General features: G+C 44.1%; 4 protein-coding genes, 1 long non-coding RNA gene and 4 other non-coding genes across 21 annotated transcripts in view; 5 read left to right on the top strand and 4 right to left on the bottom strand.

Moving 5' to 3' along the window:
* Positions 1-13,383: 13,383 nt before the first annotated feature.
* Positions 13,384-29,814, top strand: LOC109903500 (CTP synthase 1). Of its 3 annotated transcripts, XM_031788739.1 has the most exons (18): positions 13,408-13,627; positions 14,999-15,083; positions 15,944-16,132; positions 18,537-18,707; positions 19,066-19,166; positions 19,335-19,535; positions 19,676-19,756; positions 20,010-20,161; positions 24,449-24,581; positions 25,030-25,118; positions 25,413-25,507; positions 26,820-26,926; positions 27,015-27,111; positions 27,339-27,394; positions 27,496-27,592; positions 27,741-27,885; positions 28,141-28,236; positions 28,465-29,814. In XM_031788739.1, the coding sequence occupies exons 3-17, from the start codon at positions 15,967-15,969 to the stop codon at positions 28,214-28,216; spliced, it is 1,767 nt and encodes a 588-aa protein (XP_031644599.1). In that variant the 5' UTR covers positions 13,408-13,627; positions 14,999-15,083; positions 15,944-15,966; the 3' UTR covers positions 28,217-28,236; positions 28,465-29,814. The 3 variants fall into 3 exon arrangements, with proteins under 3 accessions (XP_020355846.1, XP_020355848.1, XP_031644599.1); XM_020500257.2 differs by lacking the exon at positions 14,999-15,083 and having other exon boundaries at positions 13,384-13,627; XM_020500259.2 differs by lacking the exon at positions 14,999-15,083 and having other exon boundaries at positions 13,406-13,627; positions 28,153-28,236.
* Positions 29,815-30,771: 957 nt separating this feature from the next.
* On the bottom strand, positions 30,772-33,702 carry LOC109903501 (uncharacterized). 2 transcript variants are annotated; one of them, XR_002257046.2, is made up of 8 exons: positions 33,634-33,702; positions 32,674-32,732; positions 32,383-32,462; positions 32,157-32,214; positions 31,908-31,961; positions 31,566-31,641; positions 31,343-31,427; positions 30,772-31,163 (listed from the first exon to the last, which is right to left on the bottom strand). It is a non-coding gene; the product is annotated as an uncharacterized LOC109903501 (long non-coding RNA). The 2 variants fall into 2 exon arrangements; XR_002257045.2 differs by having other exon boundaries at positions 32,392-32,462.
* On the bottom strand, positions 31,229-31,301 carry LOC116353523 (small nucleolar RNA SNORD99). The gene has a single exon (XR_004202957.1). It is a non-coding gene; the product is annotated as a small nucleolar RNA SNORD99 (small nucleolar RNA).
* On the bottom strand, positions 32,548-32,627 carry LOC116353508 (small nucleolar RNA SNORD103/SNORD85). Its single transcript, XR_004202942.1, has one exon. It is a non-coding gene; the product is annotated as a small nucleolar RNA SNORD103/SNORD85 (small nucleolar RNA).
* Positions 32,817-32,952, bottom strand: LOC116353509 (small nucleolar RNA SNORA16B/SNORA16A family). Its single transcript, XR_004202943.1, has one exon. It is a non-coding gene; the product is annotated as a small nucleolar RNA SNORA16B/SNORA16A family (small nucleolar RNA).
* Positions 33,703-34,798: 1,096 nt separating the features above from the next.
* LOC109903106 (ras-related protein Rab-39B) lies at positions 34,799-40,792 on the top strand. The gene is made up of 2 exons (XM_020499732.2): positions 34,799-35,141; positions 36,227-40,792. Exons 1-2 carry the CDS (start codon positions 34,927-34,929, stop codon positions 36,660-36,662), a joined length of 651 nt encoding a protein of 216 aa, XP_020355321.1. The 5' UTR covers positions 34,799-34,926; the 3' UTR covers positions 36,663-40,792.
* A 5,418-nt stretch (positions 40,793-46,210) lies between these two features.
* On the top strand, positions 46,211-54,116 carry LOC109903502 (glucocorticoid modulatory element-binding protein 1). 10 transcript variants are annotated; one of them, XM_020500264.2, is made up of 10 exons: positions 46,211-46,667; positions 47,757-47,910; positions 48,134-48,189; positions 48,277-48,395; positions 48,726-48,829; positions 49,110-49,258; positions 49,598-49,738; positions 50,140-50,277; positions 51,014-51,151; positions 51,467-54,116. In XM_020500264.2, the coding sequence occupies exons 2-10, from the start codon at positions 47,780-47,782 to the stop codon at positions 52,435-52,437; spliced, it is 1,947 nt and encodes a 648-aa protein (XP_020355853.1). In that variant the 5' UTR covers positions 46,211-46,667; positions 47,757-47,779; the 3' UTR covers positions 52,438-54,116. The 10 variants fall into 10 exon arrangements, with proteins under 10 accessions (XP_020355853.1, XP_020355852.1, XP_020355854.1 ...); XM_020500263.2 differs by having other exon boundaries at positions 47,754-47,910; XM_020500265.2 differs by having other exon boundaries at positions 46,652-46,924.
* On the top strand, positions 46,220-46,355 carry LOC116353520 (U11 spliceosomal RNA). The gene has a single exon (XR_004202954.1). It is a non-coding gene; the product is annotated as a U11 spliceosomal RNA (small nuclear RNA).
* A 12,449-nt stretch (positions 54,117-66,565) lies between the features above and the next one.
* LOC109904417 (receptor-type tyrosine-protein phosphatase U-like) overlaps positions 66,566-68,763 on the top strand; it is a 268,951-nt gene continuing 266,753 nt past the window's right edge. Inside the window, 1 exon segment of the mRNA XM_031788734.1 lies at positions 66,566-66,763. Coding sequence (XP_031644594.1) covers positions 66,691-66,763 — 73 coding nt within the window. The 5' untranslated portion in view covers positions 66,566-66,690.

Genomic DNA, 68,763 nt, shown 5'->3' with positions numbered 1-68,763 from the left:
CGTTTTCAACCACTTCACAAATTTCTTGTTAACAAACTATAGTTTTGGCAAGTCGGTTAGGACATCTACTTTGTGCATGACACAAGTAATTATTCCAACAATTGTTAACAGACAGATTATTTCACTTATAATTCACTGTATCACAATTCCAGTGGGTCAGAAGTTTACGTACACTAAGTTGACTGTGCCTTTATAAAGCTTGGAAAATTCCAGAAAATGATGTCATGGCTTTAGAAGCTTCTGATTGGCTAATTGACATCATTTGAGTCATTTGAAGGTGTACCTGTGGATGTATGTCAAGGCCTACCTTCAAACTCAGTGCCTCTTTGCTTGACATCATGGGAAAATCAAAAGAAATCAGCCAAGACAACATCATTTTTCTTTAGACCTCCACAAGTCGGGTTCAACCTTGGGAGCAATTTCCAAATGCCTGAAGGTACCACGTTCATCTGTACAACCAATAGTATGCAAGTATAAACACCATGGGACCACGCAGCCATCATACCGCACAGGAAGGAGATGCGTTCTGTCTCCTAGAGATGAATGTACTCTGGTGCAAAAAGTGCACATCAATCCCAGAACAACAGCAAAGGACCTTGTGAAGATTCTAGAGGAAACAGGTACAAAAGTATCTATAAGTCCTATATTGACATAACCTGAAAGGCCACTCAGCAAGAAAGAAGCCACGGCTCCAAAACCGCCAGAAAAAAGACAGACTACAGTTTGCAACTGCACATGGGGGCAAAGATCATACTTTTTGGAGAAATGTCCTCTGGTCTGATGAAACAAAAATATAACTTTTTGGCAATAATGACCATCGTTATGTTTGGAGGAAAAAGGGGGATACTTGCAAGCCAAAGAACACCATCCCAACCGTGAAGCACGGGTGTGGCAGCATCATGTTGTGGGGGTGCTTTGCTGGAGGAGGGACTGGTGCACTTCACAAAATAGATGGCATCATGAGGCAGGAAAATGATGTGGATATATTGAAGCAACATCTCAAGACATCAATCAGGAAGTTAAAGTTTGGTCGCAAATGGCGTCTTCCAAATGGACAATGACTCCAAGCATACTTCCAAAGTTGTGGCAAAATGGCTTAAGGACAACAAAGTCAAGGTATTGGAGTGGCCATCACAAAGCCCTTTCCTATAGAACATTTGTGGGCAGAACTGAAAAAGTGTGTGCGAGCAAGGAGGCCTACAAACCTGACTCAGTTACACCAGCTCTGTCAGGAGGAATGGGCCAAAATTCACCCAACTTATTGTGGGAAGCTTGTGGAAGGCTATCCGAAACGTTTGACCCAAGTTAAACAATTTAAAGGCAATGCTACCAAATACTAATTGAGTGTATGTAAACTTCTGACCCTCTGGGAATGTGATGAAAGAAATAAAAGCTGAAATAAATCACTCTCAACTATTATTCTGACATTTCACATTCTTAAAATGAAGTAGTGATCCTAACTGACCTAAAACAGGGCATTTTACTAGGATTAAACGTCAGGAATTGTGAAAAACTGAGTTTAAATGTACTTGGCTAAGGTGTATGTAAACTTCCGACTTCAACTGTATGTCTATAGTGATACTGTACATTGACTGTCTGTCTATGAAATGACCACTTGCAGCTTATTGATAACGGATACTCCTGTCCTGAGTCATCACTTGGGTTCAGGGTCAACAAAAGGTTGTACGCACTTCGTAGACACACACACGCATGACACAGACACGCATAACGTCCCCCCCCCCTGCCCAACACCTATATCAACCCACATGACACCCCCCAGAAAAGTATTGGGGATGGCTAATACCTCAGCATGCACTGTTAGAGACCTAGGCTGCCCTATAGGCGCTGGTCAAAAGTACTTCAGTAATATAGAACAGGGTGCAGTCTGAGACGCAGCCTGACTGTTGTGATATGAAAGCAGCAGTGCAGGACTGGCGGTAGCACAGGATTAGAGCTATTTAAAGAGCTGCACGTCTGTCTGTCTCACTCCAGGCCCAGGCACTTTATACAGCACACACGTACCCTTGCACACAAAACACAAACGCACAAAAAAAAAACTACACCCCCCCCCCCATTGCTGTGGTATTCACAGAAGAAGAGGTCGGTTAGTACAATAGCCCAAGGCCCAGATGATTCCACTTCCAGGTGTTACGTAAGTGAATCTAGCTCAGAAGACCTGTCTCTCATCCTGCCTAGCCTAGCTGCAATGTGTGTGTGTGTGTGTGTTAGAGAAAGATAGAGATTGAGAATAGAAAGTGAAGGAGAGTGAGGAGAGAGAGTGAGTGAGAGAGCGCAAGAGACAGACAGAGCTTTAATTCCACAAGGGTTTCAGTCTCACAAATCACCTATAAGCTATGATGAGGTGGAACTGTTGGACATTCTCTCACAAAATGTCCCCCCTTTCTCTCTAACTACAGGAATTCTCCTCAGCACATCTGGTTGGGGTGGGGAGGGGTCGAGAGGGGGGTGGGCACCATTGACTGATGGAGGGATGACAGTCTGACGTGTGTCCTTGTATCGAGGTTAACACAAGCTGTAGTTCTGAGTGAAGCATGCAGAATGGAGATGTCTGTTTGTCGATCTGTCTGCTTCTCTCTGTTTGAAGGGAACACACCGCACAACGGACATGGATTCAAATACAGTATTACAAATCTTTCAAAGAAACGTACGCTGTGCTTGATTGAGATTGTCTGACCCAAAGGAGCCAATGGAATAATACCAAAAGTTTAAATCCAGGGCAGGTTCAAGCAAACACGTCTTCCTTTCCCTGACACCCAAGATTATGTAATTATGTAGCTTAGAGGGTTTCTCCCTTTGGGGATTCAAAGCTCTTTCAATATCCTTTGAAAATGACTTCACTTGCAGGATGAGAAGCAGACTGTGTGTATGTCTCTCCATCTTTCTGTTTCTCTCTGTTACATCTGAGCTGGGGTTTCACTGTCATGGCTGTGTTTTGATGCTGCATTCCTGCCTGCAGCCTCACACTGCTACGGCTTCAGACCATCACCAGTGAGACTCCTGCTCTATTTCTACAGCAGGCAGCTTTTCTGTTGGGGCCATTGAGCAGCCTAAAGCTGGAGATCTGCTGGTAGGAAATAGCCTTGTAGAAAGCAGTGAGGTACTGTGCAATGTGTTTCTTCCTGTCCTGTCTCTCTTTCTCTTGTGCAACAAGGCTAGCAGTAATTTCCTCCCCCCAATACCACAGAGCCTGGGGCTGAGACAGAGGATTTAGCAAAACGTTTTGTGCCATTTTTTTTCTTCTTCAATATTTGCTTGCCCTACTGAACACAACCATGCTCTATTTGGTAGCAAGACTGAGGTAGAGCACCTTCAGCCTGACCCAGGGCTGAGGCTCATCAGTAATGACCTCCCTCCCTTCCTCAGCCTGGCGAAGGCCTGGCCCTGGAGCCTGGGGGAAGGGAACTGGGAGCTGACTGAGGCAATCTGTCGCTTGTTTGTGCCTGTGACATCTGCTCCCATGGGGACCAGGATTAGTGTTCTCTCCCTGAGAGAGAGAGAGAGAGAGAGAGAGAGAGAGAGAGAGAGAGAGAGAGAGAGAGAGAGAGAGAGAGAGAGAGAGAGAGAGAGAGAGAGAGAGAGAGAGAGAGAGAGAGAGAGAGGGAGAGAGAGAGAGAGAGAGAGAGAGAGAGAGACAGAGAGAGACAGAGACACAGAGAGAGAGAGAGAGACCATAAACTGGAATACGGACACTGGCATATGGATGCGTATGTGTTCATTTGGGAGGTTGATATTTTTATGGCCTCTGTAAAGGTCTTGTGGAGACCTGATCATTTATAACAAGGCACAACACCACACAGGGACAGTGCAGTGTGACATGTAGAGCAGCTCTGAGCGAGAGGAGTAGAGAGAAGTGGGGAGAGAGAAGGAGAAAGGGAGAGAATGAGAAGAGGAGAAGAGTGAGTTCCACAGACAGGGGAAGATGCCATTTCCTGAGTGAAAAAAAGATAGCGTGCATATTGGTTTTTCAGTATTCATCACACGTCGACACAGCAGTTCTATGGCCTTAATCACGACTTACACACAGTCAGCTAACACACTCACGACTACCCATCCATAGAGAGAGAGGGGGGTAGAGAGAGACAGACAGAGGGGGAAAGAGAGGAGGAAAGAGAGGAGGAAAGAGAGGCGTGGGGGGGAGGGTTTGAGAGAGTAAGAGGAGGGAGGGAAAGAGGGAGAGAGAAAGAGATGGCTGGAGAGAGGAAAAGAGAAACAGGGGGCTTGAACAACATTGAGTCACTGAGGATTAAAACCAATTGTCTTATTCTCACCTAAGCAATGAAGACAAAATTAGAGGGAAAGAGAAATAAAAAAAACAAGACAATGAGAGGGGTAGCCTATCCAATTGTAATATTTAATGTTGTTTTTTTGAAGTGTCATGTTATCATAGGAAGACCCTACTGCTGGTCATGAGGTGACCGAACCGTTGCCTTACTTTCCATTGATGTGACACACATCCACTCTCCAAACACACTGGCCAGTTCTGGAGCTCTCCAGTGTCCTGTGGCCTGCATGCTGAGTCCCAGCCTGCTGGGTGCATGCTATGCTGCTCAGAACAGCTCTGACAACAAAGAGATACAGGATTGTGTTATGGTGGTGAGGGGGAGTTCAGTAAGGAACATGAGTAACTAATGTCTCTCTCACACACACACACACACACACACACACACACACACACACACACACACACACACACACACACACACACACACACACACACATACACATACACACATACACATACAGGACGTCTCGCTGCTTGCTTAGCAAATACAACTTCCTCGTGGTTCAGCTCACACCGAGGCTCAAACCCAGGACCCCTGCTAGCACACGTGACAGCCATCTTACCATTTGCACCATGAGGAAAGCTAGCTAATCGCTGGCGCTAGTGGGGACACTTCAGGCTGAGGGGTAAGTTGCACACATCCCCATATGCAATACACACACACACACTTATCTCTCTCTCTCTCTCACTAGTTCTTGGAACGGAAACAAACAGACTTAGGACATAGATATCGTTGTTCTCCCTTCTTCCTCTCCTCCTCCCCTCCTATCATTCTGTTTTCTCTTGCAGTGAGCTCTGAGAAAAACAGAACATTCTCAACATTCCAAACGTTGTACAGTGTGGATGTAGCTGGCCGCCCTTGAGTTGAGGTCACTGCCGTGACCCTGGGACTCATTCACAACTATCACCACCTTCATCTTCATCACAAGTATCATTATCATTTCCTGGACAGGACACCCTGAACTATAAACACATGACTCGACTGAACACATCCTACTATAACCGTAATGGGTCTGGAACTATAAACAATAACAGGTTGTTGTCTCAATGTCCTCAATAACCTTCACTGACCAGTTCTTTGATATGGAATGTGACATTATAATAACGGGGAAAAGAGACTACTAAGTGACAAAAAAAAGTGAGTCACTGAATCTTTATTCCATGTACACAAAGGTCGACAGAAGGTTGACTCTTTTTGTTGTTGTCACAAACGAGATACAAGTTAGGCAACATGGCATACCCGTGAAGTGCATAGCCTACATACTTACTAGGTACTACACCCCTGTCCCACACCTTCAACCCATTACTGTAGAAAGGCATGTGGGTTGTGAACTGCAACTAGCTTAGACCGTATGCAAGTACAAAGCATTCAAATGTTTTGTGTTGTTACACATGTACTAAGGCGTAAAGTGTTAAAGAATCTGTCAGATAGCTCATGTTTCATGGGGCTTCTAAGGATTCATGTCACTTGTCCTTCAGTACAGTCGTGACTCATATTGTTACCATTGTGCCTACGCAAACATCCCTCCCTGTCTCTCCTGCCCACTCTCCCTAACACACACACACAGTGAAGCTAGAACACTCCCACCGCCGTGTGCCACCAATCCCCACTGCTGCCCTAGAACACTCCCACTACCGTGTGCCACCAATCCCCACTGCTGCCCTAGAACACTCCCACTACCGTGTGCCACCAATCCCCACTGCTGCCCTAGAACACTCCCACTGCCTTACGCCACCAATCCCCACTGCTGCCCTAGAACACTCCCACCTCCGTGTGCCACCAATACCCACTGCTGCCCTAGAACACTCCCACCTCCGTGTGCCACCAATCCCCACTGCTGCCATCGCATTAAACATATTTCCTGCTTAATTCACTGTTACATAAGAGACAATTATACAACAAATTCACTGGGCTTCTCAAAGACTGTGCTTGCCTGGCGTCACAAGGGCACTTCAAACAGAGAGAAGGGAAAGGAAGGGGGCAGGGGTGAGAGAGTGAGAGGAGGAGGAAGAGAGAGAGAGACAGGGAGGGCAGGGGTGAGAGAGTGAGAGGAGGAGGAAGAGAGAGAGAGAGACAGGGAGGGCAGGAGAGAGAGAGAGAGCGAGGAGGAGGAAGAGAGAGAGAGACAGGGAGGGCAGGAGAGAGAGAGAGAGAGGAGGAAGAGAGAGAGACAGACAGGGCAGAGGTGAGAGAGTGAGAGGAGGAGGAAGAGAGAGAGAGACAGGGAGGGCAGGAGAGAGAGAGAGGAGGAAGAGAGAGAGAGACAGGGAGGGCAGGGGTGAGAGAGTGAGAGGAGGAGGAAGAGAGAGTGAGACTGGGAGGGCAGGAGAGAGAGAGAGAGAGAGAGAGAGAGAGAGAGAGAGAGAGAGAGAGAGGAGGAGGAACAGAGATAGAGACAGGAAGGGCAGGGGTGAGAGAGTGAGAGGAGGAGCAAGAGAGAGAGAGACAGGGAGGGCAGGAGAGAGAGAGAGAGAGAGAGAGGAGGAGGAAGAGAGAGAGAGACAGGGTGGGCAGGAGAGAGAGAGAGAGAGAGAGAGAGAGAGAGAGAGAGAGAGAGGAGGAGGAACAGAGAGAGAGACAGGAAGGGCAGGGGTGAGAGAGTGAGAGGAGGAGGAAGAGAGAGAGAGACAGGGAGGGCAGTAGAGAGAGAGAGAGAGGAGGAGGAAGAGAGAGGGAGACAGGGAGGGCAGGGGTGAGAGAGTGAGAGGAGGAGGAAGAAATAGAGAGACAGGGAGGGCAGGGGTGAGAGTGTGAGAGGAGGAGGAAGAGAGAGAGAGACAGGGAGGGCAGGAGAGAGAGAGAGAGAGAGAGGAGGAGGAAGAGAGAGAGAGACAGGGAGGGCAGGGGTGAGAGAGTGAGAGGAGGAGGAAGAGAGAGAGAGAGACAGGGAGAGCAGGAGAGAGAGAGAGAGCAAGAGAGAGAGAGAGAGCAAGAGAGAGAGAGAGAGAGAGTGTGTGGGGTAAAGCTACATTGAGAAACAAATGGAGGGGGAAAGGTGGTGATTAAATCCAGTAAAGAAGACGAATAGAGCTTTCCCTCACAGAGAAATGGAAATGAGGGAGGACAGAGAGAAGTGGGGATAAGAAGGAGAGATAGGGTGCTCAACTAGTCACCATTAACCGGTACAGTCTGCGGAAGACCTTCTCTATTTATCTCACTGTTCCATTCCTTTCCTGCCCCTCCAGATAATAGTGTGGACATAGTGTGTTAAAACATGGCCAGCGATGCTGTGCCTAAAAGCCATTTGCTTCCTCTTTGCAATTCTGTACACTGATGACTGTGTGTCCGGCCTTTTCACAGCAGCCTAACATTCCAGTAAACATGTGACTGATCCTCCTCTCCATAGTACCCTCTTACACCAGACCACGTGACTGATCCTCCTCTCCATAGTACCCTCTTACACCAGACCACGTGACTGATCCTCCTCTCCATAGTACCCTCTTACACCAGACCACGTGACTGATCCTCCTCTCCATAGTACCCTCTTACACCAGACCACGTGACTTCAAGCCTCAACTAGCCATCGACAAAGTTGATAAGGAATTGGATGTAAGCAAGTTGAGCTTGCACACACACATACACATACACACCATCCCCCAGGTGGACAGACATATTGATTTGCATCTCTCTACCACTAAAGACAGCGAATCAAACACCTGTTGAAGACTGCGGTGATTTCCATTCATCTGGCCTGGCCATCATGTCGAGGAAGGTCACTAATACAGCCAGCTGTTGGAATTTACCCACACACACATCTGCCTCTCACAGAGAAATAATAGTCCTGTGTGGGTCAATTGGTAAAAGCGTGGCACATGGTTTCCATGTGTTTGATTCCATTCCAGCCCTTATTATGAGCCAGTATGTCCAAGAGTGGATGATATAAAGGACACCTTGGGATAATACAATATGTGAAACCTGCAGCTTGTGAATGAACCATTATGCTGTACAAGGTCGTGGATGCATACATAGATTAGGAAGACCTCACACAATGTTTATCAGCATAAATATATTTTGTCCCTGCCTCTTTTTCCTTCCCCCTCACCAGCTGCATCATGTTGTTCCGCTGGGCCAGGAAGACACCCAACCAGCTGCATCATGTTGTTCCGTTGGGCCAGGAAGACACCCAACCAGCTGCATCATGTTGATCTGTTGGGCCAGGAAGACACCCAACCAGCTGCATCATGTTGTTCTGTTGGGCCAGGAAGACACCCAACCAGCTGCATCATGTTGTTCCGTTGGGCCAGGAAGACACCCAACCAGCTGCATCATGTTGTTCTGTTGGGCCAGGAAGACACCCAACCAGCTGCATCATGTTGTTCCGTTGGGCCAGGAAGACACCCAACCAGCTGCATCATGTTGTTCCGTTGGGCCAGGAAGACACCCAACCAGCTGGATCATGTTGTTCCGTTGGGCCAGGAAGACACCCAACCAGCTGCATCATGTTGTTCCGTTGGGCCAGGAAGACACCCAACCAGCTGCATCATGTTGTTCCGTTGGGCCAGGAAGACACCCAACCAGCTGTATCTTGTTGTTCTGTTGGGCCAGGAAGACACCCAACCAGCTGCATCATGTTGTTCTGTTGGGCCAGGAAGACACCCAACCAGCTGCATCATGTTGTTCTGTTGGGCCAGGAAGACACCCAACCAGCTGCATCATGCTGTTCTGTTGGATCAGGAAAATGAAACCGTCATATGCTGGCCTTTCTCTCTTCCTCTCTTCAGCCTGTGATATAGATATGAATGAGATCTGTGGGGGGTGAGGCTTTATATGCTATCACTGTGTCCTTGTCACCCCCCCCCCCCCCACCTCACTCTCTCTCTATCCATGGAAGCAGCAGTAGTTTGATTCATGGTTCGTGGTATCTGTTCTCCAGGAACAACCAAGCCCAGCTGTTCCAACAGTCACTGTGGAGCAGGGGGCTAAATGTAATTAGCCGATGGATGGGAGAGTGGGAAAAGGGGGTTTGGCTGTGTGTTTGTTTGTGTGTTTGTGTTTTTGTGTGTGATGCTCCAATATGGCAGTGTGATATCTCACCATGTTCAAACCCCCTGGTCGAATGTCATCCTCTCAGAATAATGCAATTAAAGTGGGTGGAGGACAGCCCCACACACACACGCACGTCACACACACGCACGTCACACACACACATGTGTGTGATACATGTGTGTGTGGATACATGTGGCCGTCCTCTGACTTGGGACCCTAGGGAGATAGCTTTGGATTAGAAAGTGAAAGAGAGACGGAAAGAGAGAGAGCACCCAGTCCTCACTACCCATCCAGCATCACATACATACTCATCCCATCAGCCTGGTCAGTGATAAGCTCAGAGAATAGCATGTCAAGGTAATCCATACCACCATTAAAGGACCTCCGTTAGGTCTGACTCCTACCTTTATTACAACCCAGCCTGACCCAAAGTTATTACTCTCTGTTCACATCCCCTATGTTATTACCTCCACCTCCCAGCCTCCAGTCTCACAGATCAGGAAGGGAGGTTTTCATCTAAAAGATTGAGAAAGGGATGAAACCCTGTTCTTTTCTTTAATCACACAAGGCCTAGCGCACCATGTGCTTCATCAGCCGCTCTGATACCTTTCCATTTCTAACCAGAGGAAATAGCTTGTGAAGGAGGCAGGCAGCCAATCAGGCAGTCCTACTGTGGGAGTTTAATGAGATCATCGCCATGGTCAGATATGAATTAAAATGGACTCATTAAGCGTTACGTCCCTGAGACAGCGGCCTGATGATAATATTCACTAGCGTGGTATGACTGTTTCCGGACTAAAGCAATCAGTTAGCCCTAGGAAGTGCTGTGGTTGTCATCCCCTCTGGTCCAGCTGTCAGTCTATGACTCCAATCTCCAATACTCAATTACCAGGGTCTTGTTTATTCCACAAAAACGTTCTGAAACGGGAAGGTATTACCTGAACACATCTTTTCATTGTCTGTTGCTATATTTTTTCCTACTATGTGCCTTATGGAACATTGAACATAACCCTGCTCAACTGTATAACAGCCTACTGCCGTTGTCACATCACACAAAACTGGATACAGAACAAAAACATTGTCTGACACACACGCGCACATACACGCACACACACGAGGCCAGTGTGTTGGAGTGGAGAACATCATGTGAGTGTTGTGCTACTATGAATTACCATACGTCAGAAGGAGCTCATGCAACACACACACACCCCTCTGTCCTGCACACTAACATTCACAAACACACACCCCTCTGTCCTGCACACTAACATTCACACACACACACACAACCTCTGTCCTGCACACTAACCTTCACACACACACACACACCCCTCTGTCCTGCCTACATAAGAGGGTGATCTTACTACACTGAACTGAAACTCACCCTAAAACATGTGCTTTTTTAATGTGTGTGTGTGTGTGTGTGTGTGTGTGTGTGTGTGTGTGTGTGTGTGTGTGTGTGTGTGTGTGTGTGTGTGTGTGTGTGTGTGTGTGTGTGTGTGTGTTTACGTAAGCGGGTGTGTCAGCCCCACAGAGGAAAACTGGTTTCTACATCCGACCTCCCTCTAACTTTGTGTTGCACAACAAACACACACATTGTGTTTACTGCACATGTCAATGACACTAGCCGACTCGTGAACAAGGAAGTAAGTGTTACTGTACTGCTTGTGCTGTACCCTGGTAAACTGCCTGCATGCTTGGAAGCACAGGGCACATGTCAACATCAACATGACAGCTAACATACCCCCCCTCCCCCCCAGATAGAACAGATGAGTTTGAAGGTGGATGTGATATTGTGTTTTTATGTAAACAGAATTATTAAGGCCTAGGTGCCAGGGGAAAAGGCCTAGATGCCAGGGGATAAGGCCTAGATGCCAGGGGGAAAGGCCTAGATGCCAGGGGAAAAGGCCTAGATGCCAGGGGTAAAGGCCTAGATGCCAGGGGTAAAGGCCTAGATGCCAGGGGTAAAGGCCTAGATGCCAGGGGTAAAGGCCTAGATGCCAGGGGAAAAGGCCTAGATGCCAGGGGTAAAGGCCTAGATGCCAGGGGGAAAGGCCTAGATGCCAGGGAAAAAGGCCTAGATGCCGGGGGTAAAGGCCTAGATGCCAGGGGAAAAAGGCCTAGATGCCAGGGGAAAAGGCCTAGATGCCAGGGGTAAAGGCCTAGATGCCAGGGGTAAAGGCCTAGATGCCAGGGGTAAAGGCCTAGATGCCAGGGGGAAAAAAGGCCTAGATGCCAGGGGTAAAGTGAAGAGGCATTGCACCGATATTGTACTCCCTCCACTGCAAAATATATAATATGCTTTTCCAAATATGTGTATGGATTAAATACAAAGTTTATTGTTTCATAATTTATTTATTGCCTTTTGCTGACATGTACAGCCTGTCAAAGTAGCTAGCAAGGATTTTAGATGGAGCAATACTGCCACCTACCAGTTGCCCCATTCATCATCAGCTGAAGACACAACCATTATGTGGACTGGTCGGCATACGCTGGTTTGTCTTGGAAATCATTTGTCTATTTCACTAACTATCATGCAATTATTTTAGAAATTATAGACATAACAAAAAAATGGCAATAGCAATTGACATATTGATAGAGCTTTCACTCTGAAAAAGACAAATGGATACAATATTTACGTTGTCCACCGATGACGGGAGTGGAGGGAAGTGTCGGTGGAGGAAGTGCGATGACGCGTAAGCGTATGAATGGTGGTGGTAAGATCAGAGATTTGTATCCTGAGTACACACCTTTGTTCAAGGTGTACGTACCTACATCTCCTGACTACAAACCAACTAATATGACTTCTAGGTCTTCATGCTCTCTTGAGAAATAGAGTCAGACGGCGGTGGTGAGCGCTCTGAGGGTGAGCCAGTCCAGGATGAAGTGGGCCAACCTGTAGTGACAGGTGTAGTGGAGACATCCAACATGTGCCCTGAGAATCATGCCAGAGATGATTTAGGACCGGTAGCGGATTACAGATTTTTGGCCTACCCATACTTTGTGTCGGGCTCGGTAAAGGACATTTTGTGTTTCCGCCTCCCAGAGGAAGCTGGCTCTCCAAGTCATGTGGCTTGGGGCTCAATCTGTGGTGTGCTTTGCTCTCCTGAGCAGGGTGCTGGTAAAAGGGGTGATCAGTGGGGTAGCATTGAGTGTAGACTTGTATCAAATGAAAAGGAATATTCCTAGTGTTTGTGACGCCCGCTGTTTGCTGAGACGTAGAACCGGTGGCAATGGCAAGACTGAGAATACCCTGTCTGTCTTGTTGATCTTTGACACAGAGTTTCTTCCTGATAAGGTCAGGTTAGGTTATATTTGCTACTATTCTGTGACAGTCTAGGTTCCGAACCCATTTCGGTGTTTTAGGTGCCAAGGATTCAGACACAGCAGTGTGGAGAAGGGAGATCCCACAATGTGAGTGTGTCCAGGAGGGCATAGTCAGGGGGAGTGTACAGCTGGTATAGAGAAAGCACTGTGTGCCAACTGTGAGGGGCCCATGCATCTCAAGATCCAAAGTGCCCTGTGAGAGAGATCGGTTGAGCCAGTGTTTGTGGGACAGTTTCCTATGCTGAGGCAGTGAAGAGAGTAGAGGATAGCCCAAGGGTAAGTCGACTGGGAGGCTCCCATTGACTAGGCCTGAAGAGAGAAAGCCAGAGAGGATGAATTTTAGTAAGGTTGGATTTCTTCCATTTATAGCCATGGTGATCAACTGCACTGCATTGATGGAGCGGAAATCACGTTAGATAGATGTGGTAGTTGCAGCAGCAGAGAAATATTTGGTTGTGGGAGATTTTAGTGCAGAAGATCTAAAGAAAGTTTTGGGTTCCATTCCTCCCAGGCCGACAGCCTGGTTTAGGATTATTTAGGGCCAAAGTAGTGGGGTATGGGTGGTGGGTTTGGGGGATAGTGCTTAGGTACAGGGTTCGATGGTGGTGGAATTTAAGATGTTCCCATTCCTCTTTTCCCTTTTTTGAGGGGTGATCAAAATGGGCAATCCGCACTCCGACCTGCGAAAGGCAGCAATACGCAACACAGCGTCTAGTCTGCCACGTGCAGAAGAAGAATATTTACGTTTCCAGCGTGGTGCATGCGCAGATCCTACGCAATCTTGGTGTCCTCGACCACCCCTACCGGTTTGTCTTTTCTGTAGGGCTCTGGTAGTATTAGATTGGCCAATCAACACGTGTTGGAGTGGATGGATGGTAGCTAGCTACATTCTAAATCAATTACTTTTTTTAAAATTAGAGATTTGAAGGAAAAAAATCTATGTCTAATACATTGACAATTTAAAGTCAAGTTCGAAGACTTACCGTTTGACCGCAGTGCACCATTTATTTTTGGTGAGTTGAAAAACATGCTTTGTGAACATAACTGCAGCCCTGATGTAGGCTACTGTTACCTTGCTAGCTCAGTTGACATGTGATGCAGTCCTTGGAGTCAGCATTTGATATATTTCTCGCACTGTAATCGGACGTAGGTTTGGGCGCGTGGTACATCGATTCGTGCACTGGCCTATGATTCAGTTTAGATCGCTGGCCAGCTAGTGTGGCTCACAGCCATTGTTAATGGGATAGGATAGCTAGATAACTAGCTATTAAAGCTAACTGTCCAGTAACTAGCTGACGTGACTTTATATGTTGCAAGACCTCTAGGTAACTCGTGTTACAACTGGTGTGATGTTTTTCAACGACCAAAACAGTTATAACGTTAAGTTGTTGCATTTACTGAAAGTAGCTAGATTTAAAAAATGTAAAAGTAAAAATTAAGTGAGCGAAAAAGTACTGTGATTCCTCAGATGCGCGCGCCTTCTCTACCCGGTACCGGAGTTTCTCATACTGTGTGGTCTTTGTATGCTCTGTACCTCCGCGCGCATAGTCAGTGATAACGTGGACAGAACGATAGGAATCAGGAATTCTCCAGTTGCTATAGCGCACCTCCAACCTCTAGGCTACCTGGTGCCTCAAGTAGATACTATAAATCAATCAACTACAGTTGATCAACTGAGTATTATTGTCTCCTACCTAGGGCTGTTGAGGTGACCTTATTACCGCCTCACCCACAGCCATGACTGCAGTAAAATGCTATTGTGACCATTGAGTCCAGTTAATCTCCTTTTATGTACTCTGGACATACGTTAGTAGTACCCTCGGTCATCAGGTCGCTAATGGCCTGGCACTCCACTCAGGGCTCTGTTGTCCCTCTAACCACTCTGACATCAATGCAAATGATTTCGAAAATCACACTTATCAAAACAGTATATATGGTATATAACTCACCTCACTGTGATTGATCAATTTGAAGACAGAAGTTTAACAACAGGTTGAAATTGAGTGGAAAACATGGTCTTTGTGGATGTTGTTTCAAAGCCTAACATAATGAAATGGACAACCTTTCTCAGGTGATGATTAATTCAAAACACACATGTATATTAGCTTATGCATAGGCCTATATATGAGCTCAAGCCTGAAAGAAAACCTGAAGTAAAATAACGATAAAAAAAGCTGATTTAATCTCTTTGATACATAGTTGGTAACCTACATTAATCAAACTTGGAGTTGTCCTACAATTCTAGTGAATTTGGTTTTGAATAGACTGGTAATTGGGCATGTTTTATATTTTCATAATTAATAGGCTGACATTACCTTTAGCTACAGAATATCTGACCACCATGCGTTTCCGTCTCCTCCCCTCTCCTTCATTCCTTTCTTTAGAGCGCAGAGAGAGGGGGTGTCAACAGTTTAATGAAATAGCTGCGTGCTCCTCAAACAGTGGTTGATGTATGGAGTGAAATAACAGGTAGCCTACCCAGCATGATTGAGAAACAACCAGGAGGGAAAGTGGTCTTTTCCCCCCTGCTCCAGTTCCTTCACATCTGATAATATAATCAAAACTCATTTGACATATTAGTAGAGATGATTAAATTGAGAAGTCTGATGGGTGAAAATATGATCATTTGAAGAGAGAACAGCGTGTGAAGCCTGAGGCAATGAACAGAGCGTAAAGCTTTTTTAGCGACTTTCTCAAGTGATTAATAGTCTCTAGTCGCTTCATGCAGCCCATATATCTTTTGATTTCTAAGGCATTCTAAGGTTTGTATCATTCACAACTAAAGTTGCCAAATAACTTTAAATCTAGCATATAGGACCTGTTTCAAATGATCACTTTTACACTCAACATAGCCACTTCATATGCACACTCGCTCCGGAATGGGATAAATATCCTTTCTATTTTATTCAGCTAAATTCAATAATATTATTATTATTATAAAATCATCTAATATAAAATAATGCCACGGGACTTATAAGCATATCTTGTCTGCTAACTGAACAAGCCTACAGTCTATGGCATGGCACATAGCCAGATAACATACAGTAGACCAACTCATATTCAGTTCTTCTGAAATACATTTTCTTCATATCATAATGTTTCTTTAGACCTGAATAAAATACATAATGAATGTATTGTGATGGTGTATATTAAATAGATTTATTAGACTTTTTAAAATGTAGATGTTCCAAAAGCACACATCAGTGGCTTGTATGCATGGAGGCCTGGAGATGCTCAACATGTTTATGTTAATTAATGGTCAGTTACTGTGAGACCGGCAGTCTTTTGCGTGACAAAAACCAGCTGATAAAATGTAATGTCCTCCACAGCCCTACTCCTACCCAGTGCCACAATGAAGTACATCCTGGTCACTGGTGGCGTCATCTCTGGCATCGGGAAGGGGATCATCGCCTCCAGCGTGGGAACCATTCTCAAGTCATGTGGTCTGCGCGTCACTGCCATCAAGATCGACCCCTACATCAACATAGACGCTGGGACCTTCTCTCCGTACGAGCACGGTGAGTCCAGGAAATGTTCTGTATCATAGAAATAGAGTGAATTCTATGACAATGTCATTCTATTTCTATGTTCTGTGTCCCATCAGTTTATGACATCTGTGTAACTCTGTTCACAAAATAGTTTTATCTAATACATGATCTACACCAGTGCTTCTCAAGAGTAAGTCCAGGATCATGAAACATAAGAAACTGCTACCTAACTAAAATAGGTTGAAAACTACACTGTAAAGGTATTATATGCCATGGGGCCTCCCAAGAGCTATTCTTAGTTTGTTATGGAATGACTCTGCTGAAGCACAGTAGTCAGAATCATATAACGTTATTGCTATGCAATAAATGTTACTAGGAATTAATCTTGGTGTTGTGTATGTGTGTGTGTGTGTGTGTGTATGTGTGTGTGTGTGTGTGTGTGTGTGTGTGTGCAGAAGTGCACAGCAATAATCTAAACTCGCCAAAAAAAGAACCGTCCTCTCACTGTTAACTGTGTTTATTTTCAGCAAACTTAACATGTGTAAATATTTGTATGACAATAACAAGATTCAACAACTGAGACATAAACTGAACAAGTTCCACAGACATGTGACTAACAGAAATGGAATAATGTGTCCCTGAACAAAGGTAACAGCCACCAGCTGCATTAAGTACTGCAGTACATCTCCTCATGGACTGCACCAGATTTGCCAGTTCTTGCTGTGAGATGTTACTCCACTCTTCCACCAAGACACCTGCAAATTCCCGGACATTCCTGTGGGAAATGACCCTCCGATCCAACAGGTCCCAGATGTGCTCAATGGGATTGAGATCTGGGCTCTTCGCTGGCCATGGCAGAAGACTGACATTCCTGTGTTTCAGGAAATCACGCACAGAATGAGCAGTATGGCAGGTGGCATTGTCATGCTGGAGGGTCATATCAGGATGAGTCTGCAGGAAGGGTACAACATGAGGGAGGAGGATATCTTCCCTGTAACACACAGCGTTGAGATTGCCTGCAATGATAACAAGCTCACTCCGATGATGCTGTGACGCACCCCCCCAGACCATGACGGACCCTCCACCTCCAAATCGATCCCGCCCCAGAGTACAGGCCTCGGTGTAATGCTCATTCCTTCGATGATAGGTGCGACTCCGACCATCAACCCTGGTGAGACAAATCTGTGACTCGTTAGTGAAGAGCACTTTTTACCAGTCCTGTCCGGTCCAGCGATGGTGGGTTTGTGCAAATAGGCGACGTTGTTGCCGGTGATGTCTGGTAAGGACCTGCCTTACAACAGGCCTTCAAGCCCTCAGTCCAGCCTCTCTCAGCCTATTGCGGACAGTCTGAGCACTGATGGAGGGATTGTGTGTTCTTGGTGTAACTTGGGCAGTTGTTGTTGCCATCCTGTACCTGTCCCTCAGGTGTGATGTTCGGATGTACCGATCCTGTACAGGTGTTACACGTGGTCTGCCACTGCGAGGACGATCAGCTGTCTGTCCTGTGTCCCTGTAGCGCTGTCTTAGGCGTCTCACAGTACGGACATTGCAATTTATTGCCCTGGCCACATTTACAGTCCTCATGCCTCCTTGCAGCATGCCTAAGGCACGTTCACGCAGATGAGCAGGGACCCTGGGCATCTTTCTTTTGGTGTTTTTCAGAGTCAGTAGAAAGGCCTCTTTCATAACTGTGACTTTAAAAGCCTACCGTCTGTAAGCTGTTAGTGTCTTAACGACCGTTCCTAGGGTGCATGTTCATTAATTGTGTTCATGAATTGTTTAAACAGTGTTTAAACCCTTTACACTGAAGATCTGTGAAGTTATTTGGATGTCTACTAATTATCTTTGAATGACCGGGTCCTGTAAAAGGGACGTTTATTTTTTTGCTGAGTTTAGATCAACATCCATACAGATGGAGACATGAACATCAAATAATCATGTCAGGTGAATAATCATGTCAGGTGTTTGTGTTGGGTTTTAACCATGCCACTCCTCTACTTCTTTCGGGTGAGGGGTTTAACCCTGTTCCTCTAGTCTCTCTCCAGGTGAGGGGTTTAACCCTGTTCCTCTAGTCTCTCTCCAGGTGAGGGGTTTTAACCCTGTTTCTCTAGTCTCTCTACAGGTGAGGGGTTTTAACCCTGTTCCTCTAGTCTCTCTCCAGGTGAGGGGGTTTAACCCTGTTCCTCTAGTCTCTCTCCAGGTGAGGGGTTTTAACCCTGTTCCTCTAGTCTCTCTCCAGGTGAGGGGTTTTAACCCTGTTCCTCTAGTCTCTCTCCAGGTGAGGGGTTTTAACCCTGTTCCTCTAGTCTCTCTACAGGTGAGGGGTTTTAACCCCGTTCCTCTAGTCTCTCTCCAGGTGAGGGGTTTTAACCCCGTTCCTCTAGTCTCTCTCCAGGTGAGGGGTTTTAACCCCGTTCCTCTGGTCTCTGTCCAGGTGAGGTGTTTGTGCTGGATGATGGGGGTGAGGTGGATCTGGACCTGGGGAACTACGAGAGGTTCCTGGACATCAGACTGACCAAAGACAACAACCTGACCACTGGCAAGATCTACCAGTCTGTCATCAACAAGGAGAGGAGAGGAGACTACCTGGGGAAGACTGTACAGGGTAAGACCACCTATAAGACGGTGTGGAATAAGCCTGGGATGACTGGGGGACAACCAGTATAACCAGGGGTTAGAGGAAGATCTACCAGTCTGTCAATAATGAGGAGAGGGGATTACCTGGGAAAGGCAGTGCAGGGTAAAACCAAGTCATGGTGGGAGAGAGACTGGGCATATGGGAGTTCAGATCTTGGTTGAATAGTTGAGGTGAATTTGATTTAGATTTTTTGGCATGGCAGTTCTGACCTCTGTCCCATATCCTACAAAGAACCAAAGAGGAAGGATATGATATATCAAGTTCTCTTGTGAAATTTTCTATGCGTCTCCAGACTAACTGTCCCTGTTTGGTGTGTCCTTTGCAGTGGTGCCCCACATCACTGATGCCATCCAGGAGTGGGTGATGCGTCAGGCTAGAGTACCTGTTGACGATGACGGTGTGGAGCCTCAGATCTGTGTCATCGAGGTAAAATATTATGATTATGGTAAAGGGGTAGATCAATGACTTCCTGATACCCTTTCTTGGTTTGATATTAGTGTGGCATATGTACTTGAGGAGTCATTTCAGGCTTGGTTGTTACTAGTTGTATTCCTGTGTAATTGTGTTTCCCGGTATGTATGTTTATGTGTGCAGCTAGGAGGCACCGTGGGAGACATCGAGAGCATGCCTTTCATCGAAGCCTTCAGGCAGTTCCAGTTTAAGGTGAAGAGGGAGAACTTTTGTAACATCCACGTCAGCCTGGTACCACAGCCCAGTGCCACAGGAGAGCAGAAGACCAAGCCCACTCAGAACAGTGTCAGAGAGCTCAGGGGACTGGGCCTGTCTCCTGATCTGGTGAGTTTAAATTTGACCAAGTTTCTACCATCTCTTAAGTGTGGCAAGGTATGACAGTCATAACCACTTTTCTGTCCATTTGATAGATTTTTGTGTTTAAGGATTGCCTGTTAGCTAATTGTGTTCTCAATTCCTTCCAGATCATGTGTCGCTGCTCCACTCCCCTGGAGAACTCTGTCAAAGAGAAGATCTCCATGTTCTGTCACGTAGAACCTGAACAGGTAAGACCTGATCCTACAGCCACACACTAGGATGAAACGCGACACTGGCACAATAAGTCTTCCCAGCGATTCCTCACATCCCATCTCTTCGCCTCCTTCCCAACCGTATTGGGAGAAAATATCCAAGGTTCCTCCCCATTGACTTTTCCATCTGTGTTTTTGAGAAGGATGCGAGGAGAGATGAATGGAGGAAGATCCAGTGAAACATCTAGTTGTGCCTGAGTGTATGCTCTTTTCTCCTCTCCTCCCCCAGGTGATCTGCGTGGCAGACGTGTCGTCCATCTACAGAGTGCCTTTGCTACTGGAGGACCAGGGGGTGGTAGGATACTTCTGTCAGAGACTAGACCTTCCTATAGAGACACGCCCCAGGAAGATGCTTACCAAGTGGAAGGAGATGTCTGACAGGTGGGTTGGTGTGTCTGCTAGGTGTGCGGGCAGGCAATCTCTGGGACTGGTAGCACTCAATTATTTAGACCCATTGAGCTCAATGGTTCTAATGATGAACTTGGCCTTAAGATGCTTTTGGGAAACTGTGGGAGCAATTATTAGGAAATGGAAGACTTACAAGACCACTGATAATCTCCCTCGATCTGGGGCTCCACGCAAGATCTCACCCCATGGGGTCAAAATGATCACAAGAACGGTGAGCAAAAATCCCAGAACCACACGGGGGGATCTAGTGAATGACCTGCAGAGAGCTGGGACCAAAGTAACAAAGCCTACCATCAGCAAGGGCATTGAAGATGAAACGTGGCTGGGTCTTTCAGCATGACAATGATCCCAAACACACCGCCCGGGAAACGAAGGAGTGGCCTCGTAAGAAGCATTTCAAGGTCCTGGAGTGGCCTAGCCAGTCTCCAGATCTCAACCCCATAGAAAATCCTTGGAGGGAGTTGAAAGTCCGTGTTGCCCAGCAACAGTCCCAAAACATCACTGCTCTAGAGGAGATCTGCATGGAGGAATGGGCCAAAATACCAGCAACAGTGTGTGAAAACCTTGTGAAGACTTACAGAAAACGTTTGACCTCTGTCATTGCCAACAAAGGGTATATAACAAAGTATTGAGATAAACTTTTGTTATTGACCAAATACTTATTTTCCACCATAATTTGCAAATAAATTCATAAAAAATCCTACAATGGGATTTTCTGGATTTCAGATTTTTTTTTTCTTTTTTTGTCTGTCATAGTTGAAGTGTACCTATTGTGAAAATTACAGGCCTCATCTTTTTAAGTGGCAGAACTTGCACAATTGGTGGCCAACTAAATACTTTTTTGCCCCACTGTATTATTACATACGGCCAGGAAGAACTATTGGATATAAGAGCAATTTCAACTTACCAACATTATGACCAGAAATAAGACTTTCCCGAAGGTGATCCTCTGTTTGGACCACCACCCAGGTCAATGGACCTAATCCCAGAAGCCAACCCAAAACAACGGTGCCACAGACGGGTCGGCCTCCTCGTCAAGCTCCGTAGACGTGCACATCGCCCACCGCCCTCGTATACTACTCGCCAATGTCCAGTCTCTCAACAAGGTAGATAAAATTCGAACAAGGGTTGCCTTCCAGAGAGACATCAGAGATTGTAACATTCTCAGTTTCACGGAAACATTGCTTTCTCAGGATATGTTGTCGGAATTGGTTCAGCCACCGGGCTTCTCCATGCATCGCGCCAACAGAGATAAACTCCTCTCTGGGAAGAGGAAGGGCGGGGGTGTATACTTGATTATTAACGACTCATGGTGTAATCATAACAACATAAAGCAACTCAAGTCCTTCTGCTCACCCAACCTAGAATTCCTTACAATCAAATGCCGGCTATATTATCTTCCATGAGAATTCTCGTCAGTTATCTTCACAGCTGTGTACATTCCCCCTCAAGCAGACAGCAAGACGGCCCTAAAGGAACTTCGCTGGACTCTGTAAACTGGAAACCATATATCCTGAGGCTGCATTTATGGTAGCTGGGAATTTTAACAAAGCAAATTTGAGAACAAGGCTACCTAAATTCTATCAGCATATTGATTGCACTACGCTCGGGTGTAATACATTCAACCACTGCCACTCTAACTTCCGCAATTCATACAAATACCTCCCCCGCCCTCCCTTCGGAAAATCCGACCACAACGCCATCTTGCTCCTACCGTCTTATAGACAGAAACTCAAACAGGATGTACCAGTGACTAGCACCATTCAATGCTGGTCTGACCATTCCGAATATGTTCCAGTCAGGCTCAGATAACCACATCGATCTATACGCTGATTCGGTGAGTGAGTTTATAAAGAAGTGCATTGGAGATGTTGGACCAACTGTGACTATTAAAACCTACCCTAACCAGAAACCGTGGATGAATGGTGGCATTCGCGCAAAACTGAAAGATTCGCGCAAAACCACGGAAAGAGGTCTGGGAATATGGCTTAATATAAACACTGTAGTTATTCCCTCAACTTGGCAATCAAACAAGCAAAATGTCAGTACAGAGACAAAGTGGAGTCACAATTCGATGGCTCAGACACGAGACATATGTGGCAGAGTCTACAGGAAATCAGACTACAAAAAAAAAACAGCCACGTCACGGACACCGACATCACGCTACCAGACAAACTAAGCACCTTCTTTGCCTGCTTTGAGGATAATACAGTGCCACCGTCGCGCCCCACTAACAAGGACTGCGTGCGCCCCCTCCCCCCTCCGTGGCCAACGTGAGTAAACATTTAAACGTGTTGAACCTCGCAGGGCTGCTGGCCCAGGCGGCATACATAGGCGCATCCTCAGAGCATGTGCTGGTGTGTTTACGGACATATTCAATCGCTCCCTGTCCCAGTCTGCTGTCCCCACATGCTTCAAGATGGCCACCATTGTTCCTGTACCCAAGAAGGCAAAGATAACTGAACTAAATGACTACCGTCCGGTATCCCTCACTTCTGTCATCATAAAGTGCTTTGAGAGACTAGTCAAGGATCATATCACCTCCACCTTACCTGCCACCCTAGACCCACTTCAGTTTGCATACCGTCCCAACAGGTCCACAGACGACGCAATCGCCATCACACTGTCCTCTCCCATCTGGACAAGAGGAATAACTAATGTAAGAATGCTGTTCATTGACTACAGCTCAGCATTCAACACCATAGTACCCTCCAAGCTCATCATCAAGCTGGAAACCCTGGGTCTCAACCCCGCCCTGTGCAATTGGGTCCTGGACTTTCTGACGACGCCCCCAGGTGGTGAAGGTAGGAAACAACATCTCCACTTCACTGACCCTCAACACTGGTGCCCCACAAGGGTGTGTGCTCAGCCTGCTCCTGTTCTACCTGTTCACCCACTACTGCGTGGCCATGCACGCCCCCAACTCAATCATCAAGTTTGCAGATGACACAACAGTAGTGGGCTTGATTACCAACAACGACGAGACAGCCTACAGGGAGGAGGTGAGGGCACTCGGAGTGTGGTGTCAGAAAAACAACCTCTCACTTAACGTCAACAAAACAAAGGAGATGATCGTAGACTTCTGGAAACAGCAGATAGAGCACCCCCCTGTCCACATTGAAGGGACAGCAATGGAAAAGGTGAACGTGTTAAGTTCTTCAGCGCACACATCACAGACACACTGAGATGGTCCACCCACACAGACTGTGGTGAAGGCGCAACAGCGCCCCTTCAATCTCAGGAGGTGAAGAAATTTGGCTTGTCACCTAAAACCCTGACAAACTTTTACAGATGCACAATCGAGAGCATCCTGTCGGGCTGTATCACAGCCTGATATGGCAACTGCACCGCCCTCATCCGCAAGGCTCTCCAGAGAGTGATGCAGTCTGCACAACGTATCACCGGGGGTAAACTACCTGGCCTCTATGACACCTACAGCACCCGATGTCACAGGAAGGACAAAAAGACCATCAAGGACAACAACCACCCGAGCCACTGCCGGTTCACACTGCTACCATCCAAAAGGTGAGGTCAGTACAGGTGCATCAAGCTGGGCCCAAGCCTGAAAAACAGCTTCTATCTTAAGGCCACTTTTAATAAATGGATCACTAGTCACTTTAAACAATGCCACTTTTTAAATATTGTTTACATATCTTACATTACTCATATGTATATACTGTATTTTATACCATCTATTGCACCTTGCCTATGTCGCTAAGGCCATCGCTCATCCATATATTTTTATGTACATATTCTCATTCACCCCTTTTAGATTTGTGTATTTGGTAGTTGTTGGGAAATTGTTAGATTACTTGTTAGATATTACTGTACTGTCAGAACTAGAAGCACAAGCGTTTCGCTACACTCGCATTAACATCTGCTAACCATGTGTATGTGTCCAATGAAATTTGATTTGAACCCTTGATAAAGAACATGCCTGGGTGAGAAATAGAGATACTGTATGCCTATTCACCTGCTCTTTTGCAGATTATTGGTGCTTTCAAGACAACTGGGAACTCGAAGAAAGAAACAAGGTCAAATCATGACATCAGTGATCTTCAGGTCGGAGCCCTAGAAAGATGTTAGAGTATCCGACTTGGAATTACGAGTTGGATGACCGTTCAAAACCATTTTCCTCAGCCGGAGCTAGTTTCAACAGTTCCCTGTTGTCTTGAGTGCACTGAAGTCAGAGATTTCTGAGTTCCCAGTTGTTTTGAACGCGGCATATAACCTTGCCTGTGGTGTGTGTTTGAATCCCAGGTCAGACAGGCTCCTAGAGCAGTGTTCTATAGCCCTGGTGGGGAAATACACCAAGTTCACAGACTCCTACGCGTCAGTCATCAAAGCTCTGGAACACTCGGCCCTAGCCATCAACCACAAACTGGAGATCAAGGTAAACACGCACAAACTACACACTTGTACAAGCTACGCACTTGGAAGGCACTACATGCCAGTTTCCTGGACATATAATAAGACTAGTCCTGGACTAAGAAACATCTTCAATGTAGAAAAGATTACACTTAATCTTTGTCTAGAGAAACCAGCCGTAGAACCACAAGCACCTTGAAGATGCACTGCCGTGCACAGGTTTTCTATTTTGTTTCTTATACAGCAAGGCTAAATTATACTTTTACTCTGGCTTTGATGACATCAGGAACAGGTTTTTGGAGATAGAAGATTGCTGCTATACAGGGTGAATGCATGTTGAAGTCTATTTGTTTGTGCAGTCATGTCATAACTAGGATAAGATACGTCCTATCATGTGTCTTGAGACGCCTAAAATAGCAACCGCTTGTCGCTTCTCCCCCTTCTCTCTCTCCCCACATTTCTCTCTCTCTCAGTATATTGACTCAGCAGACCTGGAGCCAAACACACTGACGGAGGAGCCCGTGAAGTACCACGAGGCGTGGCAAAAACTCTGCAGTGCTGAGTGAGTATGGTAGAGTCCAGGCACCTGCTATGGCATTGTTTTCCAATCCGCTTCTTGTACCCCCAGCTAGTTCAACTTATTTTACCTACGGTAGTTCAGTACCAGCACACCGGATTTATCCAGTTGAATCAGGTATGCTTGAATTGAAATACTTCAAGTAAGTAGAAGTGTCTGGGTACAAGAAGAGTTTTGTGAAACACTGAGTTAGGGGGATCAGTTGGACTCTGTTGTACTGGTAGTGAAGGGGGTCAGTATAGTGAGTCTATATGTTCATTATGGTGTTTCTCTCCACAGTGGCATCCTGGTACCTGGGGGGTTTGGAGTCAGAGGAACAGAAGGGAAGATTCAGGCTATCAACTGGGCACGCAAACAGAAGAAACCCTTCCTAGGTACCAAATGGGCTGTATCAGTGGCAGGCAGTCATGATGATGCAATAATCTTTACAGCAAGGAAAACATTAAAGCTTTCTATTCCTATAATCCTTCATGTACACTACATGGCTAGAAGTATGTGGACACGAGCTCGTCAAACATCTCATTCCAAAATCATGGGCATTATTATGGAGTTGGTCCCCCCTTTGCTGCTATAACAGCCTCCACTCTTCTGGGAAGGCTTTCCACTAGATGTTGTAACATTGCTGCGGAGACTTTCTTCCATTCAGCCACAAGAGCATTAGTGAGTTCTGACACTGATGTTGGGTGATTAGGTCTGGCTCGAAGTTGGCGTTCCAATTCATCCCAAAGGTGTTCAATGGGCTTGAGGTCAGGGCACTGTACAGGCCAGTCAAGTTATTCCAAACGTTTTTTGTATTGACCTCGCACGGGGTCATTGTCATGCTGAAACAGGAAAGGACCTTCCCCAAACTGTTGCCACAAAGTTGGAAGCACAGAATCATCTAGAATGTCATTGTAGGATGTAGCGTTAAGATTTCCCTTCACTGGAACTAAGGGGCCTAGCCCGAACCATGAAAAACAGCCCCAGACCATTATTCTTCCTCCACCAAACTTTACATTTGGCACTATGCATTGGGGCAGATAGTGTTCTCCTGGCATCCGCCAAACTGGATTTGTCCGTCGGACTGCCAGATGGTAAAGCGTTATTCATCACCCCAGAGAACGCATTTCCACTGCAGAGTCCAACGTCAGCGAGCTTTACACCACCCCAGCCGACACTTGGCATTGCGCATGGTGATCTTAGGTGGCTGCTCGGTCATGGAAACCCATTTCATGAAGCTCCCAACGAACAGATATTGTGCTGACGTTGCTTCCAGAGGCAGTTTGGAACTCTGTACTGAGTGTTGCAACCTAGGACAGACGATTTTTACGTGCTTCAGCACTCGGCTGTCCCGTTCTGTGAGCTTGTGTGTCCTACCACTTCGTGGCTGAGCCGTTGTTGCTCCTAGATGTTTCCACTTCACAATAACAGCACACACAGTTGATCGGGGGAGCTCTAGCAGGGCCGAAATTTGCCGAACTGACTGAAAAGGTGGCATCCTATGACGGTTTCACGTTGAAAGTCACTGAGCTCTTCAGTACGGGCCTACTGCCAATGTGTTCCTATGGAGATTGCATGGCTGTGTGCTCAATTCTATACACCTGTCAGCAACGGGTGTGGCTGAAATAGACAAATCCACAAATTTGAATGAGTGTCCACATACTTTAGTGTATGTGCCGTGTTAACCTGACTGGTATGTGTTTGCAGGTGTGTGTCTAGGGATGCAGCTGGCTGTGTGTGAGTTTGCCAGGAACATGCTAGGCTGGGAAGATGCCAACTCAACAGAGTTTGATCCCGAATCAAAGCATCCTGTGGTAGGTTCCGCATTCATAAGATCTCTCTTCCCCTTTACTGATTCTAAAGGCCAACAAACAAATATATCCCTTTATTGCTTCGCTCTAGGTGATTGACATGCCAGAACACAATCCTGGGCAAATGGGCGGGACCATGAGGCTGGGAAAGAGACGGACCATTTTCAAGACCACCAACAGTATTCTAAGTAAGAGACCGAACTTTGAGAGTGAAGTCACCGTCATAATCACACCATATACCTGCTCTGTGCTTACCGTCATAATCACACCATATACCTGCTCTGTGCTTACCGTCATAATCACACCATATACCTGCTCTGTGCTTACTGTCATAATCACACCATAAACCTGCTCTGTGCTTACCGTCATAATCACACCATATACCTGCTCTGTGCTTATAGTTGTTTCATTGCAGGACGACTTTACGGAGATGTTGAGTATGTGGATGAGAGACACAGACATCGCTTTGAGGTTTGTCGGAGGTTCACTTTCTCTCTCTGTATATCCCCTCTCTACATGTCAATAGTGGGTGTGGTTCAGTGTGCTTAACTTGTTTCCTATTCCTGTCTCAGGTGAACCCAGAGTTGAAGGAGCACTTTGAGGGGAAAGGCTTTCACTTTGTGGGTCAAGACATAGAAGGCGAGCGAATGGAAATCATTGAGCTAGACGGTAAGAGCGAGAGAGAGAGTCAGGGATCATGTGTATATGGGTGGACAAAAGATTAGCTCTACGTGGTTGTTGGTCAGGTTTGCTCGTGCCTTTTTACCCAGACCTAACATGAACTACAGCACCATCTCCTTTTCTGCTGGATTTCCAGATCATCCCTATTTCGTAGGGGTGCAGTATCATCCTGAGTTCACCTCTCGCCCCATCAAACCATCGCCTCCCTACTTTGGCCTCCTGCTGGCATCAGCCGGGAAACTACAGAGCTACCTGCACAAGGGCTGCCGTCTGTCTCCACGGTAACCAACGAACATTCCCTTAGAATCAGTATGATTCCATACAAGTATCAATGAGTCGTAAGCCTGTGTTAAATGTAGCAGTAGGGCTGTAGAAAGACTGCAGCCATGCTGGCAATGAATGGACAGCCATAATTATAAGAACTGCCTCAATATTGTTCCGTGGAACTTAAACATTTCATAGCAACAGTATGCTGTTCTAATACAAAATATTGTGTTGAAGAGGTTGGTGTAAGTATATGAATCCCATTTCCGTAGGGACACGTACAGTGATCGGAGTGGTAGCAGCACCCCAGACTCCGAAATAGCTGAGTGCTCCATCTCACAGGAATGAATGTGACTGCGGAACACAAGGTAGGCCTCAACACTACAAACAAACACCCTGCAATCACTCATCAGGCACCATTTTATTCTTTGACATGTTTTTTTTCTAGCCTGGAATCCAAACTGATTGTGAAATCAGTACGGTTTCCAGGCCACTTAACTTAATCAAAGCTATATTTGGCTGTAACCATGCAGCTAGTTCCTACCATATTTGTTGGAACCATTTATCTGCCCACACAAACATTTCCTTTCTTGCAGGGGTGAAAGAAACAATGAAGAGGATCGTCACAAGTCAAGGGATGGAATGGCTTTTTTTTTTTAAGACATTTTTCCTGACCTTCCTGAACTGATGAACTGAAAGGGATTGTTTAGTATTTTTCTATATGCTCGTGACAACGATCATGAAATTGACCTCTTTGTACTGTTTGACAATCATAGTACATTGAGTACGTAACTGTATAATACATGGTTCTTTTGTGACTTTCATTTATATGCAGTCTTGAATATGTATAATTATCTTTGTCTGATAAGGAAGTGACTGCTGTTTCTTCCACCTTTATTTATCCAGAATAAAATCCCTTGATAGCTTCAAGGTAGAATTGTATGCATTTTAGTGACAAGCATACAGGACTGGACTGTAAGAAAGATGAACAAACCAATGGATTGGTCAGGATTTGTCCAATCTCTGGACATATATTATGCATACTTGTGTAATAGCAGTATTCTGGGGGACTGGGTCTTTTAGTTTCATTGAGTTAAGAACGTACAACCTGTTTTATATTGATGTGATAGTGTTACTCAGCCACTGAATTTGCTTTGTGAAATGATATTAATGTGAAATTAATATTACTGGTAGTACAATGGATGTTGAACCCTTTTGTCAGTGAAGATTGCATGTGATGTTGCCTCAATTCAATCCAGACAGGTTTATAGATCTCTGATTACTGAAATGAAGAGCAGGATGATCCTCCTTTACATGCTTTGCTCATTAGGCATTTGATCAAGATGTTGTATACATTGGGTTGAATTCATGAATAGGAATGACTGTTCCAGGCAAATTGGGTACTTAATTCAACTCAATTACATTTAGCAGTGGTGTCCTCAGGTTTGTGGACTGGCACTAGTCAACTATAGCAGGTAGTGTTTACAATCAACCCCTATAAAGGGAGACACTGAGTTAAGTGACAAATTGTTTCAGGTAAGCTACGGGGAAAATATAATTAAAAAGCCCCATCAATGACATTTTTTGCTAGGAAGTTAAATCTGCTGTACCTGTGCCAAAACGCAGACATGGCTCCTCTAGCTTGTTCATCTAGAAGTGATGAGACAAATATGGTGAGCAATGTTTGGAACATTGAATCGCAATACATCAGCACCAAGGTCCCTGGTTTAAAAATAAAAAGTTACCTGCCCGTCAGAACTTTACACCTCAATTTGGTCTGTATTGATTTAACATAACTTGGTATAGTTGGGAGAGAATAAAAGCTGTGAGCTTTCAAAGAGCCATGAAATGGGATTCACCGAAAAGCCTATGACTAGACCTACTCTGAAAAGGCCATGCAATTTCCTACTAAAACTATTCAAATAAAGCATGAACTCCAGACTTAAGGATATGTGTGATCTTTATTTGGACATCCTCAGGTTCCAGTGGCGATTTTAGCATGTAAATCGTGGGATGCATGCCAGCAAAGCCACTGCACAACACTAAATACATGAATTGCACTATAAGTGCCCACAGACTGTTAGGGCCTACATAAAACTGTGCTACACCTGGCTCAGATACTTGTCTGACAGTGAAAGTTAATTCAGATTGGTTTCCTGCAGACATTTATGCTGTAGTTTGTATGAGGCAATCTAATTTCAATTAAGACAGGTGTAGTCAAATATTTGGTCAGCACTTCAGGAACTATACAGCAACGGAATTCAGAACATGGGTCACTCTTAATGTTCTCCTTGTACATCAAGTCATAAGCAGACAAAGCCCTTAATATTTGATTACATTTCTCAAAACAGGTTGTAGGCTAAATTAAGGGTAAATAGACCAAAGGTGATGGGCTACACATACTTAACAGCATACAAATCGCTTAGGCAGCAGCATACAAGACCCCCTTGTGCTGTGCTCACTTGAAGGTGGAACAGTCCTTTGCGGGCAAATTGTCTGTCTGGATTGATGGTCCTTTCAATACCACTGGGAACTGTTGAATCATGTGAAATGCCTCACGGTCTTAATGCTAGAAAGAGGCCAGAGTTCTTATTTGAGTTGGATGAAAGCTCAAAACGCATTTTTGCAGTTGTAGCTTTTGTCGCGAACTCAGATTGCCGTTCCGAGGCCAGACAAACAAGGCCAATGTTAAGTGTTTTTTAAACTACAGAAGGGACCCTTATTCTTGGGACCACAGTCCACTGAACAGGCCAACAATTTTCCAAACCACCTTCCGTAATGTTTATTTCCAACAGCCTATTACAGATAAGTTCTTTGCATGGCAAGGATCAAAAAGGATCGGCCAATTGTTTATAAACTTGGGCTGAACCACATGCATTTTGACACAAGAACAAAGACCATGGTTGTAGCTTTCTTTACATTGTTTGAAAAGAGATTTTAATGGCAAATTATTTCACAAAAGTGGGGCTTTGCCCTGAATGACAGAATCAACCTGTTAAGTTCAACTTCAAGGAGTCCCCCAGATAGATTTCAGCATTTATGTGCAATTTGTCAACAGACCTCCAGATCTAAGTTAAGCTGGAATCTAATTAGTTGACTAACTGTGATTGTTATATTTATTGATGAAATGCAGGACAGGTTGAGACAAAGTCCCACACAATTGAACAGTTGGTTAACCAACGACTTCACACATTCTGAACAGGTCTCCTAAATGTCCCAATAAGCAAGTGACAAGCCAGAGAAACACCTTGGTGTACAGATGGGGCCACATCCAACTTGGTTGGTGTACCAAGACCTGAGAATGAAAAGGTATTGCATTAGTGGCTGAAACAATGTATCATATAGACATTGAAGGTGACATTCTGATCTCAGTCCCATATCCGCATGTTTCATCCAACAGTCACATTTTAAAAGGTATCGATCATTGATCAGAAAAGGCCGATAATGATGCGTTGCCTCGTGCTTAAGACATACCTTAAAACCCTGGAATAAGGCCATATAACCATGGAAGTGTAGTCTGTCAGTGCCGGTCACATCACCCAGAGCCAGTTGCCAAGAACTGCAAATGAAAGTTTATACATATTACAGCGAGGGACTGGCTTTGAGCCAAGTCCAATATCAGCATGAGCCATAAGCAGTTTCATTGATCAAAGCACCATGCCCGGCAGAATATCCAGAAAACACAAGTAGTATATACCTGCGACAGGCATACCCATCAAAACCCAGATTGGTGCATGTCCAAGCAGTGTTGAGGCACACCTGTACCTCCATACCTGCAAAGAGACAGAGAAACTCAACAGTGCACAAGTTTCAGTAGCCACCTAAAAGCAGAATTGTGAAACTAGGCAACATTAATGTAAAGTCACAATTTAATCTGTATGACAGTAGAGTGACTAACTCAGGCACAGAGAGGCCAGGACAGTCAAAGACTACCTATTTATCTGGCATACACTTGGAGAACCAGAGGCTACAGGCAAAGCCCAGGTCCTTAGGATAGCATGCCACCACGGGGACCAGACATTGAACACAAGGGGCTTACCAGCCATTCAATCCCACGCTGATGGGGTCATCACACCTCCAATAGGCACAATAACTGATGAGAAACAAAGTGACATTGAAGCTCTGCTCAATTCGGTGCCAAAGCTTTGAGGATGTTTACAGCAAAACACATTAGTCAATAGACATGGCTCAGAAGTTGAGTACTAAGGTGTTCTCGTTATCGAGGCACTCCTCTCAGTGAGGGCAAGTGTCATTACAGCCAGTATGAAAGGGGAACATTCTGAATTACCTTTAGAATGTCCCGTGGTTAATTTTCAATCCCACTGGTCTGTGCAAAGGTTGTACACCTGTAGAAAGCATTGACAATTAGTCAAGGTAAAAGCTACACATTATCAGCAGCCAAAACCAATATAACATACAATGCAAAGTCTTGGCTCAGACAAGTAGAATAAAGTTAATCAGCGAGGTATCATAAGTGAGGGCTAGTCGCAGGCCACAAACACATTGCTAGGCACCTGAATTACCTCCCATCAGAATGCCCACCGCTCCATTCTCATCCAGGCCTTTGAAGTCGCTGCAGATTGACATTGTAATCCTGTATAGAGAATTAGACATTTACAATCAGGCAAAAACGGTGTAGTCTAAATCCTACATTAACTTGAATTTAGTCAACACCAAATCTTGGCTCAGACGAGTACTAAGAGGTTCTCAGCATAGAGGCAATCCTCTAAGTGAGGGCAAGTGTGTCATCACAGCCAGAATGAGGGTCGATGGGTGAATCTTGAAATCAACGAGAATTAATGTACCTTCTGCATAACCATTTGTTCATCATCCAGGTCTAGGGTTTGTTCAGAAGATAATGGACCTATAGAGCATAGGGAAGCAAGCCAAATTAGAAGTCTCATCTTACTCCATCGTGACCAACACTTTCTAGGAACAACTGTACATGGAATGTCCTTCCCCTTAATGTTGCGGTGTCAGTTATTGTCGAACTGCACAGCGACCGTCGGTGAAAGTAATGTTTTTGGCATCCTGTTGACCGAGTCTGCTACAAATGAGCAGGAACGGCTTCGATAGGTGCCTGTGTTTATAGAGTGGTTGAACAGATTCCAGCTCTGTGATTAGCCATACTGGCCGAGTAGGGTTGATCGAATGACTTGAAGTCTACCTAAAAATACATTTTTAAAACCTCGGTAGACTCAGTAACATTAAGTCTACCGTTAACAAGAGGTGTAGACTTACGCTGTACAAAATGGAATACAGCAAGAATAACTACAATAAAAACGGCCAATACTCCACCAAAAAAAAGTTACTGATAATTTACAACGTAGAGATCGGCGTTCAAATATTTGCTGTTGAAAGATTCAGCCGGAATAGTGAGGAATCTGCATTGTTAAGGGCCGCGTGCAGTAGTGCCACGTGGAGACTGGCATAGTCAACTAACAATAAAACGTCTCAAGTAGGTAAATTTGCCTGAAATAGCACTGCTTTACGATTAACATGCTTTACCACAAGGTTGACAAATACATATTTAAACTTAGCAGGCTTGGTATATAAGCAACTAGGTCACAAGAAAGTGCAGGTCCCGCAGGAAGTTAACTAGTTAGCCTAGCTAGGTACCGGTAGCAAAATATCAGAAAGTGCTTTCTAACATTCACGTGGCTACGCGCTCCTCTCAAAACATGTGATATTAGCAAATAAAACATCCTTCACTCATATATATAAAAAAGACACGCCGAGTGATGATTCGTTCGAGTGTGACTTACCGTCGCTGTGACTTAGCTGGAATTGAAGAGATTGATAATGCGCTGTCGGTTGCTTTATATAGTGTGGGACAACCTGGCGATTGGTCCACATATGTCACATGGACGAGATGTATGATGGGATATGAGGTTCCCTCTCAACGATAGACCGCTATCTAAGCTATTTAATGTGGCATAAATTAGATAGCTAATGCATGCATTGGCTACTGATATAAAAGTTCGAACAAATAATGAACAAATAATACAACGAACATAGACAGGTAAAAAAAAAAATGATAAGCCAACCAGAAATGTGAGGTTTGAAGAGATGCAAACAAACTAAAAACCTTTTCACTTGAAGCTTTTGCTAATTTATTGCGCCTGGCCAATGCAGTTCTGACCAAGACAAGAGGTTGATTGTAATATTTTAGGTCAGTGGGATAAACGTCTCATTTTCAAGGATTTTCAAATAGATATGTTGGCCTATGGGCCATATATGCAATCGAGGTGTATATTATTTTGGTAGGCGAATAGTGTTGAAGGTATTTGCTTTAATCAATGCTGTAAGGAAAGCCTAAGTGAGAACTAGATTTCAAATTAGCAAAGTCAACAACACAACAAACTGATGTGCCAAAGGCAAAATAAAAACGGTCTCGGCATTTCAGCACCATGGACAGTTCCATGACTGCTGCGACCACTGTTTTAATTGAAAAGACAGGAATGAATAGCCTTTCGAGCGACCATATTCAACACATGCAATAGTGTACCATGTAATGCGTATCACAATTCGTGCACAGCACATGAAATGGTTTAGCATACAGCTCATGCTATGCCGTCATGACCATGTCAAGTCATTAGGCAATTTATAGATGGACCAGGCATAGGCTCCATGGCATTTCACACCAGTTTGAGAGTCGGATAACAGCGTGCCTTATCATGTGCTATCTAACTATATTTTTACGCTTTATAGGCCTCATCATACACGTACGATTCATACTTTCTTTATCGAAATGACGCTTGGTAGCTTTGGCCCATAGGCTAGACTAAATTAAAATAAAGCAATAGAATTGTCATAACATAAAGTGACGTTGTTTTCTTTTCATGGTGGTGTTCTGAAGCAATAGGCCCAATAATAAATCCCGTGCATAGGTAGCCTATCACATGACTGCAGCACTATCGCCCTTTGCTCGCTGGCACTCTCATCTCTGTCTGACCAGAAGGCAGTAGGCAGCAGCAGTGACTGGCTTTGTAAACACAACGTGCTGCGCTGCTTTGTTTCGGAACCGCCACCATTCTGGGTCTATCTCTAGCCATGCCATGGATATTTTGTGGCAATATCAATTCAGGATCATTTTGCTAGGAGACTCAACGGTAGGGAAATCATCTTTGCTGAAGCGGTTTACAGATGGAATTTACAGCGATGTAGCGGATCCAACGGTCGGTGTTGATTTTTATGCCCGTTCGCTAGACATCGAGCCAGGGATTAAAATCAAGCTTCAACTGTGGGACACGGCTGGACAGGAACGATTTAGGTGAGATATAGACAATTCATGTTATACTAGGCCTATATATATATGTTATCAATAATATTTTGACAAGATCAACTGATTCATTATTTCCATCAGTATAAATCAGCCTATATGGATCAAATAACTAAAACGCCTCAGCCTTCACAATATCTATTGTGGTCGGTTTACCATTTTGGCGAATAACAGTTGAGAAAAATAATAGTTTATTATTAGAGAAACGAGGAACGAGGTCAGTCATCGTCAGTAATTTTTTTACGGTACGACTGCAATAACGGAGGCCGTTACTCCAATCTCCATCATAAAAACAGTCATTAAATTGTGTCGCATCATCAGTTGGATTCATTCACCGATGATGGGCAACAACCTGGCCTTGATACTGTTTTGTGTAATACACAAATAACATTTTTTTAATACAATGATAAGACGGTTTTGATGCCTGTCTTTGGATGGATGACAGTCAAATCCGGTTATTCTGCAAGTGTGGATTGTTACTGCTGAGATGGCCTGTGAATCAGCGAGGCATGGCTCTCTCTGTTACATACATGTAGTAATGTGCCTTTATGTAGCCTAGTCTGCCATGCCTAGGCACATACAGTATCCATCCAGGAGCCAGTGTAACTTGTAGTTGAAAAAAACATGTTAACAACATAATTCATTCCCCAGTCTCAGATACTATGCCTCTAAGAGCATTAGAACTGTGTTTGTAGACTCTGCTCTCAGATCTCCTTTTCCTCTTGAAGCTGAACCCGGATGTCTCTGACAGAATATTATGGAAGAAAGACTGTTTTCCCATAAGAGGTTCACAGTACACACCTAAAAGAGATTCTCAGTGGCATGAAAGAACTGTCTCTACAGGTGTGTACAGTTATCATTCCTTAGTTAGTAAGCCACAATGAATGTCTTTCCCTGGACCTGCAAGGAGTCACGGATCTTGTTACGCTGTTTTGCCAACTTCTATATGTTTGTTGTCATGCTATGAGTGTAGTTTGGTTCAGGGTTACACTGAGATTCAAGTCAGCATTGTTTAAATTCACATTTTACTATGGATCAGAGCTGAATTGTAACATCTCCTATTCTCCATCTTCCAGGTCCATCACCACTTCCTACTACCGTAACTCAGTGGGCGGGCTCCTCGTGTTTGACCTGACCAATCACAAGACCTTCGACCACGTGAGGGAGTGGCACAAGGAAGTGAGCGAGCACATCCTGCCGCACAACATGGTCTACATCCTGATTGGCCACAAAAGCGACCTTAACAAGGACCGGAAGGTGACGCAGGATGAGGCTGAGCAGCTGGCGGCGGAGATGGGGATACGCTATGTGGAGACGTCGGCTAAGTGCAACAGCAACGTGGACCGGGCCTTCCAGCTGCTCAGCAGGGACATCTATGAGCTGATGAAGATGGGGCAGATCACCACGAGGGACGGATGGGATGGGGTGAAGAGTGGCCTCACTACCAGGGTCCTGTACCCGGGCGATGAGGACATTGAGCTGGAGCCGAGGGAGAAGAGTTGCAACTGCTGAGAGACTGACCCTCGATCCCTGACCTCTGACCTCATCATGTTCATGTTGTTCATCAATGTTCATTACGCACCAAATGGAAGAAAACGGATTGGAACAGAGAGGGACTACCTGGAATTGTCCAAAAAGAAACGCAAATGTATCTTTTTTGTTGCGAATCGTTCTAGAACGTGTTCCGATGCGTTCCCTAATAAACACGACTCATGTCTCCACTGTTGTTCCCCCTCTCTTATCTCCACAAGTATCTCACATCATCTCACAGTTTAGTCAGTTTCCCATTGAAACTAAGCCATGGTCTAAAGTAAGGCCCTTGTCCTGTCACGTGTGCACGTGTCACCATATGCCTAGTGTAGCTAGCCTGCCTTTCCTCTCTGTATCAGTTCCTCCAGAGGTCAGGATGGGGCTGTTTTCTGATGGGATTGTGGGATACACATCCTGTAGTACACATCTTGATGTGACAAAAGCTTCTCTACAAACACAAAAGTCTGAGTCTTTAGGCCAAACACCAGAGTAAATCCTTGCAGTGGAATAGCATCATACATGTACATGCTAAACCTACACAGATTAACATCACATGGGTAGCTTTGTGCCCAGTTAGGTAAGGCATTTACAGAGGCTGCATTTACAGAGGCAGCCCAATCCTGATATTTTGCCCAATTATAGTTCTTTTGACCATTGAGAAGAGGCCTTTTGACAATAGTTGGGCAAAATATCCGATTTGGCCTGCTTGTGTAAACGCAGCCAGAGACACCTGAGTGACAGCGATCAGGCATTGGGGTATTCCAGTACGTGTTATATTCCTTCCTGGCAGCATCCTTTTCCTTCCTGGATGCCCTTTGCTGCTACATGAGTTATTGGATTCTTAAGCAGGCAAGGTCTTGACTGGTGGACAATGCATTATTGTGATCTGGCATCACTCCCATTACATTGTTGTGGGTTGACTCCTGTCTCCTGTGTGTGTGTGTGTGTGTGTGTGTGTGTGTGTGTTTGCATGTGTGTGCTGTTGCTCTGTCCCCTGTACATCATGTCCGGTATGGTCAGTGGTATAAAAAGTATCCAATCATCATACTTGAGTAAAAGTAAAAATATCTTAATAGAAAATGACTCAAGTAAAAGTGAAAGTCACCCAGTAAAATACAACTTGAGTAAAAGTCTAAAAGTATTTTGTTTTAAACATACTTAAGTATCGAAAGTAAATGTAATTGCAAAAATATACTTAAGTATCAAAAGTAAAAGTGAAACTATTCAGAATTTCAAATTGCTTATATTAAGCAAACCAGGTGGCACACGACAGCACGCAGACATACTTTACAAACAAAGAATTTATGTTTAGTGACCAGGGATGTTCTCTTAATAAGTGTGTGAATTGGACCATTTTCCTGTCCTGCTAAGCATTCAAAATGTAACCAGTACTTTTGGGTATCAGGAAAATGTATGGACTAAAAAAGTACATTATTTTCTTTAGGAATGTAGTAAAGTAAAAGTAGTCAAAAATATAAATAGTAAAGTAAAGTACAGATCTCCTCCCCCAAAAAACTACTTAAGTAGTACTTTAAAGTATTTTTACTTAAGTACTTTACATTACCCCACTGGGTATGGTTAATTCTGGTTTTAAAAGGTCACTGATAATAGGCAGGGAGAATAAACTATACTCTATATATGTGTCACCACCACCACCCCTCCTCTGTTCATATGGTCCTGTAGACTGCTAATCTATGTAATTGCACACAAACCAAATCTTGTTCATGTTGCATCATGTTGTGATCTTCCTACATCAGAGCAGATGTTTTCTATTTTTTATTTTTTACATATCTATCATTTGTAGAACATCGCTGAAGCCACAAACCCTTTTAATGGTCATTGCATTTGTATATGGCATATTAAAAAACAAAAACAAACCTTCCAAGGTGGGCCTTCAAGGGGGAAAACCACCCCAAACAACATTCCTTTAACTGGAAAGAGGTACTGGCTGATGCCGATTCTTTAAGACTTTAAGACGGCCCAAATTGATTAAATGTGGGGCTTTTGTGACCGTAATACTAATTTAAGGGTTTATTGGCTTTTTACAGGGTTTCCCAAACTCGGTCCTCAGACCCCAAGGGGTGCACGGTTTGGTTTTTACCCTAACAATACACAGCTGATTCAAATGATCAAAGCTTGATTATTAGTTGATTATTTGAATCAGCTGTGTAGTTCTAGGGTAAAAGCCAAAGCGTGCACCCCTTGGGCTCCCGAATACTGAGTTTGGGAAACTCTGTGTTATTACATTGTCTGATTTAGAACATGACATTTCAGACCCTAATGGCCTCCATGCTCCATCAGAATGGTTCCAATATCAAGACAGACATAATCTTGCCATGCCTATAGGCCCTTTCGGTCTGCAGAGAGGCTCAGGAAGATAACTCTCTAGTTTCCCTAGACTACTACCTCTATACTGCAAACCTAAGTGCAGATAACATTTGACCTGAGACTTGGCTGTAGACTGGTGTTACCATGGCTCAGGGTCTAGATAACAGCTCACTTTGCCTGGTCCCTCCTCCCTTCCTTCCCCTCAGCTCACCTTGTCCACCTCCACACCCTGCACACACAGTAGATGGCAGGAGAGACATTGTGCATTCAGCAAATGTGACTTTCTGTGATATTGTGTTCTATGTTGGTTTTGTGTCCAGTGGTTATTGGGCAAGGCACAGGAGCATATGGGCAGTATCATGGTCATGCGACTTGACTTGTTGAAAGGAATGTCTAAGTAACTCATCTTTTGGGAGTTTTTTCACACATACTGGTAAACACCTTGCAAAGCCTCAGCATACAATTTCTTGACAAAAAATATGTCTTGCCTCTTGCTTTACAAAGTCTGATGCAAACGTAGTTTAGCTGTTCCCGTATATCCCACACTCATAAATGTTTACCCTGTTTATAGTTATGTTGTGGTCAATTTTTAAGCTCTACTGACCATTCACAGACTGATTAAACCTCTGTTATCACAGGTCATAGCCCCGTTACAACATGTCTAATTTCTTTCAAAGTTAAATCAGTTGGCTAACCAATACTTATGACAATCAGATGTCTGTATTGATCCATGTTCTTGTTACGGTAAAAAAGGACACATCCACAAAGAGAAGGCAATAGGCAATGCCTAGGGATGGGAGACATACCCTTTAAATGAACTAAAACAGTCTTGCCTGGGAATGTATAGAAATGGAGAATGATCTTTTTCAGACATGGTTTCAGAGGGATGATAATGTAGGCCGCTGTCTGTTGGGTCATCACAATTCAACTCCTTTTGAAAAGCAGAACATATTTTCATTCTAAGCCACAAAGGGAGTTAGAGACAAACCATGTTCCTTACTGTATGTAGTGCTGCCTTTTTTCAGCTTGCTGTGTCATTTCTAACAGGGTTTATTTTGTACAGCTGTATTTTTTATGCTTATAATAATGATAAAAATGTGCTGTGATATAGCTGCTTGTCATTGAATGCAACCTATTCCTGAGCACTGACTTTGATACGGATTCTTATTGACTGTATTGTTACATCAGACAACAGGAATTAGGAAGCTGTGGTGCTGATGATGCCCGACGATGGTCTATAAGCAAGGTGTATCTAGAGAAAGGCCCCTGTCACTGAGATGGAGCACCAGCTATATTCAACAGCCTATTCAGGCTAAATTGACCTGAAAGGAGAGATTGAGCTTGGATCTTGACACGTTGCCAGTAGAACTACAAATGTTTAGATTTTAGAGCAGAAAATTGAAAATAATTGATGCTTTAGAAAGTGTTCAGTTGATTATAAATGGTGGCCATTTTCATTGTGATTATAGTTATATTATAATAGTGTAATCTGAATACCAATTGACAAAACAATCTAATTAAATCTGTAGTATCCAACAGGTCCTTGAAAGTACAACAACATATGACATATCACTAATGCATTTTACTTGCAAATTCTCTTTTTGGGCAGTCTTACAACTAGACACAGCAGCACAGTTGATACTTCTATTTTGCCTCTGACTGAGTCCAATCACAGATCACAGCTTGACAAAATAAATGTTATTTATTTTCTATTCTAAATGTTCTGTGCAAGGTACTCACTCTACTGTTAAAGGGTATTCAATCAATAAAAAATATTATGTCCATGGTGCCATATTGATTGACCATCTCCATGCTAGGGTTGTGACGCCCTCTTTGGGTAACAACACTGCATACCTGACCCACTTATCTGTATCACAGTGCAAATAAATGACTACACTCCAACTGAAAAACATACAACTGTGTATGGTAATAATATTGGTGTGCTTTCATTTTCAAAAGTCTCTGTTGAAAATCACAACTGTTAGTTGGCATAACTGATCAATAACTAATCAATAACAGATTAATATCACTTGTGAAAATGAATTTGTTCACTAATATTGCTTACACTTGTACCCTCCGCTCCTGTCCAAGCACACCTGTAGAAACCATATATAGAATTATGGTAGAAACATATGTGGTCCTTAAAGACTCATCTGGAGGGAAGAAATGCAGATACACACACGCTAAATGACCAAATTCATTTGAATGATTGTGCTTATTTTATATGTGGTGAAAAATAAAATAAATATTACGTTAACTGAAAGAAAGACCTGATGGATTTATATGATCAGATCTTTTTAAAGATCTTTAATGAAAGTGACAATGAAGGTACATTTTGTAAGGGAGGGGTCAGAGTGTACACAATTGTTACCAGGGGGAAAATGTGCAAGGGTTATGCTTTTACAATTTCAGTCAGGGGAGGGTTTCGTATTTTGTAATCGATTAAATGTCATATTGCTCACTGTTTGAGAATGAGTTGCTTATCATATCTCGATGTGTGCTTGATGCTGCCCCTCATCCCTGATTCTCTGCTGGGTGTGAAATATCAAGTGCTCCTAGTATGGTCTCAATCAAATGATCCATAGCCTACCGTGCCTTTAGAAAGTATTCATACCCCTCAAATTATTCCACATTTTGTTGTGTTACAGCCTGATTTCAAAATGGATTCCAAAAAAATATCTCACCCATCTATACACAATGCCCCATAATAACAAACTGGAAACATGCTTTTAGAAATTTTAGCAAATATATTGGATAGAAAATACAGAAATATCTAATTTAAACAAATATTAACACCCCTGGGTCAATACTTTGTAGAAGCACCTTTGGCAGCAATTACGGCTGTAAGTATTTGTGGGTAAGTCTCTAAGAGCTTTCCACACCTGCCCATTATTCTTTAAAAATTGATTCAAGCTCTGTCAAATTAGTTTTTGATCATTGCTAGACAACCATTTTCAGTTAAGCCATAGATTTTCAAGTAGATTTAAGTCAAAACTGTAAATTGTCCACTCAGCAACTCCAGTGGAGATTTGGCCATGTGTTTTAGGTTATTGTCCTGCTGAAACGTGAATTAATCTCCCAGTGTCTGGTGGAAAGCAGATGAAGCAAGTTTTCCTCTAGAATTTTGCCTGTGCTTAGCTCCATTATGTTTATTTTTATCCTGAAAAACTTCCTAGTCCTTAACGATTACAAGCATACCCATAACATGATGCAGCCACCACTATGCTTGAAAATATGGAGAGTGGTACACAGTAATGTGTTGTATTGGATTTTCCCCAAACATAACACTTTGTATTCAGGACAAAAAGTGAATTGCTTTGCCAATTTTTTTGCAGTTGTAAACTATAGAAAGCAGGTGCAGAAGGTGAGTTTAATGATAAGAAAGGCAGATAAACAAAACAGGAGACCTGTACTGAATGTGACCAAAACCAATACTCCTGATGACTAAGGCTACTGAGGGCTAAATAAAGGGAGATTAATCAAGGCGATGATGAGGTGCAGGTGTGCGTATTGATGGTTGCCAGGGCCAGTGGTCAGTATACCGGTGACGTCAAGCGCTAGAGCGGGGGAGTGGGAGTAGGCGTGACAGCAGTATTGCTTAAGTGCCTTGTCGCAAACAGGATGCATGTTTCGGAATATTTTTTATTCTGAACAGGCTTCCTTCTTTCACTCTAACAATTAATTTAGTATTGTGGAGTAACTACAATGTTGTAGATCCATCCTCAGTTTTCTCCTATCACAGCCATTAAACTCTGTAACTGTTTTAAAGTCACCATTGGCCTCATGGTGAAATCCCTGAGTGGTCTATTTCCTCTCTGGCAACTGAGTTAGGAAGGACGTCTGTATATTTCCACTTTGACATTATGGGGTATTGTGTGTAGGTCAGTGACAATTTTTTATTTATTTTTAATCCATTTTTAATAAATTGTGTATATAAACCTAGGTTACACTGCATTACACACTGCAATGCATAGGCTATCCCAATCATGAGGCCTGGCCTGCTCTGCTCATGCTGAGGTAAACCGTTTTGTGCTGCCTAACCAATGGATGTGCTGTGTACGGTGGCACTTCAGTAGGCGAGTCAAAAACTTCTTCTGAAAATATGTTTTTATATGTCAGAAAATGTAATATCTGTGTAAGCGGACTAGGTCTACTGATGTCCTGTTCAGTTTGAGAGAGAGAGAGAGCAAAGATGAGAAAGAGGACCAGAGGTAAGCTTGCTACTGCTATAATTGATTTGAGTAAAATATATATCTATTTGCCCATAACGAAGCTATTTATCACACTTATTGACCTCACAATAAGCAATATAACTTAATTTATATACTTCGAAGTGGCAGCTTTGAAAATGGACAGCACCTGGCTGCTGAAATTTGACGAATTGGAGAAGGTCTAATTCGGATAAACTGTCTTCCTTTTAATTTGACTTTAGGCTACCTAAAGCAAGAGGGCTTTCTTTGTCTTGGAGCCTATTTCTTCCTATTCAAGAAATAAGAGGTAGGCCTACCCTGTTTGACAGATGAAATGATAGTCTACTATCCATAGACTTTGTCAGCCAATTCCTTCCATCACCATGCACTCCTTAAATATCTCAGAGTCAGTGAAGGGCTTGGTGTGTTAAGTTTTTAAAAAAGAGCTCAAATTAAGGGGGTATGTGAGGGTGTGAGAGTATTGTGGCTCTCAAAAATGGACATGCATATATAAAGCAATCTATAATGACGCTTTAGTCGGCAATGATTTGTGCTAGAAACAAGCTGTAAAATGCCGGGAAAGACTCTGATGCATTTTGGGATTTATTTGTTCCCTTTTTGACATTCATAGGCTGCAGTACAACCAACTATAGCCGAGGAGACAAAACATGTGTCACACCCTGATCTGGTTCACCTGTCCTTGTGATTGTCCCCTCCCCCTCCAGGGGTCGCTTATTATCCCCGGTGTATATATCCCTGTGTTTCCTGTCTCTCTGTGCCAGTTTGTCTTGTTTGCCAAGTCAACCAGTGGTTTTCCTTGCGCCTATTTTCCCCCAGTCTCTGTTTGTTTCTAGTCCCCGTGGTTTTGACCCTTGTCTGTCTGACCACTCTGCCTGTTCCCTTGTAGTGTTTTGTACTCGGATCTCGAGACTGCCTATCGATCCGTTACTGTTTGGACTCTCACTTGGTTTATGAACACTCGCCTGTCTCAGACCTGCCTTTAAACTACATACTAAGTCAGTCAGGAGCAAACCAGGTAGCCTAAGAAGGAACGAAAATGAATTATTTAGGCTATATTATTATTATTTCAAGGCTATAGCCTGCCATTTAAGAAACAAATGGTGACTTATTTGTGACATGCTACAGGCTGGCAGGAGCAATCAGCATTTCAAAAACACATCAACAATAGCGCTTCAACAACATGCCTATAAATGTCGCATTTAGGCTGAATAAAAGGAAAATATGCCTTATTAAGCTACACAGTCATTCTACAGTGCATTGGAATTCACTTTCAGAAACACGAGTTTGGCCAGTCTTTGGTTTGAGGATCATGCGGTAAACTATGCATGCCTAGTTTGTTAATTTAGCCTAGCATATGCTCTTATATTCCCATGCCCTAATCACAGTAAACACGTATATTCTGTAACAACAATATCATTGAATAAAATAGAATACATTTGAAAATGATCATTTCCCCAAAAATATTTTTTATAAGTGCATATACACAAAGTACTGAGTAATGTGTCTGAATAATTATATAATTCTGATATTATGATTATTCTAATATTTCCGTTAATTTGTAACAAATTGGCAAAAAAAAAGTTTTTGCTTTGTCATTGTGGAGTATTGTGTATAGATTGATGAGGGGAAAAAACGATTTAATCTATTTTAAAATAAGGCTGGAACGTAACAAAATGTGTAAAAAGTCAAGGGGTCTGAATACTTTCCGTATGCACTGTAGGCCTACCTGATGATATGCGGCTGCTGTGTTAAAAAACAATTGTATTTTTCTCGAATTCTTTGATGATCTGAGACTTCAGTTGTAACTCCTTCTGTTGCACTCAATGTGTACAGTTGATAGACAACTTTAGCACTGTTCCAAACAAAGTACAGTCCTATTTTTAACAGTAGCCTGTAAAATCAAAACGTCTCCGGGGCTACGGCATACGCTCGATCACAGCATGCGCTCGCTCGTTGTCAGGTTCTGTTGTCGTATAAAAACTATTCTGCTTTTCTCCAGTTATGTAAAATGAGGTAGAAGTGCATGAATTGCGTGTATACAAATATTTTATTTATTTATCGGACACAAATAAGATAATAAATGTATGCAGTGCTTTTACTATAATGGGGATCTTATCACCCCTACCCTTGCCCGTGGTGATATGCGAATCCACAACCTTCTGGCTACTTTGTCATGTAACTACAAAACGAAGAACAGTTTCTTAGAACCGAATGTCTAGGGCTCTGGTCTGTACTATGAGTGAGGATAAACAGTAGGAATGTTATGTGCTATCCACTTTGTTTGAATGATTGTTTTTGGTATAGTGGAGGGACACTGTTTTTCTCTCCAGGTTTTAGGGGAGGTCGGGTAAACATATATTTGACTGAAGGAGGGCCATTCATTATTTCAGAGAGGTCCGATTGTTAGCAGAATTTACGCAGCAGGTTAGGATAATTAGGTTACGTTTATGAAAAGGGTTAGCTAAAATGCACGAAAAACAACAACTTTTGATGTTAATTTGACAAATGCTGGATACATTTTCGCGGCTAACCTAGCGTTACGTCCCAATAATCTCAAACTTCTCCTGAAGTGTGCACTTGTTCCCTTCATTAATTTGAAATGAAATTAATGGTATCTCGAAACGCTAGTACACAATCCAATATTGTTTGATTTGCAGGGAGTAGTTAAAGTGCACACACTTCTGGAGGACTGAGACACAATCCGGGAAGAGGTCGATTTGGAATACATTTACAAGGCGCTATCGTGGGGACCAATCAGAATCTAAAATGTTCAACCTATCTATCCCATGATGCTTTTCTGTATGGAAAGTCACGGATAAATGCATCTAATTCTATTTGATTCATCAATATTATTCGTTGTTTTGTCAACTAAAATATTATTTAAGTATTTTATACAACGGAAAATCACTAACAGAATAAAATACATTTAATGTTTTTACCTACCCTGACTGAAGTCCCTGTGTCCAAAGAACACATTGTAAAAACTGTCATTTCAACGTTAAAAAGGGCTTCTGCTATGTTTAGCACAGGAAGGGTGGGGATTCACCACTCTTCTTGCGGAATCGATATCAAGAGATTTCGGAAGCATAATTTTTACTGCCCGGAGCTGCGAATGATCGTGAATCTTTGCGCTCCAAAATTTTGTACAAAGATAACAACTATTTATCCAAATAAGCATTTATTCATTCTAGTGCGGCGCCCACAAAACAAAACATGCATTAACAAAAGCGGGTCATAATCCAATTATACTAATGCTGTGAAATAAGTGATGATTGCCGTCATAAAACATTTAACAGCGACTTGTCAACAGGCTTGTTTTTATTTTTGACCTATTTTTGAGGATGCAGCATGCGTGACTGTCGAGCTGCACTGCTATATGAGGAAGTGTGACTGCTCGAAGTGCGCATGCCCAGCAGCTTGTAGGGATGTGTTCGACTTCATAAAAACGGTAAGGGAAATCTAAACGATGGCTTTGTACTGTTAGGTGTATTCGGTTCATAAAGGCTAACTGATTTATATGTGAGGTAATGTCTATCTCTACGTAGATTTGGTCATTTTAAAGGGGTAACACCCCGTGCTCGCTCCGAATGGCGGGGCAACGCCGTCGCTGCGTTGTTGTTTGGTGTACGTGCTGCCGCACAGGGACGTAATTTTGAAGGGGAAAAGAAAAGTAGAACGGACGCACGCTATCGTCTGAAACAAGCGGTACGTAACCGCCGCCACGCTGTAAATCTCAAGGTGGCTAGTAACAGCCCGGCCACAGGTTGCGTGAGCGCCAAACCTCTGCCCAAAGTCCATTACTTTAGTTAGCTTAGCCATCTTGCTAGCTACAAGCCGCCACCTTGCTAGCAAGATAGCCGGATTAGTACAATGCATGGGCGTAGGCCGTTCAGCTATACAGATCAGCGGGGAAGGCTATTCGGGCAAATGGCGCTTTAGCAGCTAGTTAGCTATGTTCCACTTGGTCTCCTGACTAACTAGTGCACTGCACTGCCCATACCCACAGAAACGTTTCGAGGAGAAAAACTGAGTACAAACTTGCTGTACATTACTTTTAACTAGTACGTTAGCTAGCTAACGCAACGTTTCTGTGGATATGGGCAATGTAGTGCACTAGTTACAGCCAGGATACCAGGTGTAACGATAGCTAGCTACTAGTTAAACGTTATACAAAGCAAGTTTTCAGTCAGGTTTTTCTCCTCGCCTTTTAAATGTGTAGGTACCAAGTAGGAAAGATAGCTAGCTAGTAACCGTGGCTTTCATTGAGCCCCATGCAGTGCCACCCTTTCTAACTATGACAGAATAACCGAATAACACTTTGGATGTTTGAATTAAACCATACAGCCATTGGCTGAAACTGAGAGGCAACTGAACTGAATCTGTTTATGGGCATGGTCTGCCCTGAGAGCATCTTATCCATATTTTACCTTGTCCTATCTGTCCTCCCATATGTGAGTAGTCTTTCACACACACATTCTTCTAATCTTCCCTATTTGTCACCATTTTGCTCTTCATCCCTATCTGGGGCTTTCAGTAGGTTACACTGGGAGAGGAGTCAGGATGGCACAAACCGAGGTGACGACAGTCTCCATGGGGGACTTGATGGTGATGAGGGCTGCTGAGGAAGATGATGGTGATGACAATGAAAGCAAGACACAGGTCATCCTCCAGCTACAACCAATCACAGCAAGGTAGGTACACACTGATGTTTACTTGAGCCTGATTGGGGGGGGGGGGGGGGGGGGGGGGGAAGAGGACAAGACTAGTGTAACAGAGTTGGTTCGGTGAACCACGCTCCCCAAGCTGATTGCCTAGGCTTTAGGTTAGTGAGCTAACACCGTCTTGTGGCAAGCAGATCCTGCTATGTTTTGTAGCCAAAGTTTTAATTAGTTTTGTATTCACTTTCCCTTGCAGTATGGATGAGTCGGGAGAGGCAGACACAGCTGTTGTGGCTGTGGAGTCACACCCAGGTAAGTAACACACAGACACACACCCACAGTCCCACACAAACAAAGCATATCATAAAACATGTGCACGTGTGTGTGTTCCTTGAGAAGAAACAACAGTTGACGGGGAGGACGTAGAGTTGGGCTATCCCATCACATGTGGAGAGTGTAAAGCTGTGCTACTGGTCAAGAAGTTTGTCTGTCCTGGAATAAACGTAAAATGTGTCAAGGTTAGTATTGTCATGGTCACTGTATTCTCTACAGAAATCATAAAGCTTTTCAAATGCTAGTGTGCAGAGAAGGAACAGCTCAGACTGCCAGCTTTGGTATACTTTTTAAGAGTTTTAGTCCTGTTTGTACATTGTCAACAAGAGATTGTGAGAATGTCACATCATACCGTTTGCCTCAACAATGCCTTTGACACCAGTTGAAGGTTTCTCATTGGCCAGTTGTTTCTTTGCTGTCTCCTTTATGATAAGGTGGTATAGGTATCTGTTTTGTCATCCCAGTGAACAGATGGTTCCTTTCTAAACTCTACCTATAATGTCTGCACCATACAGTATGAAGACCAGCTGATCAGTCCCAAGCAGTTTGTCCACATGTCTGGGAAGGCTACACTGAAAGACTGGAAGAGAGCTATCCGGATGGGCGGGGTCATGCTCAGGTGAGAAGTAGAGTCGACCGGTCCCACATCAACCCCTAGCCTCTAGCCCCTACGCACTTGTGGAGAGATCATTAGATAGGCATTTTGCCTATCTCTTAGGCATCAGAGGTAGGTAGTCAAGAAGTTAGAGAGGTGGGCCAGAAACCGGAGGGTTGCAAGTTAGGAGCCCAGGTCTGAGGGGAAAATCAACCCAAGGTGATTGATGCACATGGTGTGTCCCTTCCTGCTCTCTTTCCTCACTCTTAACCTTTTATCTTTTATCTAATCATCTCTCCTTCAGGAAGATGATGGACTCGGGGCAGCTAGACTTCTATGAACACAACACTCTGTGCACCAACACGTGTCGTAGCACCAAGTTTGACCTGCTGATCAACAACACGCGCTTCCCCCCTGACGGCAGCGGCCTCACCACACCCACCTCCTCACAAGGTGAGACCAGACACGCCCCTCCCCGGGGTCTGTTAAGAGCTCAGGTTGTCTGTGGCAAAACTATTTAAAAGTTTGTCAGTTATTTTTTTGTCTGGCAGTTATTTTTGGTAAATAACCTTTTAATCCTATTTTCTCCCATTTACCTCCTTTTGAATTTGTGATATTCTAAGTCATGTCAATTAACTTTACATTTTCATTGGTATATATATAAACACACACACGTTTGGAATGCGTTATCAGTCAATAAGCATGCAGGACCTGAACCATCTGTTTTATGTTGTGTATTGAACATTGTAAGTAGTGGAGCTAACCATGTCTCTCCCCTTTTTGGACATGTAGCCCAGGTGGTGATTGGTAATGGTGGCCAGGTTGCCATGACAACAGAGGAGAGGTCAGAGGTTCTGACCGGAACAGTGGATTGGAGTTCTGGGGCCGTAGCAGTGGAGACAACAGAGAAGAAGGAAACCAGTGAGATATCAGGTGAGTTCTTCACCTAAACAGTTCCCACTCGTGACTGTTTACTGTATTTATACTCTCAACTCTGAAGTCAAATAGTTGTCTGGGCATTGGTCTTGTATTAATCTTAGCTTCATACCTGGGTCAAATGCACTATGTCAAGTACTTGCTGTTGAGTGCGATTGGTTTAGCTCGCTCAGTAAAAATGAATCCAATAGAATAATCCCCAAAGTGCAAACTCCACCGACCCTACATGCCGGTCAAGCTAAACCAACCACATCTCAAGTATGTGACATGTATTTGACTAGGTCCGCTTGGCATGCAACTGGATGAATTCTTCCTCACCTCTCTCACATAACTGTGACTCAAATTGCATATATCCTACTTTGAATTTGAACTCTGCTGTGTCCTTCATCTTCCGCCAGAGGAGACGTTGAACTTCTGGAGAGGCATAGCTGATGTAGGCCTGATGGGGGAGGTGGTGGACAACATCAGGACAGAGCTGCTGGAGATGCTGAGAGGAGTGCAGTTACGCAGCGAGCAGGCTGCCATGCAGGACGCTGGTAGGTACTGGCACATAGGACACAGGAGATCGGGTACAGGGTACAGGTCATGGATGCTGAGAAGAGTGCAGCTACACAGCAAGCAGGCTGCCATGCAAGACACAGGTGTGGGTACTGGTACCTAGTCCTAGGACAGAGGGGATAGGGTACAGTCAATTCTAAGGGTATATGCATGGTTCCACACAGGTGTGGGTACTGGTACCTAGTCCTAGGACAGAGGGGATAGGGTACAGGTCAATTCTAAGGGTATATGCATGGTGCCACACAGGTGTGGGTACTGGTACCTAGTCCTAGGACAGAGGGGATTGGGTACAGGTCAATTCTAAGGGTATATGCATGGTGCCACACAGGTGTGGGTACTGGTACCTAGTCCTAGGACAGAGGGGATAGGGTACAGGTCAATTCTAAGGGTATATGCATGGTGCCACACAGGTGTGGGTACTGGTACCTAGTCCTAGGACAGAGGGGATAGGGTACAGGTCAATTCTAAGGGTATATGCATGGTGCCACACAGGTGCAATGTTGGTTTCCGTTGATCAAGTCAGGGGATGAAATAAAATGAGAAGTAATGTCGACTTCTCAGGAGGAACATAAGGAAAATACTAGATTATGGGGGCAACCAAGAAATAAGGTACATATGTCTTGTTGAAACACATTTAATGTCTTTGATTAATTGTTTGACTGATGGATGTGTTATTATTGACCATGTGATTGATTACCCACTGATGGACCTCAGATTCCTGTCTGGTAGAGGTGGCAGTGTTGAGTAACCTGGCCCAGGTGTTTGGCCTGCTGGACTCGGTCAAACACATCCTGAGCGTAAGGAGAGAACAGACTGACCCTGGAGAGGAGGAGGTCCTTAGCACACTGACCAGTGAGTAATGATCAATTCAGTTTTCAATTCAGTAACTTCAGGCAAAGGTACGTAGCCTATGATGTTTTGGAGAATTTAACTTTTAGTCATTTAATGTGAATGGTCGGGAACAACAAATGTAATTGAAAGGGAAAGTCAGTTGTACAACTGAATGCATTCAACTGAAATGTATATTCTGCATTTAAGTCTACATTTAATTGCAAAGATACACCTGTATTGGATATGACCTCAAACTAAAACTATTCACTTGCTAATTGACACGGTTGATTACTGTAGAGCACCATCTGAGTCTGACCTCTGACCTGATCTCCACAGACCTGGAGATGCAGCTGGAGGAACAGAGACGACAGCAGCACGTCAGGGCTCAGCCCTGCCACCCTCAGCCCCTCAACAACATCAGCCACACCCCAGGAGGGAAACCCACCAAGCCCAAGGCCAAACGCCCCCGTCTGCAGCGGCCAGCCTCCACCACCACCCTCACCTCCTCCCCCTCCCAGCCCCAGACAGCCACCCTGCAGCCCCAGCAGTTCACTATCCTCTCCCCCATTTCATTCTCCTCCATGGGCCAGCCCTTCTCCCTGTCAGGCCTCCCAATGGCCACGCTGGGTCAACAGAACAACACGGTAACCCTTCACACTCTGCCCGCCGGCTCTCAGACCTTCACCCGATACATCACCACCATGGTGGGGGCCGACGGCAAGACGGAGACCCTGACGCTGCACCCTTCCCAGGGGCTGACGCTAGTGGGCACCACCCTCCAGGACCCCAGTCAGCTGGGAGGAACCATGATGAGTCCCGTGGAGTTGGTCCAACTCACCCAGGGAGGGGTGACCGACGGTGGGGAGATGATGGTGGAACAGCCCATGGGCCAGGTTGTGGAGATGGGCATGGTACAGGAGGGATTGGTGGAGGGGGTTGAGGACAAGAGCCAGGCACACACCACCGTGATTGAGATCGACCCCGCGCCGGGAGACCATGACCAGACCATGGGGGCGGTGATGGAGTTACAGCTGGCCCAAGAAGGAGAGGCTGAGGCTGGGGAGGAGGACTCTGCCGTAGTGGTCCATGCTGGGATGGAGGTGACCATGGTCTCGGAGGGGCATGAGGGGGAGGGAGGGGAGGAGATGGTGATGCAGGGGGAGTCGGAAGATGCCCAGGGGGAGGTGCTTGAGGCTGGGCAGCAGAGCCAGGTAGAGGGGGTACAGCTGGATGCTAATGGGCAGATCTCAGGCCTAAGGATAATGGTGATCGAGGAGGAGACTCAGGAAGAGGACAAGGACAAATAATCCAGCTCAGCTCTGCAGACAAAGACAATACCCTCTCCTCCCCCTGGAGCCATGTCCGACAGTAGGAATGGGACTAGCCTGTTCCCAGATCTGTTTGTGCTGTCTTGCCATCTTGCTGTGACGATTATCGTAGGAGCTGGCAAGATGGCACAAAAAGATCTGGGACCAGAGTAGGGATGGACTCATGGACAGAACATAAAAGAGAATACGCAGGCAGACTTGTGGTGTAATCAAGTGTGTGGAGTGTAGACAGAAAGCTGCCAAAGACCTAGCCTTTTTAGAGTAGCTGTGGTCCTTAGCAGCTAGGCCAAGGTGTCCCTTATTTTCATTGTTGTTTCCTTAGTTTTTATTAAAACAAAATGACAACATAGCCAGGCACCGTATCTTATATTGTTTGTTTTTGTTACGCATTTGTATGACTTCAACTTGAAGAAGACACCCAAATACAATTTTCAGAAAAGGTCCCAGGTTATTGGCTTGAGATTGGTATGAATAACAGTCTGGTGTTGTATTCAAGGTGTGTTACCCTTTTGGTGTGTGTGGAGCTAGAGGTCTACTGTGGGATGATAGCAACAGTTCTAAAACAAAGTCTGCTCTATGTTACACATTTCTTTCAAAAATAGAATGCATACCACTTTCTCTGCAGCTTTTGGGATGAAGTCTTTTCTGCAGTGTTTGTCAAACAAAACAAAGATAGTATCTTGTTGAGCTCACCATTGTCAGATCGAAGCTTTTTTGGGCATTTTCTTTGCTGGATTTGCATTATATTTCACCCTGATTCTCTGTATGGTGACAAATGCAGTAGATGTATTGTATATGCAAGCTCCATAGAGAACAACACATTTGCATTTTTTCTCCCTCTAGGATATTTAGCATGTGGTTATTTTAGCAACAAGGTTTTGTATAGATAGAAATGGACCCAAAGTTAAAGTATGACCAAGATGGTTATGTAAGTCAAATAATAATGACAGGGAGTCGTATGTCAGGCTGAACAAAAGGCTGTAACACTTTAGGAAGAAAGTATACACACGCTTTCATAACATCTTTTATGAAACCTTTCATAACCATTCACTAGCCTACGGGATATTGTTGCACTTGCTTTGTCCAGGGGTCCTAAGCCCAGTTACATGGTCTGTAACCTGAGTGAATGGGTGCATTTATGTGACAAATCAGCGTTTGAGGCGGCAGGTAGGTCAGTAACAGAAAGGACGCTGGTTCAAATCCCTGAGCCGACTAGGTGAAAAATCTGTCGATTTGCCGTTGAGCAAGGCACTTAACCATAATTACTCCTGTAAGTCGCTCTGGATAAGAGCGTCTGCTAAATGACTGAAATGTTAATGTAATAGTACCTATATTAGTGTTGCAGTATCATTCATAATAACATTCATAACACATTTATTCAACATCAGCCTCATGTACACCCCCTTCAAGCAAAGTGTTACCCAAACCGCTGCCCGGCCTAGAACAAATAAAAGATCTTACTCAGTTTATTTTACTCATAATAACAGACACAGAAGTGCAGTGCTGAGACCAAAATGAATAAATCCATTCAATTATTTTGGTCAATGAATGTGAACAAAGTTGCAGGGTACATTTTAAGTTATCTGTAATGACCTGTTCTGTATTTCCATAATTACTTTGTAATGTGTTTTAATATTATTAAAAGAAATCAATTGGTGGTGGTTTGGTTTGGTGGTTGGGAGTGCATTAGTCATGTTCTGTGGAGGAGATCCAAAGGAGGAGATGGAGACGGCTGGATCGGCCACACCCTCTAAAAGCCCCCTTCCAACAGCACCAGGCAAGCTCTATCCTGGAACCCGCTAGGCTCCTCAAACTGAACTCTGGACCTCAAAGCCAGTTCCACTGTGTTTTTTAATTGTTCCCCTATAATCAGGGACTGATTTATACCTGGGACACACCACCTCTCAAACTTTTACAGATGCACAATTGAGAGTATTCTGTCGGGCTGTGTCACAGCCTGGTATGGCAACTGCACTGCCCACAACTGCAAGGCTCTCCAGAGGGTGGTGAGTTCTGCACAACGCATCAACGGGGGCAAACTACCTGCCCTCCAGGACACCTACAGCACCCGATGTCACAGGATGGCCTAAAAGGTCATCAAGGATAACAACCACCCGAGCCACTACCTGTTCACCCTGCTATCAACCAGAAGGTGAGGTCAGTACAGGTGCATCAAAGCTGGGACCGAGAGACTGAAAAACATCTATCTCAAGGCCTTCAGACTGATAAACCATCACTAACACAGATAGGCTGATACCTACACACAGACTTGAAATCATTGGCCACTTTAATAAATGGATCACTAATCACTTTAATAATGTCACTTTAATAATGTTTACATATCTTGCATTACTCATCTCATGCATTTGCTGTATTTCATACCATCTACCATCTTGCCTATGCCGCTCGGTCATCACTCATCCATATATTTATTCTATCCCTTAGTTAGATTTGTGTGTATTAGGTAGTTGTTGTGGAATTGTTAGATTACTTGTTAGATATTACTGCACTGTCTGAACTAGAAGCACAAGCATTTTGCTACACTTGCAATAACATCTGCTAACCATGTGTATGTGACCAATACGATTTGATTTGATTTGAGGTGGGTCCAATTAATTATCTGGTAGAACAGTAAACCAGGGCCTATGAGGGCCGGAGCCTGCTGGTTTTATGCTCTACCTGACAATTAATTGCACCCACCTGGTTTCCCTGGTCTAAATCAGTCCCTGATTAAAGGGAACAATGAAAAAATGCAGTGGCACTGGCTTCGAGGTCCAGAGTTGAGTTAGAGGGGCTAACTTTATGTCAAAGTCACTGAAGCTGGAGACTTATATCCCCCTCACTAACTATAAGCATCAGTTGTCAGAGCAGCTTACCGATAACTGCACCTGTACACAGCTCATCTGTAAATAGCCCACCCAACTACCCCATCCCCATATAATTTTTTTGCTCTTTTGCACCCCAGTATCTCTACTTGCACATCATCATCTGCACATCTATTACTCCAGTGTTAATGCTACATTTGAATTATTTTGCCACTATGGCCTATTTACTGCCTTTACCTCCCTAATCTTACTATATTTGCACACACTGTATATAGGTTTTTATATTCTGTTATTGACTGTACATTTGTTTATTCCATGTGTAAGTCTGTGTTGTTGTTTTTGTCGCACTGCTTTGCTTTCTCTTGGCCAGGTCGCAGCTGTAAATTAGAACTTGTTCTCAACTGGCCTACCTGGTTAAATAAAGGTGTTCTCAACTGGCCTACCTGGTTAAATAAAGGTGTTCTCAACTGGCCTACCTGGTTAAATAAAGGTGTTCTCAACTAGCCTACCTGGTTAAATAAAGGTGTTCTCAACTAGCCTACCTGGTTAAATAAAGGTGAAATAAAAAATACATTAAAAAAAAATGCTCCTAAACAAAGAAAGTAAATCATGTCATTATTTTACCACCAGAGAGCAGTAAAGGTCTATTTCATTGCAGGTTGCAGCGCTTGATTCAAGAAGGATTGCTTCTGCCTTGTCCTGCATTAAACCTCTTAGCTGTAAAGTCCCCTGTTTTGGGGACCTGCGTAGTTCTGGTACCGGTTCCTGGCCGACACCACTTAAAGCTGTCCCTCCTACCACTTCATTCGCTCTTCCGACTGTCCATCAACTACTGGGATAACCCTACATCACAGTCACTAACAACACATATGTGTGGAATCCATAGTGCAGCAGGAGAGAGTGGTTTTGTCACTAGCAAGTTCAGAGATTGATTTATAATTAATATTATGAATGGATTTTAAACAAAAAACACTTTCTGTTTGTCATAGAGGGACAATATTAATATGAGATGAAAGGCGAGTTGCTAACGAGTCCAGGAAGCCAAGATAGAGCTCTGTTAGACAACTAGAGCGTGAGAATTTCACAGTGATGGGGGCTGACGTTTTGATCAAGGGAGACCTTTAGAACATATGCACATTTTCTCTAACACTAAACATACAAACATGTATTTTACAGTTATAAGGAGTTTGAAATCTTAGCTAATCATTTTATAATTGGATTATACTATATTTAAAAAGCATAAGTCATTTCAAGCTTTATTCATACAGTTTTGTTGAATAGGAAATACATCATATCAAATATCTCGTGTTTTTATCATATTTGTACTGTGGACTTGAGCTTGTGTCATCTAATTGTCTACACCTCAGCATTGTATAACCATTTTTTTTTACCAGAAATGTGAGATTTGAGCCTTTCTTGGAGTATGCAGCATTACTAGTTGTAGTTTATGGCCCTCTCATGAGAAATCATTAATTTTGAGGTTTACGTGGATTACATTTAGTTACATTTAACTGGTTTTAATAGAGACAGCCCGAATAGAGTGTCTGGACTCTGCCATGGCACACAGACACACACACCCCGTTAATCTCCATGTCTCTGTCACCCCCACTGTTCTGTGTGGTTTAATCCCTCCTGTCATGGAATGTATCCCTGAAGGGTGTGGGGCTTCTCGCTGTGCATTGCTGACATGGCACCTGTGTCCCGCTGGTTATTATATGAGATGTCTTCCTTGCTCTGAACTGTCAGTGTCTGAGGGGTGGGCAGGGGAGAGGATCTGGTGTCATGTAGGCAAGAGAATGCTGGCCAAACCTCCCGTTTTGCGTGCGTGAGCGTTGCAAAATAAATGTACACATACAATCCTATCAACCAAACAGCTCGCGCGCGTCAACGGGCATCTGCATCGCCAGGCACAAAAAATGTTTGACGCGTAATGCGTTTTTAAGTCCCTCCTCTCCCATCTACTCATAGTTTTTTATGAGCATATAACCGTGTGGGTGATTTGAAAGACGAAAGAGGTCCACACTCCAGTCCAGTTGGTGGCGGTAATGCACCTTAAAGTTGGTTTCCAATCGCAATATAAAATCTACAGATGATGAAGAATAAGAAAGATGTTAGAGAAGAGATTAATCAGAGAAAACTAACTGCGGGTTATCAGTCAACCGGCACATCACTAAAGAGGAGCCAGACCTGTTTGTGCCTTCTAGCTATAGGAGTTATAGGGGAGAGTGGGGTAAGTTGAGCGGTTTTTGACATTCAGCATCACTCCGTCAGGAGGAATATAGTATTCTTTCTAAGAAGGATATATACATATATTTCAGGATGTTGTGTATCCCTGGAAATAATCAGAAATCATGTAAAGATTACTGTTTTGAAAACATAGCTTGTTCAAAAAAAGTGGTGTCTTGGCACAACTTACCCCACATTTCCATAGTGAATGAAATATTACCACTACCTTTCTTCACAAACACAATTCAACACAACACTTTTTTTTGTCTTTTAATCATTTGAATAATCTTTTGACATAGGCTTAACATCTAATAAACTCTTTGCACTTTTTTTGACACAACAATAGGCCAGGCCCTGTTGTTACCTCATATCCCAGCGATAATGCACTGCATGATGCCTGGTAACAAAACACTTCAATTTGCTAAACTTTTCAATGGCTCAACCATTGGCTCAACTTATGCCATGGTGATTGGCTCAATTGACCACAAGGCAAATATTTTGACTATATTAGACCACACAGATACAAGGATGCGTTTTCATACTAGGTTTCAGACCTCATATTGAAGCTTATCGAGACCCCACTATCATCCTCGTGCCCAAGATAGGGAAAGTCACTGAACTAAATGACTACTGACCCTTAGCACTAGCTTTGGTCATCATGAAGTGCTTCGAGAGTCTAGTCAAAGACCACTTCACCTCCTCCCTCCCCGACACACTCAACCCTCTCCAATTCGCCTACCACCCTGACAGATCCACCTGGACAAACGTAGAGCATATGTGAGGATGCTGTTCGTCGATTATAGCTCTGCCTTCAATACCATAGTGCCATCTAAGATCACCTCAAAGCTCTGGGCCCTGGGACTGAACTCCTCCCCATGCAACTGAGTCCTGGACTTTCTTACAGGTAGGCAACATTACCTCTTCTTCACTGATTTTAAATACAGGGGCCCCACATGTGTGAGTCCTCAGTCCCCTCCTGTATACCCATGACTGCGTGGCCTTACACAGTTACAACTCCATCATCGCTGACGACACGACGAGACAGCCTACAGGGAGGAGGTAGGCACTCTGACGGCATATTGCCAGGTAAACAAACTCACCCTCAATGTAAAAAGAACAAAGGACCTGATTGTGGACTTCAGGAGGAACCCGGCTGGGCACGCTGGGCACGCCCCCATCCTCATCAATAAAGGGGACCACAGAGGAGACGGTCGAAAACTTCAAGTTCCTCGGGGTATACATCTCAGAGGAGCTGAAATGGTCAAACCACACGGATACCATGGTGAAGAAGGCACGTCAGTGACTCTTCAACCTCAGGATGCTGAAGAAATTTGGCCTCGGGCCCCGAGGTCCCTCACAGTGTTCTATAGGAGCACCATCGAGAGCATACTGTCGGGCTGCAGCACAGCCTGTTATGGCAACTCAACCACCACGGACCGCAAGGTGCTACAAGGGGTAGTACACTCACCCGAACGCACCATTGGGTGCACACTGCCTGCCCTCCAGGACATCAAGTGTCGCAGGAAGGCCAAGAAGATCACCAGGGACCCCAGCCATCCGAGACATGGCCTGTTCTCCCTGTTTCCATCACCCAGATGCCGGGCAGTAGAGGAGCATCATGGCAAAACTGTGAGACTGGCCAGGAGCTTCTAATCCCAGACCATCTGGCTGCTGAATAGCCACCACTAGTCAGCTACGCCCCCCCCCCCCTCACACACACACACACCATTGAAGTGGCAAGACAGGTGGGACTGGTGTGAACCAATCACAGAGGATCCTGTCATGAGGTGTTTGGCAACAACGGCACCCTCACCTGTGTCAGGTGAGTTAGAGGTGTGTGTGTTAACTCTCCATTGTCTAGCGTTTCAGCAGGAGGATGATGCTAATGCTAAACTAGCAACGATGCGATTATTTAGAAAGCACACACACACATATGCACACACACACACACACACACACACACACACACACACACACACACACACACACACACACACACACACACACACACACACACACACACACACACACACACACACACACACACACCTGTGTCAAGGTGACAAGCTGTGGACAGGTGTATTACAGAGGTGTTTAAATGGTGTCTGGATAGTGTTAGCTTTCCACTCAAGATCAAAAAGAGAAGAAAGACCTGTAATTGAAGTGTCCTTTTCCAGCTTGGATGGTAGGTGAGTCTTTTCAGTGTTGTGGCTATTCAGAGGGTTCTGACAACACGGTTGACACTTTGTGAGTAATATAGATGGGTACATGTAATCTCTTCACTTATGCAGTGGCTGGCTGCTAACACCTCCCTCTCTCTCTTATCCCTTATTTTCTCTCTCTCTTTCTTTCCTTTCTCTCTCTCTCCTTCTCCTGCTCTCTCTTTATTTCCACCTCTCTCTCTCTCTCTCGCTGTGCTGCTGGTGTGGGATTGGCTCACACTGGAGCATGTATATAGCGGCTGCTGAACTGCCTGGGGGACTTTGTTGTGGTGTGGGGCGTCAGGGGGGTTCTATGTACAAAGGACGCAGGACGGGGGCTTGGTTCTAAATGTTCAAATTAAGTCAAGTTTGTGTTTTTAATTATGTAACTATTGGACTAAATCTCTCTCTCTTTCGCTGTCTCTCTCTGTCTCTCTCTCTGTTATGTCATGTACGCGCTGTGTTAGTGACTGAGAGGAAATATATTCATGAACCACCTTCAAAACTATCTCAATGTCATTTATGTAAATTGCATAATATACAGTAAGGAAGGCTTAAAGTATGCTGAATAATATGTTTATTTTATATGTTGGCGTGCACAGAGAAGACAGTGGGGAGTAAGGCAATTACATATTCAGAGGATCATTTGCATTTTGTTGCTCTTAGATCATCTACTTTACTTTTAAATCCAACTTAATGCACATTTTAGTCAAATGAATCTCCATTTTTAAAAGCTTAACCTGGCTGTCTGTCAAATGCACCTCACAGTTAGGTGACACTCTCCGCAATCTGTTCCTCTCAGAGGATGCAAGTGGGAAAATGTTTCTAAATTATTTTAAGCTAAAGGAAAAGAGGATAGTACCTCATATTTCATTCTTAATTGGTGCTTCTCACCTTCCACAAGGATCAAGTTCAAACATGGTACACATCACACCTTTTAGCTGAGTCACTGTCATCAGAGTATGCATATTTTATCCAAGTTTATATGAAGCAACCAAGAATGAATCTAAAAGAGAGGTACTTTATGAGATGTCCTCTATTCATCCTTTGAGTAGACTCAATATTATGAAGAAAAGGGTACTTAAGCGGGTGAGACCATGCAGAGTGACCTTGTCGGCATGACTGCCAGAGCATGTGTGGTGGATGTGTGTGGTGGTGGTGGATGTGTGTGGTGGTTGTGTGTGTGGTGGTTGTTTGTGTGGTGGTTGTGTGTGTGTTTGGTGTTTGTGTGTGGTGGTTGTGTGTGTGTGTGTGTGTGTGTGTGTGGTTGTGTGTGGTGGTTGTGTGTGTGGTGGTTGTGTGCAGTGTGGAAGACAACAGATACCACCATGACAGCTGGCAGTACCACTCGCAACACCCTGGTTCCCCTTGCATGCCAGCCATGTCTTATTGTGTGTGTGTGTGTGTGTGTCATCCTGTCAACCCCTCTGTGCCAGCCATGTTGGCAGCCACAGGAGACACAGCTACCTCAGTCAGCAGGTGTGACTTCCCTGTTGGACTATGACAAGGAGAGAAAGAATGACAGGGAGGGAAGTAAGGAAGGAAGGAGAGAGTGAGGAAAGGAAGGAGATAGGGAGAGAGGTCAGGTAAGGGAGGAGCGAAAGAAGTATAGGGAGAGAAGGGGGGAAGGAAGAAGGGACGTAGAGAGGATGGGAAGGAGAGAGGGAGGGGAGGTAAGGGAGGAGAGAAAGAAGGATAAGGAGGGAGGGAGGGTAGGGAGGTGAAGGAGGGGAGGTAAGATGTGAGAGAATGAGGGAGATGGACAGAGGTGTGAACTCCAAAAATTCTTAGAGAAAGAAGAGGAAGAAGTACAAGAAGGGGGTGAAGAGGAGCATCGGGATGAATGGAGGGAGGGAAAAGCTAGGGAGAAAGAGGGTGTGAGATGGACAGAGGTGGGAACTCCTAGCATCCTTCGAGGAGACAGGAGCATTCTTGTTTACACAGTCTGGTTTGATCTGTGAAAGATTGAGGGTTGGGTTGTTACCCTGCCTGTCATGCCGGCCCTATCTCTCCCCCCTCTTATCTTTCTCAAGTCTGTGTGTGTGTGACCTTCACCCTGACTGTCATGCTGACCCTTTCTCCTTCCCCTTATCTCTGTCTGAGACAGCAGGGTTAGGCTGAACTGTGAGAGAGACACCAGAGCTGTCTATGTCTCTGATCACCATCAATCATCATTCTCTCCTAACCTCCTTTCCCATTTCTTTCTCTCCTTTCTTGTCTAAATGTTTTATTCTGTCACTGCTCCTCTGTCCTCAGATAATAGCTTGTTTTTCTAGACTTGGCAGGTTGTGGTTGGGTAGAGTTTAACCCCATGACCATATAACTCTATAACTCTTTGTTGACTGAACTGATAAAACAGCATCTCCTCCATATTGATGCTCAAGCAGGAAAACCTTGTACTTAGACTGAATGGCCTTGTAAAATGGGGGCCTTGTAGGAACCTGGTCTAAGCCAATTCAGGTTGGGATATATACCAAGCTCACCACAGCTTCCTTTCACATACCAAAGCTAATCTGACAAAAAAATCCCAAAACAGGGGCTTATATTCACTTGGCCACTCCTTGGGTTATACCAATGTCAAATTGACAATTAAACACATAGCTATTCAAATATGAAAGACATATTCCATAGTCCTTCATTACATTGTACAATAATAGTCTAAGCAGAGACAATCATAATCAGAACCAGTTCATGAAGCGACCGCCACTTAATTCCCTATTCACAGTCCACTCAGTCACAGAAGGCCACTATAACTATTGGAACTCGCCATTGCGCACATACAACTTTCTAAGGTAGCCTACCGGACACTTGACAAACTACGAGCTCCAAGGAATAAACGCAAATACAGTTGATGGAAATAATTTAAACTTCTACCTCATCAGTCTTGCGAACGTTTATCTGCACTATAAACATCGCGTCCACTCAGGAGAGGGAATGGTACATGAAATGCAACAATATATCGTACCAAACATGAAGCAAAAATGTCTACAATCATGTAGCAACTATGGATTTTATGATGGGAAACAACATCAAACATTTTGAAAACGGAATCAAAGTGCTTTTGAAATCAATCAATTGAAATGTACTCAAAATGTCAGATGAGTTTATTGGTGAGAAGCAGCAGGAGTCGTATGCTGCTCACAATACATGTGTGTGTTTCTGCTTGTGAGGAGAGAGGGAGAGAAAGAGACTGGAAGTTTTTCACCAATTGATAACCACTATTGCAGGGCACTTAGAAAAGTAATGATAATGATTGATGAGGATTTCATAAGACGTGCTCTCTCTCTCTCTCTCTCTCTCTCTCTCTCTCTCTCTCTCTCTCTCTCTCTCTCTCTCTCTCTCTCTCTCTCTGTGTCTCATTAGAATGCCAGAGATAAAGTGTTATCAGTCTTTAAAGAGGGATTTCCTATTTGAATAGGAAATTATAATTGAAATGTGTGTGCTTCTTGGAGGTTGGAGAGATAAGGCAAACACGCAGGGAGATAGGGATAGAACTAGTGAGAACGAGTGAGATGGAGGGGGAGTGAACGAGAGAGAAGGGGGAGATGGGTTGTAATAAACCGAGTGAAAGGGAAAGTATTGTTAATTTTCACAGGTTGGCATTGCGTGTGTGTGTGTGTGTGTGTGTGTGTGTGTGTGTGTGCGTTTGTGTGTCTGTGTTATTATAACTAAACACTTGAATTACTTTCACACTTATAATAATTCATTTTAAATGTCACAGTTGTGTTTACTCACCGCTCCACTGATTTAGCACTCAATTAAACAGAAGTGTGTGGATACATGTCTGTGTATTGCGGGCTTAAAATATCTATGTATTCTCATCTACACACAGCGACTTTATTCCCCAATAAAACCCACTTTACAAACTAAATATTCTTGGGCACCCAAATTCATTAGCCCAAGGGAGATGACTTACTTGACTGAAGCCCTTGGCCCCTGTAGGCCAATGTAGTACATACCTTCTCTAACATGCCCTCTCTCACAGTTCAACAAGCTGACAAACTTCCTCTTTCCCTCTCCAGATCCTAATAAATAGAGCCTGGCCGAACTGAGAGGAGAAGAGAGGAGCTGATCTGAGAGCTGAGGGTAGGTGCTCTGATCAGTGTTGTGATCCACAGTGCTGTGGCCTGGTCTCCTGTTAAATCTAATCCTGATGCAGCCAGTCTCCAACACCTGGTAGTGCAGGGTTCATTCTCCGCTCTGCATGTTTTTTTCTATCCTCCCCCCTGGGGCTCTGTGTAATTGCTTTGTGCTGATGAGAAGCAACAATGTTTAAAGTACCATCTTGTACTGCAATTACGCCCATAAAAGTGAAGTGTGTGTGTGTGCGTCTGTGTCTGTGTGTGTGTGTGTGTGTGCGTCTGTGTGTGTGCGTGCGTGTGTCTCTGTCTGTGTCTGTGTGTGTGTGTGTGTGTGTGTGTGTGTGTGTGCGTGCGTGTGTCTCTGTCTGTGTCTGTGTGTGTGCGTGCGTGTGTCTCTGTCTGTGTCTGTGTGTGTGTGTGTGCGTGTGTCTGTGTGTGTCTGTGTGTGTGTGTGTGTGTGTGTGCGTGCGTGTGTCTCTGTCTGTGTCTGTGTCTGTGTGTGTGTGTGTGCGTGCGTGTGTCTCTGTCTGTGTCTGTGTGTGTGATTCGAAATAAAGAACTATCCTGCTTTTCTAAGGGAGGGAGAGATGTGGGTCTCTGGCCCTGGTCGATATCGTGCTCCTACCAGCTTAGTCCAGTCTGATACTGCCAAAGGTCAATGAGTAGCCATAAGCTCTTTATCCTCTAAGTCATAGGATGATGCACGTCATGTTTGAAAATGTACCATGTACAGACATTTACCTTATTCCCTCAGGCTGGAATAATATGGTCATACATGTTTCCTGTGTGTGTGTGTGTGTGTGTGTTTGTTGTACCCTGCCTGTGTGTGTGTTTGTTGTCCTCTGTGTGTGTGTGTTTGTTGTCCCCTGTCTGTGTGTGTTTGTTGTTCTCTGTGTGTGTGTTTGTTGTCCCCTGTCTGTGTGTGTGTTTGTTGTCCTCTGTGTGTGTTTGTGTGCATGTCCTGGGTGGTACTGGTTGCCTGGGCACTGACAGCTTGCCGCTCCTGTGCTTATGAAAATAAATGCTGATGGGGGTTGAACTGACAGTGCTGCATGGGTCAGAGAGAAGAGAGATGGGGCTCTGGGCTGACTGGCTGACAGGCCGCCAACGCTATGCCTGGTTTGCATTGAGATGCATGACAACACCCCTGCTCGACTCACCCCCCCCCCCACCAACTACCAACTGCTGACGACAGTGTGTGTGTGGGTGTACAGGCACAGTGGCCTCACAGTCACTCTCTGCCATGTCCCCTATCAGTATTCCACTGCCACTACTGCTGATACTGCTTCTCTGTCTCCTCTGTCTGTCGCTCGCTGCACCTCACCTCAACTTGCCCCTCCTCGCCCTCAATTTTCTGCCTCTCCTCCCTGGACTGTATGTTACTGTACTGTCCTCCAAAAACCCTGATGACAGCTAGATGCCGAAATGCGTTTAACAATAAAGAAAGCATATTTGACGTCCACTTTCATAGTCCTCCAAGAGTTGCTGAATATCCTTATATTGACTGTACTTTTCCACTGACAGACTCAGCTTTCTGCTCCTGGCTGTTTTTTCTCAAACATGCAGTAGCAGACACAAGGCAGAATGTTGTTGGTGGTTTGCCAGAAGCTTGTTTGGTCCATTTCGACAGATGTCAGTGTTAGATTTCAGATGCCAGATGCGCCTTTCCTGAAACATTATATGCCAGAATGCTACATGTTGCATTTTCAATACAGGGTCTTATATTGAATCCTGTGTTTTAGTGTCACATTGAATGTAATTGGTTTCCTAGTCCAAACAACCTTGATCTGGAGCTGTTATGACACACGCACGCACTCACACACACACACACACACACACACGCACACACCCACCCACGCACACGCACGCACACACACACACACACACACACAGCCTCTGACATCGTTCCTGGCAACACGCAGCGGTATAAATCCAATCTTTACGGTCGTAATAGGCATTCATCTAATGTGATTACTGTTCACAACGACACGGCGTGTTTTTTCTTCTCCACAGTGTGAAACACACCATGACCTGATTCCATCCTTTGTTTTATCGACTAACTTTCTCAGGCAACTGGAGCTGATTGGAAAATTGACGTCGTGAAACAAAAAAAACATTAATGGAACGACGCTTAATTGCATTGGGGGGCGATAAACTGAGGCAGAGTGAGACTCCTGCTGACCTGTTGTGCTGTGATGGTATTACCCACTGGGCACAGACGTCAATTACATTTCATTGAAGTTGTGTCAAAGCAATGTTGATTCAACCAGTGTGTGCCCAGTGGGTAGTGACCACGGAGAAGTCTCCAAACCTTCCTCTTCTCCTCATATTCCTCCTGCTGTTCCCTTCCACTCACCACAGGCATCTGGAGTAGCCTCCCTCCCACACTCTGCTCCTCAGAAAAACACATGAAAGCTCTACTGTACCTGCAGCTGTTTCTGTTGAGGTATACCTTAGGTATTGTAATTTGCATATATGCATATGAATTAGGCATGACACATCTGGATGGTTTTGTTATGCTTCAATGTAAAATGGTAATTATTATGATAAGATTCTCCACTCACACAAAAGTTGTGTTTAATTTGTTTGTAGAGAAAAACAAGTGTTTGGATATGATGGTGTCGCTGTAATACAAAAGCAACCACATGGCTGCGCTGTAGACCTGTATTTGACCACTTGATTGGTGGCGCAAAGTGAAGTAAGGGTTCTTTTTGAATTCTTTGCCCCCTACGTCAGCTATTGCAGCTCAAATTGCCAGTGTGTTTCGCATGGAGGGGGCACTCGCTTCAGGAAGGAAATCAGCTATCAATGGGATCGAGCAGACAACTTTGTTACAGTCCCGCCGGAGTCACTCATTACAAGGATTTCTGATAACGCGAGCTGGACTAAAACGTTAAAATGTATACCGGAGTGTTTCTACTGATGCTGGTCGTCGGGCTCTACGCTGATACTATGGACCAAGGGCCAACAGGTAAAGAAAACAACGTTTTTGTTTCTTGGGAGTCAAGCATTGCGCTGCTGCGCACCTGGGAAAGGACAGTTGGCTGGGCTGTCCGTGTCATTTGTGCCCACTGGGCACATTATTCTACGCTAATAAACATGTCGCCAAATAACGGGAAATTTCGAGTGCTATTAATCGAATTTGTTTTTATTCTTTTAAATGTTGTGAAAGGTGAAAATAGCTGTTCCCATAATTTGGTCGGACGGTCGCGTCTTATTTCTGAACAGAACTTCCAAGAAAGTAGCATTGTTTTAGTTTTTGTAAATAACCTAATAGAATATCCAAGAATAACTGTTTTCAATCATTTCAAGTCTGTGACTTGTCGAAATATGCTACGTAGTGTCTTTTGAGGCTATGCGAATATTAGCAATGTTGAATAAGCTGTTGTCTGTTCTTCACAGGTTGCAGTGTCAAGTGTAACAATATATATTTTACCCGTGGCACGTGCAGTGAAGAAGTGTAGAAAAGTGATGGCATACCAGGCAGTAACCTCATATTTATCATTTCTCAGGTTGGAATGGTTTCAGTCTCAAGTTATTCTGACATGCAGGATAGAAAAATAAAGTACAAAATATAACATTTTTTTTGTCATAATAATGAAGCTATTCTGACCAATCAATTAAATTGGAATGTAAATGCTGTTGGAATATAAATGCTGTTATCGGTTGTTTGGGATTAAGCTACATCAAAGAGCTGAGAATGTTTCTGTTAATGGTCAATTCGAATAACAGTCATCAAGCCCCGAACCTGCTGATAAAAATAAATAAACCCCACGTTCCTTTATGGGCTGTGATTTGATTGATGGAAGAAAACTCTATTATTTAGCTCTGTCAATCACATACACACAGTTTTCTTTCTAATATCAAGTTCTACAGTTTGCACTCAATATTGTGAGTGTTCATTTCCTGTAAACACATTAGTTTTTTTATTCAGGGCACATACCATGGTACAACAATGCTTTTTTTCAGTTTCACTGTCATGATACCTAATACATTCTCAATGTGTGTTTTTAATCCTGCAGGAGACAGCTCTGGGAGGTTTACAGCAGGGCTTTTTTGTGTGAACTATCTGTATTGTTTTCATTGTGGAATACACAGTAATTTTAGTTCCCAAGAAAGAATGTATTGAAAGGAAAAATCCCCTCTGGTGCCATTCCAGCTCAGCTAAACCTGAGTATTAGCAGTGAACGTGTTTATTAGCAAGGCAGGGGTGTGGCCATGTGTAGATTCACTTTACATGACATAGTACTAAGACCATGTAATAGCGTGTCTTTATACTAAAATAGTGGATTTGAAACCCAGACCCCTGTGGGAGTTGAATGTTATAAATACTCTCCTACAGACAAGCCAAGCAGAACCTTTACTAGTTACTGTTATAGTATACTACATGAAACTGGGTGAATGCATTCTCACTCCCTCCATAGCAGTGTTTTCCCTAGATTTCTTCCCAGGTGGCTTCCAAAGCAACATCCTGGCACCAAAACTGTCAATAAAAACAGCCTTAGAGAAGAAGGGTTGGAGCATAGACTTGATCACATAACCTCACCCAACAACATTGCAAACTGAACCCCACTATTCTCTGTGGGCTGTAGCTGTACAGTAGGTGAAGCTGCCTGCCGCAGTGATCTGTTTATAGTAGATGTATACCTTACTGCTGAGGCAGTCTGTGTCTGATTGCGCAAACACACACGGGTCTGTTGCTCCAGGCTTTTCTTCTTGCTTTTCCAATATCTGGTTGAGCCTGAGCAAATCAAATTGTATTGTCACATACACGTGTTTATCAGATGTTATTGCGGGTGTAGCAAAATGCTTGTGTTTCTAGCTCCAACAGTGCAATTATATCTAACAAGTAATATTTAACAATACACACAACCTAAAGTAAAGGAATGGAATTAAGAATATAGAAATATTTGGACGAGCAATGTCAGAGCGGCATAGACTAAGATACAGTAGAATAGAATACAGTATATC

This window comes from Oncorhynchus kisutch, linkage group LG14 (assembly GCF_002021735.2).
Source record: "Oncorhynchus kisutch isolate 150728-3 linkage group LG14, Okis_V2, whole genome shotgun sequence".
In the NCBI taxonomy this organism is placed as follows: Eukaryota; Metazoa; Chordata; class Actinopteri; order Salmoniformes; family Salmonidae; genus Oncorhynchus; species Oncorhynchus kisutch.
The sequence above is the reverse complement of the archived record's forward strand: the minus strand, read 5'-3'. Positions and strand labels throughout refer to the sequence as shown.

Coding starts and splice junctions, on each gene's coding strand:
- LOC109903502 (XM_020500260.2), top strand. Junction 48,830..49,109: donor ATGGGCGGGGTCATGCTCAG/GTGAGAAGTAGA, acceptor TCTCTCCTTCAG/GAAGATGATGGACTCGGGGC. Junction 50,278..51,013: donor GGCTGCCATGCAGGACGCTG/GTAGGTACTGGC, acceptor GATGGACCTCAG/ATTCCTGTCTGGTAGAGGTG.
- LOC109903106 (XM_020499732.2), top strand. CDS start 34,927: ATGGATATTTTGTGGCAATATCAATTCAGGATCATTTTGCTAGGAGAC. Junction 35,142..36,226: donor GCTGGACAGGAACGATTTAG/GTGAGATATAGA, acceptor TCCATCTTCCAG/GTCCATCACCACTTCCTACT.
- LOC109903500 (XM_020500257.2), top strand. CDS start 15,967: ATGAAGTACATCCTGGTCACTGGTGGCGTCATCTCTGGCATCGGGAAG. Junction 19,167..19,334: donor CTCAGATCTGTGTCATCGAG/GTAAAATATTAT, acceptor TTATGTGTGCAG/CTAGGAGGCACCGTGGGAGA. Junction 24,582..25,029: donor ACCACAAACTGGAGATCAAG/GTAAACACGCAC, acceptor TCTCTCTCTCAG/TATATTGACTCAGCAGACCT.